At 28.5% G+C, this 72,089-nt stretch overlaps 1 protein-coding gene across 1 annotated transcript; it reads left to right on the top strand.

Annotated features, from left to right (window-relative positions):
• The first annotated feature begins 13,232 nt into the window (after positions 1-13,232).
• Positions 13,233-53,125, top strand: LOC136092183 (NADPH--cytochrome P450 reductase-like). The gene is made up of 5 exons (XM_065819920.1): positions 13,233-13,670; positions 20,587-20,847; positions 31,487-31,740; positions 45,067-45,253; positions 51,663-53,125. The coding sequence occupies exons 1-5, from the start codon at positions 13,451-13,453 to the stop codon at positions 52,742-52,744; spliced, it is 2,004 nt and encodes a 667-aa protein (XP_065675992.1). The 5' UTR covers positions 13,233-13,450; the 3' UTR covers positions 52,745-53,125.
• The last annotated feature ends 18,964 nt before the right edge of the window (positions 53,126-72,089 follow it).

The following is a 72,089-nucleotide window of genomic DNA, read 5'->3' on the forward strand; positions in this document are numbered from 1 at the left end:
AAAATTTTTACCAGGATAATTTTATACATTGTTTTACGGGAGGATAAATGAAAAGGCATGATAAGTTGCCACCAGAAAAAAACATCTATATTCAGAAGCTTTATGTCCATCACAACAACAGGAGAAAAGAATATTACTTTCTTAAACTTAGGTTTAAGGAGAGTATGAACTCCATTTGTTTGCATGATATTCATTGTCAAATATCTTCAATAAGATCGAAAATGATTTTTTGGAAAAGAGGTTGAATTGGTGGGAAGGGTACACACACACACAAACACACACACACACACACACACACACGCACACACACACAAACGCACGCACGCACATATACATACATATATATATATATATATATATATATATATATATATATATATATATATATATATATATATATATATATATACTATATATATATATATATATATATATATATATATATATATATATATATATATATATATGTATATATATATATATATATATATATATATATATATATATATATATATATATATATATATATCGTTTAAAAGAGAAAGTTTAACATTTATATATTATACTGTTTTATAATTATAATGTTATTTTTCAATTGATTCCTTAGTGACGGGCCTTGGTTCAAAATTGAGAATTTTGACACTTGAGATTTTACTTTGCTCAAGTGATAGTTACGGTTGGTATTTGAACGAAGATTGTATTTTTGTGAAAAAGACGATGTAAAAAATACTTTTGGCTGCAAGTTATTTCTTTATTTATACATAAATATTATTATTTGAAGCGAATTAAGTTTAGATATATCTAGAACATTCATGTGTTTCATTACAGGGGAAGGGTTTTCTAATCTCTTTAAATAGTTGATTGCTTTACATGCGTGGTTTTGTAAGCTCTGTAATCTTATTAATTTGGTTTTGTGAGTGTTTGCCCAAATTATATTATTGTTTTACTTTTACTATAATTAACATTCGAGTTTTGTTGAAAAATAAAAAAATCTATATATATTAAAGAATACATCAGATATACCTTAAATAATATTCAATAAGACTTATATGTTTTCTTTATGATAGGTTTTCATTAAATATTACTCCTAAAAGCCTTGTATGATTTACTCGATTTATTTCATTTTTGTTGATTGACAATTTTGACAACTTTAACGAAAGATTGGTTTGATTGTCTTATTTTATGGAAGAGAGTAAAATTTGTTTTTTCACAATTTAATGATAATTCATTAGCTATAAACCATTAAAGCTTTCTAGTTCAGTGTTTATTGTTTTGAACAATATTTTTACATCAGATTTGTTATCGAATAAAGTTGTATTGTCTGGATACATAATTGACGATACTTTATGAGAAGCTTTATTCATACCATTGATATATATTAAAAATAATAAAGGTCCCAAGATTGATCCCTGTGGAATTCCACATACAATATCAAGAGTTCCTGATTCCTCCAGAACAACAGACTGTTTTCTATAAAAAAGAAAGCTTTTAACCACTTATATTAAACTTTTAATGCAGTAATACTTTAACTTTGAAATTAAAATTCTGTGATCTACAGTATTGAATGCCTTAGAGCAATCAATAAATACTCCTATTACTTGTTCGCCTTTATCAAATGACAGAGATATTTTATGGGCAAGTTAAATAATAACATGTTCAGTAGAGCAGTATTTCTAAAATCCAAATTGATTTTTGTATAAAAGCGTATATAATGTCATGTAATCGTAAATTCTATTAAAAATTACCCATTCAAATGTTTTTGAAAAGACAGGAAGTAGTGATATAGGACGGTAGTTGCAAACAGAAGAACAACCATCATTTTAAAAAACTGGGTGAATTTTGACTAATTTTAATTTATCATTTTTAGATGTACGTGCTTTATTTTGATACTGCTTGCACACAGTAACGGTGAGCTATAGATCAATTGACTGAGTCCAATGTTTCGGTATATTGTTACTAGTATGTCGCTATGAAAGCTTAGTTTTTTTAGACTTCTAATTGGTACTAAGCTGAGGAAAATTTGGGCTTGATGCACTGCCATTGTTGGTCGGTGTTAATTTCTATACTTAAATCCAATCCTAGGTATTTATATGATGTTACATATTTGAGAGATTTGGAGTTGATGGAAACAGTTTGTGGTGCGCGTGTGTCAAGTTTATTACTAGGTATGCTCATGATTTTGCATTTTTTTATGTTTAATAACATTTTGTTTTTGATGCAATAGATATTAACTTTGTTGCAAATTCCCTATAGTATGGTTGAGTGGACTAGGTCTCCAACCATTGTTGGAGATTCAAACTTGCATACATTATGCAAGGAAGTCATCAGCAAATTTGTATAGTTCTGTATTGCAGTCAAATATATTGTTTAGATCAAGTATGAAAAGTATAAAGAAAACGGATCGGAGTTCTTGCACTGCCTTGGATGACTCCAACTTCCAAAGGTCACCATTCTGTGGCTATGTCGTTAGTATAAATTCGCTGATACCTGATCTCTAGGTACGATGCAATCCAGGAAATAAGTCACTTATAGGGAGGTATATTGATTATTTGGTAAGAAGAAGTTCGTGATCAACTACATCAAAAGCTTTAGCAAAGATAAAGAATATTGCAATTAAATTTTTCTTTTTGTCTTTAGCAAGATGCCAGTCTTCTATGATGCATGCGATTGCATCCATGGTATTTTTTCCTGGTAGAAAGCCAGTTTGTTGTTTTCTAAAATGGTATGAGTATGGTGGATAATAAGTTTGGCGACAACTATTTCTAAAGTCTTGCAGAAACGGTATGTGAGAGAGAATGATTACGAATTAATAAAAATTTTATGATTACGAATTAATAAAAATTGATATAATAAAATCTTTTTTTTTTCTTTATTATTAAAATAATATTGGTTCTTTTCTATTGTCAATGATTTAAAAACTTTAATTAATTTAAATGTTTCTTTATATTCTATATTTAAAAAAAGTCTAAAAGATAAATACAAAATGCCAGGTTCAAACTGTTGTCTACCAGGATGTGCAGTTTTTATCAAAATCTGATAAGCACAAAGATGAAACTATTTTGGGACCAGCAAACGAAATTGTGCAATAATACGGTTTAATAATACGGTTTTGCCTCTCACTTGCCTCAAAGCCAGCTTCAGCTTATGATGAGTTGCTCTCATCAAGTGTACTAACCAATTTGTAGAACTCTAAGAGACTATAAGAATTTTATTTGACCAAAAGCTGGATTAAATCTTCTTGTAATTGAAGAGCTGATTAAAATTAATATTAACCTAGTTGGCTACCAACAATATGTAACGTTATCTTTTGATGAAATGAAAATACAATAAAAACTTGTTTTTAATAATCATACAAGCCCGCATAGAGATTTGTGGTGCCCAGGGTCAACTTTTGCTTGGTGCCCCAGACTTTGGATTGCTGGGTATACTGAATTAAGCATGAATTTCATTGTTTATCGTCCGTATGTCTCTATCACAAAACAATTTAATGAAAACAATAATTATTTTTGTATTAACTATTGCTGCACATAAACACTCTGTATTTTAACTTGGTTATATATGATAAAACAAAAATACAAATAAAATTTAAAATCAATGGATTTATATATTTCATCAATAAAATGTTAATCATGAAGACTAGTCAGATCACACTAATTTCACTTTGCGGGGTTGTTGATCGCAATTTGGATTTGATGAGAGCAAGCTTACTGAAAGAGCGCTCTCCTTCAGCCACTGAAACCGGGATTGTATTAAAAATGCGAAGAAAAATACAGATTGAAGGAAATATTGAATGAAGACCTTTCTGGTTGATTCTGTTGAGCAACTTGATAGAAGAAAGAGATTCTATTTGTTCAAAAGTATTTTCTTTATCACGGATGATGGAGATGGAGAATACCATATCAACGAAGACATATCTGTTGTCTTTTGAGCTGTATTCATTTTGTATTTTATCTGCTGGAGCAGCGTCTCAAGAGTAATATTAAATACGCTTCCCTTAAAACCCTTTGATTTGTCTTCGTAACAGTGGACTGTGTTCATTGACTCGCCGTGAAGTGCTACTATTTTCCTTGTCCTCTTCTAAGCAAAATCGTTTTGAAACCCAAAGAAGCTAACCCAGATGCAACCAGTTTCGCTTCTTGGAGGATTTGGGGCCAAGAAGAACGTAGTCGGTCAAGAGTTTTTAAAAACTTTGTCTTGTCATCCAAAGAAATGCTTTCAGATTGAAGAAGGAGGCAGACATCGTTGACATATAAGGAGAGCCTTGAACCAGAAAGAAGTCAAGAAAATGAATTCAAATGATTGAATCCACTTTTTGAGTCCCTTAACTAAATTCAGTTGATGATCTTCTGAATCAATTTCTTCAAGAAGTTTCAAGGACTTCAGTGTTTCTTTTGGTCATTTCAACAATAGTCGGACAGCATATAAGCCCGCACTCCATCATGTTTGGAACGTATGGTGAAGGGACTGCCCAGTTGCCTCATTCAAAATTTTCCAGCGCATGGGGCTACTACTAAAAAGGTTATACAAATATTGGATGTTGCCAAAATAATTTTTGACTACAATAGAGGATTCTGCAGAATGAACGCCAACTAGATTGAGACAATTTTTGAAAGTTTGCCATTTGATAAAATTACAATAAATACATACTACATATATAAATTTAGGTCGGAGTAAGAAGAAGACCTGTCTTATCACCAAGCCACGTTTACATAACGTCTGTGTTTATATAAAAGCAAATACAGACTTAATCCGTTTTAAAATACATACAAATTTTGTAAAATGCTAAAAATGTCTTTAAAAGAACGTAAAACAATGCAGCCGTGCGTAGTGGTTGGGTGCAGCCGTGGCGCAGTAGTTAGAGCGCTTGCTTGGAAAGCAGGAGATCCATGTTTTTAAACGAGCTCTGGACACACTTTTGCGTCACGGAAAGGTAGGAGTCGTGAACTTCCTTGTTAAATGCATTTCCGCGGTGCTCTGTGACAAGACTGTTAGGTCTTCTTGGGGCACCTAAATAACAAACACCTAAATAAAAAAAAAAAGCTATAGTATATTTCTACTGATTTAAAATAAAAGTAACATAAACATACATATGTATTAATGCATACACATTTTCTATATTAATGTTTAATAAGATTTGTCCTATTTTGAATCAAAATTTGAATAATAAATATTTAAAGCGTTGTAATAACATAAGAGTCTTATAGATTTTGTTTCAAATTTTTCCAAGGAGTAGTGCTCTTTATAATTTTTACAAACTTTAGTAAAATCTTTTATTGAAGAATCTTCAGCTAGCCATGTTCTAATCTACTTCATTCGAGGTATTGCTTCTGACTTGAAGTTTGCTTATGCCACTTTGCTATTAAAGGTCTCACATCATTACAACTAATGCCAACTCAATGAAAAAAGACTTGATGTGTGAATCAATGATAAAAGACTTGATGTGTGAAAAAAAAGTCGTAGATGAACAACAGTCTTCTCTGCCAAATTAAATATAAAACAAACTCTATAGAAAATGCCAATTGCTTTACAGAAAATATATTTACAGAGAATATATAGAAAGAGAGCCATTGAAATACAAACTAGTATATGTATTCGAACATTTAAATATTCACTTACTAACAACAATAAGAACACAAATCGCCTGTATGTGTACTTCAATAACAACAACAAAAAACTGTCAAAAATGACATCTTAACGATATTAGATAATGCCACAAAACAAAGTATTATTAATAAAACCAAAATTGCGAACATACCTAACAAGCAATTTAGTTTAGTATTTATACAAAAAAATCAAAATGATCCACTTCCAAGTTTTAACTTTTGTACCAATGCTGTTCCCTCAGATCTTATAATTACACCACCTACCGTTGAAAATATTTTATTTATTTTAGACACCAGAATATCAATTGGAATAGATGGAGGTCATCCACGTGTATTAAAAAAAGTGCTTCGGTTTGGTCCTTACCACTTGCACTTCTGTTTCAACTATCACTTAATTATGGAACTATTCCTAATGAATGGATTTGTGTCAACATTAAACCACTTTTTGAAAAAGAAAAAAAAACCGATTCAGCCAATTACAGAACATTCTCTCTAACATCAGTGACATGCAATATAATGGAACGCATCATAAAAAGTGCTATAATCAACCATCTATATGCAAATAACTTATAACATCCAAGTCAATATGGTTTTGTTAAAAAACAGAGCTTGTGTGAAAAACCTCATAGGAAGACTCGATTTTGCAACTGAATCAGTTGCAAACAAACATCCTGTCAATATAATCTTCCTTGACTTTGAAAAAGCTTTTGACAAAGCCCCTCACAAAAGAACTTTAGATAAAGTATTTAAAAATAGAATTCAAGGCAAAATTCACAAATGGTTAAACTCCTTTCTATCTAACCGAGTACAAAGTTTTATTCTTGGTTAATCGAATTCGAAATGGGCTAATGTTGCAAGTGGAGTTCCACAAAGCTCAGTTCTTAGTCCTGTATTATTCGTTATTTATATTAATAATCTTCCTAATAATCTCTCCATTCTACCTAAAATGTATGCTGATGACACTTATTTACTTGCAAAAATAAATTTAAAAGATATCAAGAACAGTATAAGTATACTCCAATCTGATCTAGACAATGCCATTAAGTAGACTAATACATGGCTAATGCGTCTTAATATAGATAAATGTAAAGTTATGCTTGTTGGTAAAAATAATCAAGTGATGACGAGTGATATGATTATGAAAACGATAACTGATGTATTTTTATATATAACTATTTTGAATTATATGTAACATATTACTAAACAAACAAACATATTATGTTTTTTTTCTCAATTTATGGTAATTTTTTTTTATGTAATCTTTTTGTACAAATTTATATATTCGTTTATATATATATATATATATATATATATATATATATATATATATATATATATATATATATATATATATATATATATATATATATATATATATATATATATATATATATATATATATAAACTAGTAGTGTGTGTTTACGCACTAAATATGTGTTGTCAATATATGTAGTGTCACAACATTTCGTTTAACAATTTTAACATTTTAACGAACCATTAAAAAATCCACAAAATCTTAAATGTTTGTCAAAACTTTTAAAAGAAAGTTTTTATTATTTTTCTTTATATCCAATTAATTATTTAAAGTAGATTTTCTTAAATAAAGATTTCTTAAATTCATGAACTCGAGTTTAAAGAATATGAAAGAACATATTTTACTTGAAATCTTTTTTTAAATTTTCACTACTATTGAATTTCAATATAATTTTATAAAAAACATTGATCACGTTTGTTTAAAACAACAGCATTATTACTAAAATAAACCTTTGATAAATTTATATATAAGAGTGACCACAACTAAATTGCCGAAATATCTTTTTTTACTAAACCAACTGACGTTTTTTGGACAAGTCCCATTCAATAATCATTATCTTGTCCCATTCAATAAGCTTTGCACTTTATCCACAAATGGTGGACCAGACTAAAAACAGCATTTTCTAAACGTGAACGAGTTTAAAATATTAAAACTAAAGGGTATTAAAAAATGGAGTTTTATTTTCCATAACTTCCGAAATCGCTGCAAAATTGGAATAACAAAGTTATTTTTTAGAATTACTTTTTTCTCTTTAAAACACATAAGCATTCAATGCTACTATGTTTAGACCATAATAAATTCTCATTATGACTCGTTCTATTGAATGGTTGCATCTAACACTTCTTACCACAGGAGTATGGATATCTAACTTTTGATGCTTCTATGCGAATTTGATTTTGTCCCATTCAAAAATTTTCCCATTCATTAAGGCTCTCCCCTAAAACAAATAATAAGTGTAGGAGCAGATATACATTTTGTTTTTAATAACAATGTAGAATTTTATACCAAAACTGTTGAAAGGGTCTATGAGTATTTTGGATATAACTTAACTGCAAATAATATTCAAAGCCTTGTGAATATAGCCAAAAACTTGGCTGTAAACAACAAAAAATATTAGAAGTATTTTTTTGCTTTCAACAACAAACCCTTTCCTTTCCTTAAGCCAGCGTTGACAACCAGACTCTCGTGTTCTTTAGTTGCGACATTTTCAGAGTACATCATTGTATAATCTCCTATTCGAAGTGAACTTTTGGCTTCCACAAGCAAAACTTAAAACTTGCAAAATAGGTCTTATATCTATAGAAATGTGGTTCTTTAAAGTTGGGTTTGCAAACAGCATTATGTAATGCAATTGCTATAAAATGTGTGTGCTTTGGATTTTTTGAAAACCTCTCACTGGACCTTAGATGACAAAGTTTTATGCCTCAGCTGAGAATGCAAGTTTTTATCATGTCAAACCCAAGTAATAAAGGAAATTTTGACGACTATTAAAGATTGCAAATCAAATCCTGCTGCACTGTTTTGTTTAGTAAAGAATTATTGTTTACTGAAGATAAATGAGGATCCCCTCATCAAAAAAGCATAGGACAATCAACTATCTAGAAAGTCTAAACCTAATATACAGAAAAAAATGTAGTTAAGTGGTCTATTATAATGCAGCTCGTAAAAAAAGGAATGAAAAGTTGACTAAACCATGTTGCATTACGAGTAGAAAATTCAAAAAGACAGACATGCAAAAGGCAAAAAATAGATAAAAAATAAAAAAGAAAGCTGGTGTGAGAACTATGTCTACTATCTCTTTTAATTATATAAAGAATTTATTTAAAAACTTGTCTAACAAGCAACTTGCTGGCTTAAACGACGTAATGTCAGAAAGAATTGTAGGGAGAGAATTCTGCCATAAATGGTTTGATACAGCTAATAGCTGTATCAAACCATTCATAAGTCTGTATTGTGTGGTGGACAAGTAGAAAAAGTAAACAAAAGAAAAGAATTCAGAATTTTTACTATTTCTTACTGGAAAATTGAAGAAACCGATTCAGAAGTTGTTGACTATGGCATGAAAAAGTTCCATCTTGCAGCTGATGTTATATCAGGAGAGTATGTATTTTCATAAACTAACTATGTGGTTTTAAATGTGTTTATATGATAGACTGTAATAATATCAGTTTTCTATTTTAATTATTTATTTTATATAAATAACGTTAAATGTAATGTATTACATTGAGTATAATTTATATATGTATATATATATATATATATATATATATATATATATTTTTTTTTTATATATATACATATGTATATATATATATATGTATATATATATATATATATATATATATATATATATATATATATATATATATATATACATATATATATATTTATATATACATATGTATATATATATATATATGTATATATATATATATATATATATATATATATATATATATATATATATATATATATATATATATATATATATATATATATATATATATATATATATAAATATTGTACCGCAAGTGGTGTGATTTGCAAAATAGGTGCAGCAAAATATTGTGACTTGCAAAATAGGTACAGCAAGTGGTGTGATTAGCAAATTAGGTGTCGGAAGTGGTGTGACTTGCAAAAAGGTACCAAGTCATTCCAGGTTAACAATGCACATGTCAATTTTTTTATGCCTTTGTTAGTTTTCACATGTATTACACTGATTAAAATGTATGAGTAAATATGGAGTGGATTTCTTTGGAATTTAATATAGAAAGGAAATTTAGTGTATAGTTTTTCAAATTACAAAATGTAGAGCGGGGTTAGTTAAGCAATTATTACAAAATCTAACAGATCTCATAAACAGTGCGTCATATTAACATAATTTTTTCACTATTTGAAAGATAATTAAACCTGCTAAAAAGTTGTTTAGAAAAAAAGTACATTTTTTGATTTTTTTAAAAAGATATTGTCTAAAGTTAGCGGTGCTGCTTAACCTGCCCCAGCAAGGTAAGTTGAGCAATAGTGTAGAAAATTTACAGAACCAAAAATTGAAAGTGACACGTCATGCTGATTTGGCACGGAACGACCAAACTGCTTGTGGTGTTTCTTGCAATTTTATGATAGACGGCTTTGGTTTACGTTCTTGTTGTGTTTATTGTTAACAATGATTATTATCAGTTTCCATTTTTGAAATTTAAATTTCCTATTATTTACTGGAAGCCAAGAAAAAGTACAGTTTTTGTTTCAAAATAATATATAGTTTTTCTTTTTTTTTTTTTTTAATGAAAGGGGGAGGCGGTGCAATGGTCTATTTACTAAAAGTATAGATACTTTGATGCATCTTGTATTGTGGTAAAAAAATTGTATACTTACTTCTATCATTTTAAATAGTATCAATTTGAATTAATTAAAATCCCATTATAAATTTTTTTTTTCAAGTCGGAATGGCGGGGAAGGGGGCGGCAGCGAGGGCCTATGTCAATGTATATACCATGAATGTATATGTTGTAAAGAAGCGAATCATAACTTTTGTATTTTATATTAGATTTGCTTTTTTATAAAAGATAAAAATACTTATATCAATTGTTCATTTTTGATAAAAAGTTGTGTTAAAACATCACACCACTATCCCTCCTAAACTCAAGAATACACCTGTATAATATTGGGCCATGGTCTGAAAGAAAATTACAACAGTTGATAAAATAAGTTCGTTTCATTTTACAAAATGAATTTTTTGATAGAATAGAAAGTGGTTTGGTGCCTCCTCTAGCTTACTAAATACGCCCTGTTGCTCAAAACTATTATAAATTTGTAGCCCGCTTTTACACCATTCTTTTGATACCAAGTTGTAGGCGTTTTAATAAGAATCGACAAAGTTATAACAATTTATGCAAAGAGTATCTTTATTTTGATCACAGTTTCTTCAAAAAATCCATATACCAAAAATCTGTTACTTAAAACCCTATAACTTTTGTAAAATTGTTTGATTTTATAACTTTTTCTCCATCAAAATACTATACTAAAGCTCTTTCCAAATTATATATAACAATCTAATAATCATCCATTTAAAAGTTTCATGTAACATACCTAACAAAATATATAATAAATTTTGTAAACTGTTTATATATATGTATATATACAGTGCTCGAAGTGGGGCGGGATGCCATCCCGTCACTTTTTTATAAATCTCTATATATAACAATCATAAGGCGGGATTTTATTTTTTAATTTACCGAATACCATCCCGTTACTTTTTTTTCTCCACTTCGAGCACTGTATATATATATATATATATATATATATATATATATATATATATATATATATATATATATATATATATATATATTGTTGTTGTAATTATTATTGTTATAAGTATTATTATTATTATTATTAAATAATAATGATAACTAAATTCAGGAACTAATATTAATAACACTCCTACGAAAGTAGTAGTCTTATTATATACAAGTCTTAAAAAAGTACTTGAAGTCTTAAAGTTTTATTTTGTATGATCAAAGTTACTTTTAAAAATGCTGTCACCATTGTTCTTATTAGAGTTCTCTATATTGACAGTATTTTTAAAAGTAACTCTAGTTATACAAAATAAAACTTTAAGACTTCAAGTATTTTCTTAACTTGTTTTAGTTAAAAACCTCCGCAATATTTTTCAAGTTTTTTGTCGAGTAAGTACAATCAGCAGAGCAGAGCAGATTAGCTGAGCAGATCATTTATATGATACAAGCGATTATAAAATCAGCTGATTACTTATAAATAATCTGACAAATAGTTTGGCAAATCACATGCACACAAAGCAACTTTAATTCTAGAAATAATCAAGCGTTTAGTCTTTAGTCTCGTTTAAGTCTTGTGCACAAATGATGATAGAAATAGTGATCTACCGTATTCTAATATGTGATTTGTCAAATAATTTGGCAAATCATATGCTGGAATTAGATGGTAAAATAATTATAACATCAGTAGTTTTATATCTATTTATATATACAATACATCTATTTTACCATCAACTTTCAATCAAACATGACTCATTGTACCCATAACAGTTCTTTCTACCATTAAGTTTTAATATAAAGTACAGGGTTTTTTTATTACATATTTAGCTTATTCTTATACCATAGTTCTAACTTTTTTAATGTTGAACTATTTAGCATATTAATTAAAAGTTTTCAGCTGATTTTATAAGCCGCTGTAAATGCCACATGTACCATGTAAATGATCTGCTCAACGAACCTGCTCTGCTCTACCGATTGTACCTACCCATTTTGTTTGATGAATTTCACTTTACTCAAAGCAGACAACTTACTCCAATGAATGACAATCTACTTCGGAGTAAAATGTCCTATTGGATAGTTTTCTCCGTAAGTTTTTTGGTATGAAACTTAAACAAGGAGCTAATCAGCACTAAAGTTTACGCGCAAAGACATAATATCGAGTTCATAATTACCAATATTTATATGAAAGAAAGTCATTATCCCAGATAATTATTATTATTATAGTGTTGATTAGCTCCTCGTATTGAACGTTCAAGAACTGTTAATCGGAGTTCACAAAAGTTGACTCACATAACTTTTGCAGCAAACGTTACGCAAACCTAAACGAACGTTGTCGAACGTTTCTTGAACTTTAACCTTATTTGCGTATACGCAATATTCTAAAACATTTACAGAACGTTCACAGAACGTGCTCGAACGTTCTCAACGTTTGTCAAACGTGCTCGAACGTTTTGAGTAAGCAAGGTTATTATGAGCATTTTAAGTGCTTGTTGAAATATTTTGAATGTGTATTAAAAAAATTATTTGAATTTTATTAAACTTCTTAAAAAAGAACTTCTTTAAAAAAAAATTTAAAAATGGAGAAGTTTGAATATTGAGCATATATTAAAATCCGCCCCAGTGGGAATCGGACGTCCCAAGACATATAACAGACGTCCATTGGACGTTCTAAGACGTCTGGACATTCGATCGACATCCATCAGACGCCTTAGAACGTCCAACGTCCACTGGAGTACCCTACTCTGAGTTTCAGCACAAGCCATACCGATGAATTGGTTTTAGTTCATGGTGACCAAGCACAAAAATTATTGATGGATGTAGTATATATGCGACTGATTTAAGCCAAAAAATGTCCTCCATAATTCTTAAAATATCAGTTGTTGTTCATTTAGGTTATGTTGAAAAGGGAGACAGTATTAATATAATTCATTATTATATAAATCAATAAGTGTACTGTGATGCTAATGTTAAATTCGTTAAATGCATTGATTACGTAAACCGTTATGACATGATGCAATAATCAGTTTGAAAACATTACGTAACATAAACACGTAAACGGTTACCCGTGTTTTTGTTTCAGGCTGCCCCCTATCGTTTGACAAGTAAAAAAAAACTTATGACAGCTAATTAGTTAAAGCAAATATTTTCAACTATAAAAAATAGTTTTTTTAAAACATCATTGCTTCAAGTGGTTCAAGATTTCAATACGTTGAAGAAACTATATTTGTTGTCCTATCAATATGGAAGTTACAGACGTTTATGGTTTGGGGTTTATTGATTCCTTATTATTGATATCTTTTCTTAGTTTAATATTTTATTATGCATTTCGAAGAAAAGATAAAGTTAACGGAGCTTTCAAACTTAAAGATTTCCCTGAACTAAAGAAATTAAAAACAAATTCACCAAATGATGTTGTTAATGAAACTTCAAATGGATTTGTTTCCAAAATGATGAAGTCAGGTAAATTTTCGGTGTTATTGATAATAATAGCATATATATATATATATATATATATATATATATATATATATATATATATATATATATATATATATATATATATATATATATATATATATATATATATATATATATATATATATATATATATATATATATATATATATATATATACATATATATATATATATATATATACATATATATATATAAATATATATATATATATATATATATATATATATATATATATATATATATATATGTATATATATATATATATGGCGTAGGCTGAGTAGTAGGCTGAGTAACTGCTGATGTATAGGTACATGTTATATATATATTTTGCACCCGTAGTATTATTATAATACCCTAACATAAATACATTAAAACCTATTATTAGCCACAATTGGCCTTTGCCATTGGTTGATCACTAATATCAATTACTCCTGAAAACAGAATATTAACTTTGCAACTTACTTTACAGTAGATGGATTTATTTATTATTTCCATGATATACATGGTCTGTTCACAAAATTATTTAGGCATACGTGCCATCTGGTGTCTTTTCAATTTTTTCTTTGCAGAGAAACCTGAAAGCAGTACATTTGCATAATGAAAACATCAAGCTATCCATCACCATTGCCCATTCTGGGTATCTAAAAGAGAACAATATGGATATACTACTTAAGGCAATCAAATACAACAATTATCAATGGCACTTCTGGGGAGATCTTAAAGTTATAGGTATCTTAATGGATATTCAAGCAGGATTGTTGTTTCATTTGCTTATTGGACAGTCATCCACAATGAAACACTACAGTAAATGTTAATGGGCACTAAAGTCTACAAATGTTCCAAGAACAAACAGTGTCAAGAATGTCTCTTTTGTTGATCCGCAAAAAATCTTCCTACCACCTCTCCAACCTGAACTTGATTTAATAACGAATATTTTTTTAATTATGTGGCATTTAAGGTGGTCCAAGTAGTTGTAATGGTCTTATTTCGAAGCACTGCGGAAAAGCATCCTTTATTCTTTTTTATTAAATTATATTCACCATCACATGCTTTCACTTTTTATGCAATATGGGGCTGGTAAGTCATTGGAATTGTGACCTTTTTTCAGATGTGAACTAAATCATTAGACATTGCTTTTGCACTGGCTGGAACTGTTTGTTTCAAGGGTTTGTGACAGGAGTCAATTACAAAAAATTATTATTAAAAAAAAGGAAAGGATTATTAGCAAAAAAGTTTCTGTGTGTTTGTTTGATTATTAGTTTTATTAAATTTAATGGTTGTTAACAAAATTTTATTAGAAATACTGTTGCTGTTTAAAGTCTTGTCTATAAAATCAATCAACCAAATTGTTTTAAAAGATTTACATTTACCATAATATATATTTACAAATAAACTTTATACAATATACGGGAGATGGGGGCACCTTGATCCTTTTTATGGTTTATGGTCGATTACTTGAAAACCCTTGCAGACAACAATACTAATTCCAATACTTTTAAAAGAATATTTATTCATTATTCAAATCAACAGGCTAATTTTGGTCCAAATAATATTTAGTAAGCTAGAACTTTATAACATCACCTACAATGGAATGCGGTACCCCATATATGGGGCACCTTGATCTGCACTATGGGGCACTTTGATCTTATATACAGTTTTTTACAAAATCAATAAAAAGTTGGGAATAAAGCATAATTAAAAACATAGTTCTTCAAATTTCTGCCAAGTGATTTACATTTAAAGTTAAGTGAACAAATTTTTTCATCAGAAATTTTAAAAAATGTTTGCAAAAACTGAAAAATCAAAATCGAAAATCAAATGTCAACCGACACAAGTTGTGCCACCATGCTGCATTGGATCGGGAAGCTTGCAGACGATATCATCTCAATACAGTTGCTCACTGATAGAGATGAATTTATACGATTTTTAAATTCATAAAATTGATTTTTTGACAAAACAACAACGAAAATAAATAGCTGGAAGTACAGGGTGAGGCAAAAGTCCTGCTACCATTTTGATTGCACGCCACCTTGGTTATGTTGCGTTTAGATCAGTTTCGTTTTAAGCATTGTGTTGTGTAGACACTCCAGTTTTGTAATGGATAAATATACGCCACAAGAACAAGCAGAAATAGTGACAATATTTATCGAAAGTGATTGTTCCATTATTGCTAGTCAGCAGAAATGGCGTAAAAAATATCCTAATTGTCCAGTGCCCCACAAAACCACAATTTATTGATTACATGCCAATTTTCGACAGTACAGTACGACAGCAGACAGACCTTGTTCTGGAAGACAACAGACTTCTTGTAAAACTGAAAATGTGGCTCTGGTGCGGGATAGTGTTGAAGAGTCTCCAGAAACATCAATTCGGAGACATGGTTCCCAGTTACACATTTCTGCACGCAGTTTAAGGCAAACTTTGAAAACTGATTTGAAAATGTTCCCGTACAAAATTCAATTAGTCCATAAATTGCTACCGGGAGATCTTGATCAACGAGTTCAGTACAGTAATGCAATCCTAAGGCTGTCTGGTGAAATTGAAGATTTTTTGTCTAAATTGATAATGAGTGATGAAGCCCATTTTCTTCTCAATGGCCATGTCAATGAACAGAACAGTCCGTTTTTGGGAACAACGAACCCTCAATTAATTCATGATATATTATTGCATCCACAAAAAACATTTGTATGGTGTGGTATTCATGCTGAAAACATCATTGGTCCCTATTTTTTTGAAAATGAGCTAGGTGTTCTGTTACTGCTGAACGGTACCAAGACATGATTCAAAATTGCCTGAAATGGAAGTGCAAGGACTAGAGGACATGTGGTTTTAGCAAGATGGGGCCACAGCACACACAGCCCGTTCAACAATATATTATTGAATGATATTTTTCCACAAAGACTAAATTCGCGAAATGGCGATTTAGCATGGCCAGCTAGATTTCCGGATTTAACAGCACCAGACTTTTTCTTATGGGGTTATTTAAAATCAAAAGTTTATGTAAATAAGCCCCAAATGATTCAACATCTTAAAGACAATATTCGTCATGAAATTGAAGAAATTCACCCTGAAATGTTACAGTATGTCATGAAAAATGCCTCAAAAAGAGCCAAGAGTTGCATAGCGAATAACGGTTACCATTTAACCGATATAATTTTCCAATCATAACGAAAAAAAAAGTAAAGACTAAATAAACTTTTTATGAAAACCAAACTTACTTATCTTTTCTTCGAACAAAGTTATCGGCAATCAAAATGGTAGCGGGACTTTTGCCCCACCCTGTATATGATAGTAACTTATGATGTCACACAGATATAATTATAAAAAGATGATGTAGCACTAAAAGATCAAGCTGCCCCACAGATCAAAGAACCCTTAACTCCCCTATAATTTTAACATATAATATACTAAAAAAATTTATTATATATGATAAACTTTACAAAACTTTGATGACATAAAAAAAAAAAAAGTTAATAAATAAAAAAATTTAATTTTAAAAACAATTAATTAAAGTAAATATAAATAAAGTAATATAAAAGTAAAAGCCTTGCTAATATAAAAACTAATATAATATTAGTAAATATAGTTTTCGAAAAGATAAAAGATAAAAAACTTAAGTTTTTAAACTCGTATTTGAACTACTAAATAAAAACTTGAATGTTCTCAAAACTTCAGGAATAGCATGCAATTACACGCCATTCCTAATGAAGCCTGTCTGTCAATAGCTACCTTCATTGTTTTTATTTTTAACTTATCGGCTACTAAATCATTAGCAAGTTGCTTTTGTCTTAATGTTGTCTTTCTCTTTTTCCATAACTAAGCTTTTTGCAAAAAGTTGACTTATGAATACATTACTATAATATTATAAATCTAAGTGTAAAGTTTAAAAAAAATAGTAAACATTTTATTGTCTGGACATTATTTGGTTTTATAATAATCTTTACTAGCTTGTGTGCAATATTTACTAGTTTAAGTGCAATCTTTCCAAAGTATCTTTAGTTTGATTTTTTAATTTTTTTGGTAATATTTGAAATATTCAAAATATACATTTAATCTATTGAAAAATCAAACATAAATAAATAATTAAAAAAAATTGTTTTATGTATATTTTTATTTATTACATTTAATGGCTACAATTAATTTTAAATTAATTTATCTAATTTAACAGCATTATTTGTTTTAAAATAAATATATCTGATTTAACAGTCATCATTTGTTTTATAATTAATTTATCTGATTCAACAGTTATTACTTGTTTTAAAATTAATTTATCTGATTCAACAGTTATTATTTGTTTTAAAAATAGTTTATCTGATTTGTTTTAAAATTAGTTTATCTGGTTTAACAGTTACTTGTTTTAAAATCAAACATGATTATTTGATAAAGTACATTTAATAATATGTCTTCTAACATAACAAAATAGCCTTTTTTTTTTACTACCTTTTGATTTTCATTAAAAAGTTGTTTAAAAATAAAGTTTAACTCTTTTAGTGCTATGGTAAAATTGCAAATAACCAGAGAAGTCAAGGGTCTTGAATAACTGACAACTTTCTAAAAGTTAAAGCTAATTAATCTAATTGATTTATACTGAATAAATAAATTTATCTAACTAAATGATTAAAATTTTCAAACTGAATATATAAGCTTATCAAACATATGAATTACAAACTGATTCATATTTTTTACCTTACATAAATGTTAGAATTGTTTAAAATACTGCTTTTGAAAAGCAATTACCCCCAGCTTGATGGTTATTGGAAGCAAAAGCTGAGCCAGTGACAGCAGCTTGCGGTGTTAAATTATTTAATAACTTTTATAGAGTATTCAAGATAACAGTTATATATTAATAGAATATTCAGGACAGCTAATAAAAAATTATTTACAGAGGATTCAGGAAAACAAATAATTTCTATTTAAAATATAACATGTTTTTAAATTAAAATAAGACATGCTCTTAAATTAAAATAAAACATTTTTAGGGGTGTCAGCTAAAAAGCCTACCTTTTTGTTTTCATCTAGTAATACTGTTTAATTTCCTTGTAATTGTAAGGAAATTTGGATAGCAAAATAATTTAAGGAAACATAAGAATTTATGGACACTTACTGTTTAGTGAAATTGAGATATATTCTGTGTCAATTCTTCCTGCATCATTTCTAAGCATTTCCTAATATTAATGCGTTTCAAATAAAATGTTTTACTAAATATTAATGTGTTTCAAATAAAATGTTTTACTAAATATTAATGTGTTTCAAATAAAATGTTTAGTTCTCTTTAAAGGGTTCCCAAACTGCTGAGACAAGTTTTGTTCATATTAAAGAAAATGTTAAAAAAACAAACATTTTTGCTAAATTTTTTTGATTAAAAATCAATTAATAAATGTAAATCAATAAAAACTTGTGTTTGAAAATTATGTTTTAGTAGTCTTTAATATTCTTTATATTCAGTGTATTCAAATAGGTTTCTTAATGCAGTGTTGACACTATATTAAGAAATCAAGTCTTTCTAATGTGAGTAAAGTAAAGAAAATTAAAAAAAGAAGTGGAAGCTAGTCATTTTTAGTGATAAAAGTTACTTTGAAGTAATAAATAGAAAAAGCAAGTTCTTGTTAAAAGATTTAAATCAAAAAAATATGGTACTCGCTTTGTTTAACCTAGGTTGCAAAGTGGCAACAGGAATGTTGGTGTTTAGGGCTGGTTTAATTTTAACAAAGTAGAAGTGTGTAACAGGTCAAATTAATTATATATACAGATGCTAGAGAGCTGCATGGCTCCATCAGTGGACATGCGTCAGTGATTGATCGAAATGAATGGTGACAATTTCAAGAAGATTTAGTGCCTGCTCACATAACACAGTAAAAGAATGAAATAAAATAAAATAGATTTTTTGCCCTGGCCAGCTTGCTCAACAAAGTTGAATCCAATCGAACCTATTTGCGCTCGGATGGACAAAGCACTAGTCAAGGTGCAAATGTGATCCATAAATAGCCTAAAGCAAGATTTAGATACCATTTGGAGAAGAGTTCCAAGCAAAATCTGCAATAAACTTGTAAAGTCGATGCAAAAAAGACGTGCTGCTTGCAAAAAAGCTCTAGGGAGATTTTTTAACTACTAGCTTAGATATAATTTTTGTTGCTTTAATTTTTTATATATTGCAGTTTTTTTATTGATATTTTTTGTTATTATTTTTGATAACATTTTTATATACAATTTTATGTTTTAGCATGCTATCCAAGATGCAAGATTTTTTTAAAAAAGATTTTTCTTGCAAATAAAAATTTGTTCAATACCGTCTTTTATTTCATGGTAGTTTAAATATACTTTAAGCAACAAAGTTTTACTGCGCTTATTTTTAAAGTACTGTACTCACTAACATATATATATGCACACATACATAAATATGTATATATATATATATGCACACATACATAAATATCCAAAAAAGGGTAATAAGTAGAAATATAATATAAAATATATCAATGCTGTAAGATCCAATTAGAATTAAGTTGTGGACTAATGCAGGAAAAACTCAATCATCAGAACCACAATAGATTCACCAATTAGGTTTTGATATCATTGCCTGTAGTCTAAAATAAAAAGACTAAATTAACTGCCATAATTCAAAGTACACATATACATAGTTTTGAGTTATAATAATATGAGATTTTTCTGCCTGAGAATAGCTTTAGCATTTAAAGCAGAATTAGTTCAAAAGTTAAATTAGAACTGAAACTGCAAGAACTGCAGAATAAAAGTAACTTACAAAATACAAAAAATATATTTCAAAACATTAGTTATTCCAAAAGCAAAAGTATATTTTAGGAACAACCCTTTGCTGATTTCTTGATGATTTTAGCATTTTTACTGAAACATTAAAAATAAGTTATTATTTAATTTTTAGAAAAAACAATAGCTATTTTTTATGGGTCACAAACTGGAACAGCAGAAGAGTTTGCTAACCGAATATCTAAAGACAGTCATCGCTATGGCCTAAAAGCAGCTGTATTTGACCCTGAAGAATTTGACATGTCAGACTTAATCAACCTAAAAGAAATACCTAAGTCTTTAGCAGTATTTTTACTTGCAACTTATGGCGAAGGTGATCCAACTGACAATGCATTACCACTAAAAGAATGGCTTCAAGAAGATCACGATTTAAATGGTAAGTCGTAGATTTAGTTGTTATTTATTTTATGGTTTTATAGTAGGCTTCATCAAAAAGGGCATAGATGTAAACTTGTTTTTTGTTTCTGGAGTGGTGAGGGTTTTCTTGAGTTCTAACTTATATATTTTTCTTAGTGTATATATAACTTTTTCCATTATTTCTTGATGATACTGCTCTATAATTTTAAAAATTTCTAAAAATAACTGTTTGCAACCCTTTACTTACTGCACACTATATTATTAAAAAAACCTTACTGGTTCTGAAGCGCAAATTTTTTGAAAAAATATACTACAAAATATCAGTAATACAGCTGTGTCAGAATAAGATTTTTGTTAAATTTTTAATTTTTCAAAATAAATTTAAAAATGTTTTTTATTTATTTCTAAAACTCGATATTAAAAACAAATTTTTTGAATTTTTTTATAAAATAATATCGCAATTTGACTACGAATATAGTGCAGCCAAAGTAACTCCATTTAATATTAGTTAGTTTTAAGACTTTAATTAACTACATTAAAATTTTCTTGAGTTGAGTTGAAGCAATAAGGAAATTTAAAGATCTAAATTGATTGTAATGTCAAAAAAAAACACGCACAAAAAAACCACCAAGTCTTCCTAGGAAATGCATGTGGTTTTTTGTCTTGTATGTCCATGCATGAGTATTTTATTTTAGACAACTTGGTCACAGGCATTTGCAAGTTTTTATATTAAGCATTACATTTTTTAAAGAGGAAAGCAAAAATATAAATTGCTATCTGTTTGTCAAATATTTTTTTATAATTTTACTGTAACAAGTATATATTGTCCCTATATGAAAACGTCTACGTAATGCATGTGTATACTTTAATCAACCCTCGGAATTAAGAAAAATGAGGTCGGCAATAATTTGCCGACCTCAATCTTTTAGATGTCGGCAGCAGGTCCGCAAAAAAAATTTGATACAAAGGTCTTACCGTAAAACACAGAAACAAGGTCGGCATTTTTTTGCTGACCTCAAACACTTTTAGGTCAGCAGTTAGGTCGGCATTGCCTAATGCTGACCCTAATTCCAAAGGTTGTTTAATGTATTACTTTCTTTATTATATAAATATATATTTATTTTTTTTCTATTTAAATTTATTTAAATTTCCTATTTTGTTAGTTTTGCTTTTCTTGTTTTTAAAGCTGCAATGCTAAATATAATAAAACTCGCAAACAGTTGTGACCAAGTTGTCTAAAATAAAATACTCATGCTTGAACATACAAGATAAAAAACTGCACAAGTTTCCTAGGAAGGCTTGAAACACTAAAAAAAAATAACAGACAAAAAAAATAAAAAGCAAAAATTTCATGCTGAATTTTTAGATTAAAATATATTTGGGTGAATGTATATCAACTTGTTTGACAAAATGAAATAAATATTTGTAGTATTGAGATATTGGCAATATCTAAAAGCCATGCTTATTACTGGCTGATTAGTCCAGAAAAGTTTGCAATAAGTTTTCAGCAATTTAAATGTTAAAATAATATAATTGCGTTTACTTCTTAAAATGTTTAAATTACACTAATTTGTACTTTTTAAATTATAATTGACACTGTTGTGTTAATGCATGTGTGTTCTATTTTTTAACTGCAAAAATGTGTTTCCTACAGATCCAATAGTGTGTAAAAAATTGCATCAGCTATTACAAGGAGTAACATGACTGATAGGAATGCTAATTCTGATATTTTTAAATGTTTAGAACCTTCTTCTCTTTTTTCTATTTTTAATTGTGTTTAACACAGCGATTTACCAACTGCACTTCCAAAATCAAGAATCATTTTGAAACATCTTTGAGTGTTGAAATATAAAAGCTCAATGAAATATAAAAGCTTAAAACAGTGTAGTTACATAATGTTACAAGTTTTTAAAAATTTTTTGCCCACAGTATATTTTTTAATTGTTTATTAATTAATTTTCTTTGCTGATTTTCTACTAATTAAAATTTTTATCATCGATTGCTTTAGAGTTATAAATTTTTTAGCGCCAACCGCCATATGAGTGCCAGTTAGCACTAAAATAAAATTGTGCTTTATTGTAGATTTCAGGCTTGTTTTGGATTCATTGTCTTATCCTTGGTCTCTTAATTTTTGCAAATCAAGACTTACTTTTGCCAAGGCATTGCAATTTAAATGAATCATATCTGGACCTTTCTTTTTCTCCTTCTCTTTAATGCAGAGAAATCACTCCATAACCTCCCAAGTCATTTAACAATGCATGATTTGTTCAGTATGAGATACATCTTTCCTAGTTACATCATATGAAAAGAGCTAAGAATAGTATGACTTTAATCTTTTTATATATATATATATATATATATATATATATATATATATATATATATATATATATATATATATATATATATATATATATATATATATATATATATATATATATATATATGTATATATATATATATGTATATATATATATGTATATATATATATATATGTATATATATATATACATATATATATATATATACATATATATATATATATATATATATATATATATATATATATATATATATATATATATATATATATATATATATATATATATATATATATATATATATATACATATACATGAATCTGGTGTCCCATTGGTAATTATCACAAAATATTCAGCATCTTTCACTTCTTTCATAACTTGGACTAATGAAGCACATTCACCAATGAGTTTAATTATTTAACTTAATCTTGGACTAATAAAGCACATTCACCAATGAGTTTGCTTTGTGATTTCCAAAAGAAACAATTGGTCTACATTTTAAATCCTTTATTTTAGTAAAAAGCATTAATTATCTTGAGATAATTCAATATTTCCTTGTGATAAGTTCAAAGCAACTTAAAAAGTTCCTTTTCTTAAAACTTAAAATGTTAACTTTTTAAAAATGAGGAACAAAAAAGGACCAAGGATGGAACCTTGTGGTACCACAGAAGTTATTGAAAATGGAGATCATTGTTATCCCTCAAGAACAACTTTAAAACTGCGTTTAGAAAGAAATGAGTCAATAATTTTAACAAACTTTCCTACTTATATCATATGAAAAAAGCTAATAGAGAAGAATAGTATGCCCGACTTTAATCTTTTGATATATATACGTATATGGGTCAGATCATTATATTTCAACCAATTTCAAGAAAACTTTGTGGGGTACCATCTCTGATTTTCCTGATTTTTACATATCATTATCTAAATGATGTAAATAGGTTAAATGTGCAATTTCAGAGTTCCAAGTGCAACGGTTTAGAAATTATAGCCTTACAAACACTCTCAGGTAGCCCCCCTCGGTTCCTCGAATGGTAAAAATAGACAACTTTAAGGCCTTAGAACTTTTTTCGAACTTTCAGCAAGTGGCTCATTTTTTCTAGAACTATTTTCTAGATATTTCTGTCTTAAAATTTGTGATTTTCATTAGCTTGTATCATGTTAGAAAAAAACTACAGCCTCCTAAACTTTGAAAAAATTCTGAAAAATGCTAAATAAAGGCAAAATGAAGTTAACCGTAGTATTTTTCTATTTATCAACAAGTCCTTACATGTTAGTTTTCTAATTAGCTACAATGGTCTACAACAAATTGGCAAAATATAAGCAGCTTGTTACATTTTAGAAAACAGTTTTATCTAATCTAGTATTTGTGTGTATATATATATATATATATATATATATATATATTATATATATATATATATATATATATATATTATAGGTTATATATACGTATATATATAGATATATATATATATATATATATATATATATATATATATATATATATATATAATATATATATACATATATATAACCTATAATATATATATATATATTTATATATATATATATATATATATATATATTTATATGTATATATATATATATATATATATATATATATGTATATATATATATATATGTATATATATATATATATATATATATATATATATATAAATATAACCTATTATATATATATATATATATATATATATATATATATATATATATATATATATATATATAATATATATATATATATATATATATATATATATATATATTATATATATGTATATATATATATATATATATATATATATATATATATATATATATATATATATATATATATATTCTTGATTTTTTTAATTGAAAGTTTTCACCGGCATAATATTTGTATCTAAAGTTATTTCTTTGTTTTCTATTCATTTCATTTAGGTTAAAATTGAAATATTTGCAGTATTAGACAACCTATACTTTTAGGTTATTTAAAGTTTAAGTTACATTTAAAATTAGATTATTCTTAAAGACATTATTCTCAAATAACATTTTTGATGAAAAAAGAGCTAGTTTGTTGCCCAAAACTGGATAGCAACTCTTTTTGCACTACAATATTCCTAAACTTATAGAATTTTTTGCATAATTGATTACTGCAAATAAAATTACATTGTGTTTGGTAAGGATTTTGTATTTTTTACCTAGATTTACCTATAGTTCTTCATTGTCCTGTAGGACAACGAAGAACTATAATAGTGTTGTTGTTTAACTGAAAAACTGCTAAAATATTTATTTCATTTTTTTTAATTTTAATTTTTTATTTGTTTTGTATTCTTGCAAGTTGAACAAATCCACATTTTTTTGGGTGCATTTTTATACAAACACAGGAATAGTGTTACCATTCAATCTTGCTGTTTGGACTATCATGTGCAATCATTGGATAAAAACTTGGTCTCTGGCAAAGACAATATTTTTGCTCTTTCAATTTGTTTTTTGGGTGATTCTTTTCTGCTTAGTAAATCTGGAAATACCATTTTCATAAAAACACAAACTTTTTCTAATAATAATAATGTACAAAAAATCTAATTGCTTTAAACTCTAAATAATAATGTATCTGTCTTTGTGGGTCCATTAATTCATACATAAAAGTCACAATACAATCTACCTGTTACATAAATCTGGTGCTGCATTTGATTTATGTTGTTTTATAATGTTGCCATAAATATCAATTGGTCTACCTTTATCCCCTTTCCATCATTCAAGGCTATTCATAAATTTAAATGGTTATTTGATTTTTAATACTCCAGCCCCATGACATTTACAATTAACAAATAAATCAGTGCTTGCCCTTAAAAATGGATTTTTAATGTTGATGCATAATCCAGTACCAGTTAAGCAAAAGTTTTTGTACTCTGTTGCTGATAGAGTGTTGTAGCACTTTCTGGTGTGTTCTTAATTTTTTTTACTATTGATAAAATTTAACGATGGGTTTCCAAAATTGATACAAAAAGCTTGCTTTGATATTGAAGTTCTAATACAGCCCGCTCTATGTAAATACCAAGTTTTATTATCATTTTGTGTTGTTGTAATCATAGCAACTGTTTAAATTGCTTTTGACTTTATCTAAAGAATTACCTACTGATAGATGGTTTAAATAGGGTAAGGGCTCTGGCAAATTTGTATGGTTATCTTCATCAGTTGATTACCTTTTACTGCCATTAGTGATGTTTGATAACGAGGTTATTCATGTAAACACTGCTACTTAGGGGGAAATTCTTAAAAAGAGATTCTAAATCTTTTTTATTTTCTTGTGATAGTTGGTTTTTGCAAGCTGTTTCCTTTTTTAGTTCCAGTTGAACAATTCTTTTATTTCGAACAATAGAGCAGCCAGATGACTACGTGCTGATCATAGTCTGGTCATACAGGAGCAATTACCGGTCAATATCCAGCCTTTTTTATGTTGTGCAACCCTAAAGCTGTAACAATTTTGTTTTTATCCTTGTTGCTGACTTAGCAGAACCTGTAAATATTAATCTGTTAAAATAAAAATTATTCAATCAAAATCGAATTTTAGTAAGTTTATAAAATGTAAAGCTTATAAAATATGGAATAAAAAATGACTATTTTTATGAATATTTAACCATAGTTTTTAAATAACTGTAGTCAGTGTACTTACTTGTATTACAATAAAAAATATCATGAAAATGCCCTGGAATAAAGAAGTTGTATGCTTCTAAAGACTTATATGCTCTTATGTTCTCTAAAGGTAAAAGGACTGGGTGTATCAATATGATATAGTTGTATATCATTAAATAATTTATTAGGAATCATTGCCATGTTGTGTTTCTTTTCAGTCATCAATAGAAAATAGATCAGGCAAAATCAATCCATTTCCCTAAGTTAATTTGTCATTTTATTATACTTGGTCTTCATTATTAAAGGGATCCTCAAGTGCAGAGACAAGTTGTGTTCATATCATAGATAAACATTAAAAAATAAGTTAAAAGTTAATTAAGCTTCCAAAACAAATTATTGAATGAGATATTAACAAAAGCATTTGTTGTTTTGCCATTATACTTCCTGTTGAGAACCTAATTTTAGGCTCTCAAATCTGCATAATTTTTTCCGTTAAAAAAATATCTGGTTTCAATAATAAATGTTTTTGCTCACCGCAGAGTTTTTCAAACTCAGTTCAGTTTTACACAATCAGATTGGGTTTTCACCTTCATATTTGGTCTGCGTTGGTTCTAAAAAATGTTTGCTGTAGCAAGTTTTTGTTTTTTGTTTAACATGTTGTTAAGTATTTGAGTTAGAAATAACTAATATAATAAAAATAGAAATTAAGCGAAGCGAACTTTAAATAAGCAAGATGAATGTTTGTCTTAGTAAATAAGTAATCAATTTTTTTATATAGGACACTAAGTAGTACACTAAGTAGTAACACTAAGTAGTAACACTAAGTACAATATAATCCAACATAGTTAAATTTTGGAAGATTTTTCATTTTGAAATTTAAAAAATAAAAAATTTTGAAAAATTTTGAAAATTTTTTCTTTTTTTAATAAATTGGAAACCGTTTTAAATTTTTTTTTTCATATTTTTAACTTATGTCTATAATAATTTATATTTCTAATTCAAAAGAGCATTTTTTAAATAATTTCTTTTTTAATCTATTTTTTATTTTTTTATTTTACTTGAATTTTGATACTTTATTTTTCTATACAATGTTCTTATATCCGAAGATATTGTTGGCTTATCATAGGAACAGCCACAAATAGTCATTTAGACTAATCCAAAGTAGTGTCCATTATTGACCAACATTTTTGTATACCGAAATACTACTCAAGCGAGTTAGCGGTGGCAGGATTTGAACTCATATCGTACAACAGTCTGGGTTTTAAACTTTTTGTTTGACGCTCTAACCAACTGAGCTATCCAGCCACAAATATTAATATATATCTTTCAGATATATATATAAAATTGAAATTAAAAACTTGAATCTTATATTTTCGTTTAACTGCCAAAGGGAAACCCCTTTATTTTAAACCTGATATAAATAATTTTTTTAAAGAAAATTTTTTTTATTGTCGTCAAATATAAACACATTAATCAGGCCAGATTTAAAAATTAAAAATGGTCAAAGAGCCGGAACTTTCCTTCGTGATAATCAAAATGGTGTTAAAAATTAAAAAGTTTTTTGTTAATATCTCATTCAATAATTTGTTTTGGTAAGTTTAATTAACTTTTAACTTATTTTCTAATGATTATCTATGATATGAACACAACTTGTTTTGGCACTTTGGGATCCCTTTAAGAGTTTGAAAGTATTTTGATTTACTTTTGATTTCTTATTTTAAAGTTATTTATATAATTAATATTATATTTATCAAAATATATAGAATTAAATATTATAAAAGTTATATGAAAACTCTATTTTACATCAGCAAAAAAAATGTTGTGCTTTTACCGTTATATATCAATGTTTGTTTTTATACTGCTGGAACCACTTTGTATTGGGTAAGAAAAACAAAACTGACACGTTGTTTTTCTTACTTATCTATAGTTATTGATCTTTTTTTCCAGGAAAACTATATTGGTATTAGTTAATACCAATATAGTTTTCAATATTTTAGTTAATACATATACTAGTTAATACTATATAGTTAATACCAATATAGGTTCAATTTTTTTTCCTTTTTTAAATAACAGTGACATTCATTGATAGCCATGTTTGTTTAAAATAATAAATTTAAATAAAATTATAACTTTTTCATGTCATGACGAATAACAGTGTCCACTCTTGTAAATGTTTTTACATTATAACATATAAACATTTTTTTGCCAGTTTTCTTGATTGAATACTTTATCCGTTTTTTAAGTTTATCTAGATTTTCAGTTTGCCATATTTTGTTTAACACCAATCTTTTAAGTTCCGACCAAAAATCTTCAATTGGTTGCAATTCTGGTACATTAGCAATGTTATGCACTTTTAATACAAATTCAAAATTTTTTGGTTTTACATAGTCTTGTTCTTACGTGAATGATTTTGCCAAAAAATTTTACTGTCGTTTTTATGATATTTTTCAATTAATTTCCCTAATCTGTAAAGGCATTTTAACTAGTGATCAACCAATATTCTGTTTTGGTATTGATTTTGGCTGAAATTTCAATTTGAACCGATACCAAGATTTCGGTTTGGTACTATTTATAAATTCGGTAAAATGCAAAATTTCGGTTGAAAAACATACTGAAATCCAAAAAATTTAAAAGATTTTAAATTTTTATCTAATTTTGAAAAACAGTTATTTTTGAGAGTTCTCACAATATGTTTTGAGAATTTTTAGAAAAATTTTCAGAATTTTCACAAAATATCTCGAAAAAATCTTGTTTTCAGAGAAAATCTGCCAGTTATTAACCTTTGCTATTAACTTATATTGATAACTTATGTATTAAATCTTAATTTGTAATACACGCGTAATCAATTCTAACATAATACAAGTATAAAAAAACAACAAATGTAAAATTGCATTTTTTTAAATAAATATTTTTTAATGAAATTAATTTTGACTAGCCGAAATGTCAGTTTCAGTAAAATATTTGCCGAAATGTTGGTTTCCGAAATTACAGGTTATTTCAGTTTCGGCTTTTTTTCTGTTTCGGGTCGATCGCTAATTTTAAAACATTTTCGGACTGCTTGGCCCGACGTAATGTTCCTTTTGAGAGATTCCTTTTGTTAAGAATGCAATCCAAACAAGTATTTTTAGGTCAAATTTGTCTTTACTTTTTAACCTTACATTTGATGCTCTATTTATGTGAGAAGACTAAAATCCATATGGTCCTACATTGTTCTCCTTTTTTTTTTAGTATATTATACATTTTGCATTGCCTAATGGAGAAAAATTCTCCCAATATAGTTTTTGATCAAAATATGGAACATGTAATTATGCAACTAGTTATCAGCTTTAAAAATGTTATCAGCTTCAAAAATATTATCAGTTACAAAGAGTTTTACAATACTATGCAGGGTCCCACAAGTCTTAATTTTGAATCCTTTGTTATTTTAAATCATATTTTAATTAATATGCTAATTAATATCTGTATAAAGAATCAAAAACTGTAATGTTTAATGTCATGTTTACTCACATGTTTACTGATGACTTATATGCTAACAATAACATTAGCTTCTCTTTAAAGTAAGAAACATTGAAATAGAACAAATATTAAACTAGCTTATTGCCAACTGACTCTAAACACTATTGATTAGTTTTCCTTATTTTATTTTAAACAAAAGTTTCAATATACTCCAGCATCTTTACCAATATTATTCATAAACAATATCAAAAATAAGCATTTTTTTAGAAACAAGTTCTTAGTGTTTTAATTGGTAAAAATTCGTCTTAGAGAGATCATATTAAATATATAAGCAATATAATTGCAAGAGATATTAATATCATACATAAATAATATCAAATCATCTCAATTATTTTTTTTACCAGTTATAGGTAACTGTAACTTTTAATTTAATAACCTGCATCAAATATTGCCTAAAATCAAAAATCATCTTTTTTATCTCAAAGAAAAATTGATGTATTGAATCAGCGTATTAAAGCAACAAGTTTTTGTTAACTAATGATATTTTATAATAAAATAAATAAAATATGATAATAACAAGTGTATAAAAATACTTATATAAATATTTATGTTATAAATATAAATATAAAATAAATAGTAGTAGATAAATAATAAAATAGATAAATAAAAAATACAATTTAGTAAATGGTCATGGTAATGTAAATATATATATATTTTTTCAGGTCTCTTGTCTTGTAATTATTTTCTCTTTTAAAGTATATTTTTAGTTAATTATTTTGTAATTTATCCTTATATTGGAAATCAATTATAATTACTTAACAAAAATATCAAATATAATATATAATAATCTCTTAAAGTAATTTATTTCACACATTAGTATTTTTTATTATTAATATTTGTTTAAATCAAAGTTACAATAGCTATGCACTACATTTAAAATATTATAAAACACTTTACTGTTTTTTGGTAAAAAAAACAACACATAAGTGATTAGTATATTGTAATTGTTTTTTTAATTAATATATTATAATAATTATGTGGTAAAAATAATTTTTATAGAATATTGCTTTTTTAATGTCATAACCATCATATTTGTTCAATAAAATTTTTCTTTTATTTAAAGAATTTTACCATATTTCGACTTAAAAATAAAACCTTTGAACATTGTCAATTTTATTTTAAGGTTTAAACTTTACTGCGTTTTCACTTGGAAATAAAACTTATGAACATTATTTTAAGGTTTAAACTTTACTGTGTTTTCACTTGGAAATAAAACCTATGAACATTATCAATTTTTTGGAAGATATGTTGACAAACGTCTAGAAGAGTTAGGTGGAAATCGTGTTGTTGACAGAGGGGAAGGAGATGATGACTCAAACATTGAAGAAGATTTTTTAATATGGAGAGATAAATTTTGGGAGAATGTGTGCAATTTTTATGGTTGCAAAAATATTGGACTTTCACAAACTGCATCAAGAGATTTTAAACTTGAGGTAAGAAAATAAAATTTGCTATTTTAATGCTAAGTCTTGAATTGTAGTCAATAATTGTAAGCTTTGCTAAGAAACTTGTCTTTTAATGAAAAGAGCTCAACCTGAAGAAAAAACACTTTAATAAATAAAAATTTTGTTTTTAGTAGTAGTATTTTTTTTTGCTGTAACTGGAAAACCAGTGAAACTATGACAGTTTGTTTCTCCTTTCCAATCTCTCCAAATCGGTCATTGTTAAATCTATTTCAGCTTTGAATTTATCATTGTTTTCTGCTTGAACTGTTTTTTTATGATTGTTCCATTATTTGCTGATCTGTTTGTTAAAAAATTTTGTTTTGGGTTGCATTTTCTTGTGTTCTTCTGCTATTTAAAAAAACTGGTTTTTTCAAAAGTTTTACTTTTTCATATTCATTCAAAATCTTAAATAATTGTATTAGATCTCCTCTTTTTCTTCTTGTTTCATAAGTTATAATGTTTATTTTTGTTTATGTTGTTTATTAATATTTATGTTGTTTAATAATGTTTATTATTGTTCTATTTTTGATCTTTCTTCATATGAAATCTTTTTAAAGACTGGTAGTAATCTTGTTACTCTGTGTTGTCTTCTTTTCACATCTTTAATATCACCTTTTAGGTATAGTGACCATACTGGTTCTGTAAATTCGATTACTTGTTTGATGAATGTGAGATAAAGTGTTCTAAGCATTTTATAGACTGTATAGCTGAAATATTTTTTTAATACCTATTTACCTATTACAGCATTAGCTTTTGATTTGCACATATCTATATTGATTTTCTATTTTAAATTGTTTAAGAAATGTACACCAAAATCTCTTTCTAGCTTAGTTCCTGTTCATTTATATATACCATGAATATCAAATCTCCTAAAACTCATCCTTGGGGCATGCTGCTATGAGCTAACATCCATGTAGAAAAAATATTTTTAGTTTTTACTCATTGTTTTCTACCACTTACAAAATGCTATAATCCATTTTATCAGCTTTCCAGTTACTGTTTCCAGTTATTATTTGACAGGTTATCTTTTATGAGGAACTGAATCAAAGGCTTTTGCAAAATCCAAATAAATAACATCAAGTGGGTCACAATTTGATGGGACAAATGCGATAAAGTCTAATTTTTCAAGCAAATTTGTTGTGTTAGATGCCAAAACAAGTTGTGTTTGTATCATAGATAAACATCGGAAAAAAATTAAATATTAATTAAACTTTCCAAAACAAATTATTGAATGAGATATTAACAAAAAACTTCATAATTTTTAATGCCATTTTGTTTCTCGTGAAGGAAATTTCCGGCTCTTTGGCTATTTTTATTTTATAAATTTGGTCTGATTAATGCGCTTATATTTGACGTCAATACAAAAATATTTGATTAATGCGCTTATATTTGATCAATGCGCTTATATTTGATTAATGCGCTTATATTTGATTAATGCGCTTATATTTGATTAATGCGCTTATATTTGATTAATGCGCTTATATTTGATTAATGCACTTATATTTGGCGTCAATAAAAAAAGTTTCTTTCAAAAAACTTAAAACAATTTTAAAATGCAGGGGTTTCTTCTTTGGCAGTTAAACGAAAATATAAGAATCAAGTTTTTAATTTCCATTTCATATATATCTAAAAGATATATATTAATCATTTTAAAATACTTTCTTGAATTAGAAATGTAAATTATTATAAACAATGTATAAAAAAGTTAAAAATATGAATAACATTTTTAAAATGATTTCCTGAATTTATTAATAAATTAAAGATAAAATAAATAAAAAATTTAAATCTATCAAAATTTAACTATGTTGGATTATATTGTACTTAGTGTTACTACTTAGTGTACTACTTAGTGCCCTATATAAAAAAAATTGATTACTTATTTACTAAGACAAACATTCATCTCGCTTATATAAAGTTCGCTTCACTTAATTTCTATTTTTATTATGCTTGTTTATTCTAACTCAAACACTTAACAATACATTGAACAAAAAACAAAAAGTTGCTACAGCAAACGTTTTTTATAACCAATGCAGACCAAATATGAAGGGAAAACCCAATTTGATTGTGTAAAACTATGCATTGTGCGCATTAATTCATTTTTAAGTAGAGTTTCTAATGTTGTGATTGATTAAATGTTTTCATTTTCTAAAAGCCGAAATAAAATAACGTTAATCTTCACACTAATTACTATATATATCAATATAGTTACAATATTGTAATTGATATTGTTATAATACTTTTATTGATATTTTTAATTCAAGATTTGATCTTCAATTCTAAATAACTGAGAAGCAATTTCCGAAAACACACAAGTTCTGCAAAAATTTTAAAAGTAATAACTTAAGAGTCAGCTAATACTGTCTTCCTAATATCACTATTTAACAACACACACACAATTAAAAATATTAACAATATTAACATTAACAACACACATAATTAAAAATTTTGAATGTTTCCTTTCTAATTGTTCTAATGTATAACTGCTGGCAAATTTCACAATGCCCTCTGCAAGGTGTGTTTTAATAAAAATATAATTTACATCTGTAATGGAACAGAACATCTGTAATAATACTACAGGATAACGGTTTTGACTTTAATGGCTTAATGGAGTACACATTCAAAGATTGCTGGTATAATGGAGTACACATTCAAAGATTGCTGGTATAATGGAGTACACATTCAAAGATTGCTGGTATAATGGAATACACATTCAAAGATTGCTGGTATAATGGAGTACACATTCAAAGATTGCTGGTATAATGGAGTACACATTCAAAGATTGCTGGTATAATGGAGTACACATTCAAAGATTGCTGGTATAGTGGAGTACACATTCAAAGATTGCTGGTATGAACATAAAAATTCAATTAAGTATGAAAGGAAATTCTACAGAACTTTCAGAATCATATTTTTATGTAGAAATCGATTTATAGTGTGCAGCCATTTACACCAGGAGAAAAATATTATAATCTCTGTTTAACTGTTTATATTTAAAACTATGCAATAAATAAAATAAGCTAATATCAAAATGTCGCCATGGAAACTAATTTATCATCTGCAACTTTATTGTTATCAAAGATAAGACTGTATTGTATTTTCGTATATAATCTTTTTTTATTACGATTGTAATGTCTAATAACAGTATATGACTTTATATGTCATGTTTCAAACAAATTCAATTGTAATTATTAAATCACTCTTTTAAAATTCAGTGAAAACAGAACTTAATTGTACAGAGTCATATTTTAATATTCATGTCATGTTTCAAACAAATTCAATTGTAATTATTAAATCACTCTTAAAATTCAGTGAAAACAGAACTTAATTGTACAGAGTCATATTTTAATAAAACTAATGTAACTCTGAATAAAACCTTGTATAAAATGTAACTCTGAATAAAATCTTTTATAATGCAATAATTGTATAGAACTTTTTTTTTAAAGATTTTTCATTTCGTAAAAAACATTGCAAAGTTTTTGTTTATATTTTTGAATTACCTGATTAAGAATTTAAAACAAAAAAGAAGGGTCTAAAAATCCTTGCAAATATGATAACACAATGCAAAAACAAATTAGAAATGTCACTTTTAGAAGTTTTCTATAGTAATTTGTAACTCAATCAATATATAAAAGATCTTACAATCAAGGTCGTTTACAAATAGTTAAAAACTAATCTTAAGTAAATACCATGAAATAGTATTAATAATACAAATAATAATGATAATAATGATGATAAATTAACCATTATAAAAATAATAAGAAAATTATATAATAATAAAACAATATTAATTTTAAAACAACAATTGAATATTATGCACTGACAAAACGTAACAATGATTTAATAAATATAATCAATCTTAATATCAATAATCATAATAAAGTTAATAAAAGTAATATAAATATTTCATTAAAAAATAACAATAAATAAACAAACAATGAATTTTTAATAACACTCACAAATAAAAACTTGTTGAGTTTTCATAATAAATGAAAATATTCAAATAAAAATGAAAATCATATCATAATTTTTTTTTTTTTTTTTTTTTTTTTTTTAGATTATTCACCTCCCCAAGGCCCGAGGGGGGCCACTACAGTCGAGGAGGATACTCATTTTTTTTTTTTTTTAAATATTTTATTTATATATATAATTATCCATCAAACAAATATCGTCCCTCAAAATTAATAAAATTTAAATATTTTTCTTATTCTTTTCTTAAAAATGGAGCAATTATTATATTTTATTTAATTTTTTTTAGTTTCTTTCCATTTTCGAATATTTTTTTCTTTTAACTTTGGTTTTTTGGCTTTCTTTTTTTTTTTTTCTTGTTTTTTTTTCTTTTGTTAATTTGTTTGGGTTTGGTTTTTATATTTTTTGTTTATGATTTTTGCTTTTTTATTTCTTTCTTTTTCTATTCTTCACTCCTTTTATTTTTATTTTTCTTATTTTTTTTTTTATCTTTCTTTATTTTATTTATAAAATTCGTTATAAAATAGTGTCCGCCATTCCGGAAGTCTCTGCACTGAATATCAAACTAACTGTAACTATAGTAACCATCTGAATTCAAATATTATATTAGCTTTTGTCTAGCATCTCTTGTTATTTTGACATTAAGATTTATCTTTAGGATTTTACTGAGATTGCTTTAATTTTTTTTTTTTTTTTTTTTTCGATGAAACAGTTTTTTTCATAGCACAGTTTTTTTACTAGCGTCTGGTCTTTTCTGTTTTAGATATTGTTTAACATAATTATGTCATTTTCTCAAAATTAAAATCTGCAGACACGTTTTGTTATATTTGTGGTTACTATATTGGGCCAAAATACGTAAAACATCAATTATGATGTGGGAATAAGCTATGAACCAAATATGCTGCTGTCATAGTATGCTGGATATACTTTGGGATCCAAATCAGGACAAGAAATGGGCTTCTCAGGTGTCATTGAAACTTGCAGATCAGCTTTGGAGGGCTGGCTATGGTGAGATAAAAAAAAAATATGTCATTTGCAATTCCTTGCATGTGGAGAGAACCAACAAATCACATTCCAGACTGTTACTTCTGTATGGTAAAAAAATTACGAATAAATCAAAGCTAACATATTCTGATATTAAGTTATCATTTGCACCAGTTCCACAATTAACAGCTGCTAGTTTCCGTTCCTCCAACTTCCTCATCAAATCTTACTCATAAAGATATATATACAGATAAATCTGAAGAATGATGTCCATCACTTTTCAAACAGCCACATTTTCCTAAAGCGAAATGAATGATTTGGTGTGTGACCAGATTTCAACTCCTGACTTTGATTTATCAAAGTCTGGAGTTGAAATATTACCATTCAGTCAGAAACAATAGTGCTTATTGGATTTAATGTGTAAGGTTTCAAAGAAAGGAAAAGTCTTTTACTTTTTCTCACTTTTACGAAGTATCGGATTGCTTGTGTTTCTGCTGGGATGCTGATGGTTTTTTTTAGAGAAATTAGGTTCTTGCATGAACCTAGAGCATGTCAGTTGTTTATAGAGCAAAGCTTCAAAGGTGTTCTTTTACATAATGGGAGCCAATATCCTTCTATACCTGTGGCTCACTCAACGCATTTGAAGGAAGATTATAATGATGTCAAATTTTTGTTCGAGAAAATAAACTACAACAAGTATCAATGGGATGTACAAAGAGACTAAAAGCTAATTGGTTTCTTTCTTGACCTACATAGTGAGTACACCAGTATATTCATGCTTTCTATGCCTTTAGGACAACAGGGCATCAAATCAACACAACCTTCAATTTTCAATTTTATTCTAATGTTCAAATAAAACAAAACTCCAACATCAACCCAAGCATAACCACTGGCGTATTTAAAGGATTTTTATGTAGAGCAAAACAAATCTGCTCTCAAAAACATCTCTTACAAGAAATTGATTACCTCAAGATTTCCTTAAATAACATATTATGCAACAACAAAGCAAAACTATATATATATATATATATATATATATATATATATATATATATATATATATATATATATATATATATATATATATATATATATATATATATATATATATATATATATATATATATATAACAGGTGAACAGTAAAATTTGAGGTTTTTTTTGAAACGCTCTAACTTTGCAGTGGATCAATATTTTTTTTTGATAAAATAAAAAACAGTTCGTAGATTTATAATCAAATAATTTATTTTTGAAGTTGCAATAGACTTGTTTCACCATTTCGTATTACAAAATCAAGCTTTCGATACAACCCTCCCCACATATTCTGTACAGCATTTACATCTACTTTCTTCAAACAATACTTGATTTAATTTATCAACTGAAGTAGCTTGCCAATTGTTCTTATAAACCATTCCCTTCAAAATTGACCTAAAGTTCTCAACTGGACAAAGTTCAGGCACTGCAGGAGGATTATCGGCTTTTTGTACAAAAGTGATAATTTTTAAGATCAAGTAGCTTGTCACTGATTTAGCATGATGGGCCGAAGCCAAGTCAAGCCAAAACGCAAAATTACTCTCAGGATGATATTTTTTAATAAAAGGCATCAGTCTTTTGATAATGCACTCTGTCAAATACACATTTTGTTTGACAGCAAGGCCCGAAGGAACAAAATAGGGTGTTGAGATGCCTCGAGGTGAAATTGCTAACCATACAAGCAATTTTTTTTCAAACTTTGCCTTGGACTTGTATTTCACACCACAAGAAACTGCTTTTGGATTGCTTGAACAATACCCAAAGTTTGAGTTCTTATCAGAGTGAGAATATGTGAAGTATGATTCATCATCAATTATTTAATCACACCTATAAAATTTTCTACATAATCTGCCACAACATGTTTGTAACTTGGACACTTGATCAACAGACCATTACAGCCCGTATTTGAGTACGGGCTGTAATGGTCTGTTTTTTTGGTAAACAATTTTGTGTGTTGCTGAATTCTATACACAACATGAGATCATCTGCACTTGATCTTTCAAGCAATTTGTCGGGTGGAAATGCCAGAACGACCATCAATCATGCTTTTCAACTTGGTAATATTGGTTTTAGTCATTATTTTAGCTTTTCGACCAGAACCAACAAAACACAAAGTTTTAATTTGCCTTTTTCCCACATTGAAATGTATCAGTAAATGCTTGCTCTTGGGTGATTTTCTTTCATAAAATGATCCACAACGACTTTTCTACCTTCCTTGAAATGCGAATCACAATAACTGTACACACGATCAATCAAACTTTCACGCTTCATTTTGATGTAGATTACAGAATAGTAAGAATATTTTCATATAACTTTGCCAGCAGCAGCTACAGAGAGTGGGCTAAAATAGAAACAATAAATGAATCAGTGCACAAAAAAAAATTCAAAAATAAACACCGTTAAAAAAATCTCAAATTTTACTGTTCACCTGTTATCCTTGACCCTATAATTTTTTGTAATTTACTTTAACAATCTCCCAAAACCCTCACATCTAAGGTGGCATTGTTTTTATCTCTAACATAGATGACGATTGTGTAACATTTTTTGAAATATAATAAAAATTCAATGCTCTCATTAAGACTATATTTATTTACAAAGCAAAATTGGTCAAGGAAAACTAATCTCGGGAAGGTAGGTATGTCAAATATGTTAGTTTTGTCTGTTATACTTTTATATAACAATTTTTCTATTTCAACAAAGAAAATCTTCTTAAGGATTAACATATCCTTTTAATAAACAAAGTAAACTCCCATATCTTCTTCACAAAAAGTATTTAAATTAGTGAAATTCTATGAGCGATATTAGAATAATAATAATGGGTGTAGGTTAGTCTCCCTTTTAATTTTTAAATAACTCAATGTATATAATTATATGAACTGAATTAACATAAAAATTATTAAAAGCATTAATAAAAGTATTATAACAGTTACAACATTGTAACAATGTTTAAATATATATAGTAATTATTATGAAGATTAACTATATTTCAGCTAAGATTTACTCAATTACAAATGATAACATTTAATCAGTCACAGTTCTACCTAAAAATGGATTACTGCGCACATAATTTAATATTTTCATAATGTAATATGCCTGTTCTAAGCAAAAAGTAATTGTTTTTTTCAGGATTAAAATAGCTGTTTCATCACTAAATCAGACTCGGAATTAAGGATGGCTATCAGCAATGCTGACCTAACTGTCGACCTAAAAGTGGTTAAGTTTTATAATAACCCCTTTGTGTCAAATTTTTTTGCCAATCTGATGCTGACCCCTAACAGCTTGAGGTCGGCAATTAATAAACGACCTCATTTTTCCTAATTCTGAGGGTTACTAAATAGAGACACATTAAAGGTAAGATAATCAAAATAATATTTTTTTTTTTAAACATCTTCGCTTCCAATAAGGCTGCAAGCAGCTACTAATTAAAGTTGGAAGTTACTGAAAGAGAAAAGATGAAGATTGCAGAGCAAGATAACGATTGACAGACGCTTAAAGGATTGCAAATTATATAAATCAGAAAAGCAAGATGAAGGAAGCGAATTCCAAAGAGCTGATGTTCGAGGAAAAAAACTAGACGAATAAGCGTTTTGGAGCACTTTGGAACAGTCACAGAAAAAGGATGAGACTTAATTGAATGACGAGTAACATGAGAATGAATTTTAGTAGATGGCACAAGAGACGCTAGCTCTTTAGAGCAGTGCCTATTATAGTATTTGTAGAAAAGAGAAAGAGAAGCAACATTACGATGATGTGATAATGGTTGGAGGTTGGCTGCAAAAGCAGGTCCAACTATGTTTGCAATGCATTTTTGCACCTTGTCTAAAAGAGAAAAGGCATCATTAGAAGATCCCCAGATATGGCAACAGTATTCCATACAAGACGGGATTTGAGATTTATAGAGATAGAGAATAGAATCCAGAGTAAGAAAGTGACGAGCTCGATAAAGAGATGCAACCTTAGCAGAGGCTAATTTTGCAACTGATTTGATATATGGTTTCCAAGAAAGATTGGAAGTAACAGTTAATCCTAGAAGATGAAGAGTAGATGACTCATCGAGTACATCACCCTTCATAAATAAAGGAAGATCTAAATTATTGCAATAACGATTGGCTGAAAAAAATGAGTTTTATCTGAATTAAAGTTCACCAGCCACTTTGAGCCCAATGCTGTATCAGAAGTGATCCTTTTCAAGCTCAAATGCCCCCTCCAAGCAATCAGAGAGTGTTGGTTTTTTATTACAACAAGAATAAATAGTAGTATCATCAGCAAACAATGCCGCCTTAAATGTGAGAATATCTGGAAGATCGTTAATGTAAATTAAAAAGAGTATAGGGCCATGAATTGAACCTTGAGAAACCCTTGAAGTTATAGAATAAAAAGAAGAGTGCTGTTCATCAAGGACAACTTTTACACAATGATTGGAAAAGATTCAATAATCTTAAAGGCGTTACCAGATAGACCGTAAGAAAAAAGCTTATGGAGAAGTCCAGCATACCAAACTTTATTAAAAGCTTTAGAAATGTCAAGAGCGATGGCCTTAACCTCTCCTCCTTCATTTAATTCACGATAAAGCCTATTGGTTATTACTAATAACAAATCAGCGGATGAACAAGAAGATCGAAATCCATATTGATGATCAGAAAGTAAGTTATTAGATTCAAGATGAGAGATTAAATGTTAAAGATTCAAAAACCTTGCTTTTGATAGGAAGAAGATTAATGGGGCGGTAGTTAGACGAATCAGAGCGCTCTCCAGATTTTTTGAAAATAGAGATAATAGATGCCACTTTCCAGCAGGCTGGAAAACAAGACTCTAATAGGCATTTGTTGAATAGTTTTGAAAGTATTGATGACAGCTCAGGAGAACACTTTTGCAAAACTATAACAGGTATGTTGTCCGGGCCACAAGCTGTAGAAGAGTCTAGGCAGGAAATCACTTTAGATACAGAAGCTGGAGAGATACAAATGTCAAGCAATTCATCAACCTGTTTGTTGGCAATATCAGGTAGAACGCACCCAGTGGAATCAAGAGATAATATTAATGAAAAGTTCTTAGCAAACAATTCAGCTTTGTCTTTAGGTGAGGTGACAAAGTCTAAACCATACAAGAGAGGTGGAATTAAAGATTTGCCCTTATTATTAATACTATTAAAGATTCTCCAGAAGTCACGAGAGCCTAATTTTTGAGATGAGATACAAGATTTCATGACCTGAGAATAGCAGGCTTTTGCGTTAAGCGAAACTTTTTTACAATGGTTTCAAGCAGTAATAAACAGACATTTGTTTTCTGGAGATTTGTTTTGCTGATAAGTATGGAAGTAACGGTTTCGATTAACAATCACAGCAGCACAGTGTGAGGAAAACCATGGAGGAGAGTGAGGCTTGACCTGGAATCGTCAAGAGGGAACAAAAGGTTCCATGCCAGCTTGAATCCACTAAGTTATGTAGTTATGTAAGATGCGCATTTTTCGACAGGAAGACAAAAGATTTCTACCCAAGGACCATCATGAAGAAAATCACGAAGAACCATCATGAAGGACCATCACGAAGGACCATCATGAAGGACCATCACGAAGAACCATCATGAAGGACCATCAGGAAAGACCATGAAGAAAATCACGAAGACCATCATGAAGAAAATCATCATAAGGAATCCCAGTCAGCTTTACTGCAGTTGTAAGAGGTACAATAATAGGGGGATTCAGCTGATGAAAAATAATGAGATATTAGTATTAGAGAGATCAAGCTGTGATCAGAAACACTTAAGGGTAAATGCGTTGGAAAAATGACTATTTGAGTTAGGGATTGTAAAAGGCAAAAGTTGTGGGCTTTAATGCCAGAATCACTGACATTAGAGCCAAGCCATTCAGTGTGGTGAGCATTAAAGTCACCGACAACAACTATATTAGCTGATGGATAAAGAGAGAGGGCTTGGTCAATATGATTAGAAATAACATCAAAAAGAGTGCAGTCTTGAGATGAAGGAGAGCGATATAAACAAATAGAAAGACAATAGAGTGAATTAGTGCTATACGAAAGCACACGAAAGAATAGTCTGTGGATTTAAACTTAGTTTCACGACAAATGGGTGAATTCTTATGAATGTAAATGCCCAGGCCAAGCATTAAAAAAAGATCATTAAGATCGCAAGATGAGACAGCTGAACTCAAATTAGTCTCACAAAGAGCAAGTAGGTCTGGTGAACTTTGCAACAGATAAAACTCAACAGAAGAAAAGTTACTTCGAAGACCACGAATATTAGTGAATGATAGGTTTAGAGAACTTGGTGATGATGATGGTTTTTTGTGTTTTACAGTTTTTGTTACTTTATTATTAAATTTGATTGAAGAACTTGACTCAAAGCATAGATAATACTCAGAACACTGTTTAATAGCCCAAGCAATCGCCTCATTACTATTAATAAACCCTAAGCAGTAACAAAGGGCTCCAAATGTGGCCTCCAAATGTGGCCTCCGCAATGCACACCAAAAGTACAAACAGGACACCATCCATGCCCAATATGACACTGTTTATAATTTGATATTATCAGCTGTTGATGGAATCAACCTCTCTGAGTTACCTCAGAGTTTGGGAAACCTGACTACCAGCCGGCCTCAGAACCATAAAACTGAGTTATAGAGCTGTACCCTCATTAGGAGATAATAGAACGAGTTGCCTAGTCATAAAAACAGAGACACAAGCAAAACCCATGCATTGAGTCAAGAAGATCCAGCATTTAACATCCTAAACTAATAAGCCAGCCTAATAGATGAAGAAGGGTTGCCAGGCTGGCCAACAGTTAGAATCTGTTTACCCCTTAAGTCTTTGCCTAGGAGGCCTTCTACAAGACAGTAGCTGAATGCATTTAAAATCTGCCCAAGATGGGTATTTTTATCGAGACACCATCTCTAGCCTTTACTCAACCAAGAGCCCCAAGGCAGGGGGTTACCAGTAGTAGGATAGCCTGACCTGACTACTTAATATAGATGAGGAACAACACTAGACTAAGAATAAAAATTGTTGGTACCCCAGAAGTTACTGAAAATAAAGGAGTGTGTTAATCATGAAATATACATTGATACTATGATTAGATGGGAATAACTCAGAAATTCAAAAACTTTGCTAGAAACACAGTATGAATTAATCTTATGGGGGAGACCAGCATGCCAGACCATTGTTCTTGATATATCAAAGATTTTTATCCAAGAACAAAAGCACTAGTTTTATCGCATGCACCATAAAACTTTTCTGTTGTAATAAACAATCTATTGCTTCCATCTTATGCACCATAAAACCATTGTGTTATAATGTTAATAACCAATCTATTGCTTTCATCTCATACATTATAAAATCTTTCTGTTGTTTACAAGAAATCAGTAAAACAAGAGGATCGAAGTTGTCTTGTTGTTACACTAAAGAAAATCTGTCTTGAGAGTTGTTATACTAAAAAAGGAAATCTGTCTTGAGAGTTGTTACACTAACGATGAGATATTAGAAGTTTGTTTGTTGAAGGTTCAAAAACTTCATTATTAATAGTAAGTAAACTGATTAGAAAACTTTATTAATAATAGTAAGAAAAAAGTTTTTAAAGAACACTCTTGTGAGACTGTGTAAAAAGTTTTAGGGAACACTCTTGTTACACTGTTTAAAATAGCTCTATGTATATTACAGTAACCATGGTGTAAGGTTGTTATTTTTAAGCATTCCAGCACAATATATTTATTCAATAATAGTTATAAAAATAATAAGTTATTAATTTATTACTTAACTATGTTTATGCATTCATTGCTGTTAAATGTTAAAAACTGACTGAAAAGTATTGATAGATACTATTATATCAATATAATTGTGTTATATATCAGATTAACATAATAATATATCAGTAAATGATAATAATAACATAATGTTGGTGTAGTCATTACAACGTATTTCAAAAAATTGTGGTTTTCAGGAGATACAAAAATCTGAACTGGTGCTACGACTCTAAACTTGGAATTATGAAAATTTAAAGTTCAATTCAACTCGGCACTACTATTTTTACCCTTCTTTATTTAAACTAAGTTTAAACTAATTTTATTTAAATTATATTTAACTAAACATTGAGATACAATATCTTGAGTTTTGTGTCATGCAACAAAAAAAAAAATGCATTTCTATTGGTATTTGATTTACAGAGTTTTAACAGAAGATGCATATGGTAAATTACAATTCAAAAGCATTGAAACCCCAAAAATTTTTTGAGATACTTGGTATGATAATTACTAACGATAATAGTAATAGTACTTATAACAATAGAGCTAAGCACTAAAGATCAGTATATCAATATGATTTAGAAGTTTCCAATGCCTTTTGTGGGTCAAATATTTAAAGGTGAAATAACAAAACTTGGTGCATTAGATAAACAGCAACCTCCTTTTGATATTAAAAATCCGTATATGGCAAAAGTAGTTGTTAATAGAGAATTGCATAAAGGTGGAAATCGATCATGTATGCACATTGAATTTGATATAAATCAATCAGGTAATTATTTAAAAATTAATTTTGTACTTATATAAATAATTATTTCTCTTTTAAAAATATGTCATAAACATTGATAAAAAAATATTCAAGTTATTTTGTTCTCTATTTCTAAAAATTTCTTATTTATCCATTCTATACGTTTACAAATCTTTTATTCATTTATGAAATAATGTTGTCAAATTGTTGAAAATACAATAACATCGTTCTATACACAATAAATGCTGTTTTTTAATGTTTGTTTTCTAATAATGCTCTTTCTCTGCTAGACAAGATCCGAAATTGCATGGTAAACGCAGTTTGTCCAGCTTGATTTACCCAGCTTGAGCATCTCTCCCATCATTGCAAGATTACATCTTTCTCTCTTTTCTACGAATACTCACGGTTGCTGCTCAAAAAAACTATCATGTCTAGTTCCATCAACCAAAATTCATTCTCACTTGACTTGTCATTCAGCAAACTCGCATCTTTTTACTGAATATGTCTCAGCATGCTCTAAAAACTTTTATATGTCTTTTTTTTCCCCCATACTTCAATCCTTTAGAGCTCTCTCCCACCTTCATGTTTTCCTGACTCGTACAATCTAATCTGACTCGTACAATCTAATCTGACTCGTACAATTTTTCAAGTCTTCTGTCAATCATTTCCCTGCTCTTTAACTCTCTTCTTTGTTTTCTAGTAACTTGACTTGTTTGACTATCAAATAACCAATCTTTCTTCCATTCTTGACTTGCCTCTGGTAGAGCTCTTTGTCCTATATGCTTTTCCATTCTCCATTAATGTTGTTGACATCAAATAACTGAGAAAGTGTTGCAGTGAATTTATCAGATGGTTTCTTTTTGTTTTTGTCATATAGATCAATCAGTCTATTGAGTTGGATCGATAAAAAAAAATTTTTTTAAGCTTATAAGTCATAAAAAATGCCTTGTTTATAAACAAATGTAAACAGCTGACTGGAATCTGCTTCAAACAGTCTGGAGTGTTATAAAAAAAATGCCTTGTTTATAAACAAATGTAAACAGCTGATTGGATTCTGCTTAAAAGTAGTCTAGAACATCATATAAAAGTTCATTGTGAAATTGAAATTGATAGTCAAACTGCGCGGTGTATATATATGTATATATATATATATATATATATATATATATATATATATATATATATATATATATATATATATATATATATATATATATATATATATATATATATATGTATATATATATTAATATATATATATATACTATATATATATATATATATATATATATATATATATATATATATATATATATATATATATATATATATATATATATATATATATATATTTATATATATACATATATATTAATATATATATATATATTAATATATATATGGTAATATATATATATATATATTAATATATATATATATATATATATATACATACATATATATATGTATATATATAAATATATATAGTATATAGTATATATATATATATATACTATATATACAGTATATAGTATACACGGTGTGTCCCAAAAATAACCGAACTTATTGGATATAAAATAAAACACACATTATATAATCATTGAAAGTAATTATTTATTCAAAATAGGTTCCATCAGACTCAATACAACGTTTGGCACGATCAACCAGCGCATGCATAGATTTTTTTATGTCATTTATAAGAATGTTCTTCAGCATCTCGGTTATAGCTGCTTGAATGGCTGGGATATCATCATATTTAAATATTTAAAGGTGAAATAACAAAACTTGGTGCATTAGATAAACAGCAACCTCCTTTTGATATTAAAAATCCGTATATAGTAAAAGTAGTTGTTAATAGAGAAAGTAGTTGTTAAAATAAAACACACATTATATCATCATTGAAAGTTATTATTTATTCAAAATAGGTTCCATCAGACTCAATACAATGTTTGGCACGATCAACCAGCGCATGCATAGATTTTTTTATGTCATTTAAAGGAATGTTCTTCAGCATCTCGGTTATAGCTGCTTGAATGGCTGGGATATCATCATAAAATGCTCCTTTCATCTTGGTTTTCAGTTTTGGAAGTAGAAAATAGTCACATGGTGATAGATCAGGCGAATATGGAGGGTGTTTGATGAGAGAAATCCTTTTTTTCATCAAAAATTCATTCACTTTTTTGGTCTTGTGAGGCGCTGCATTGTTGTGCAATAAAAACAGTTGTTTTCCTGCTGGATATTCAGGTCTAACACGACAAATTCTTTTCCACAAACGATCTAAAACGCCTAAATATTATTCTCCATTAACAGTTCGAACAAATTCCTTGTGGACAATACCCTTCGAATCATAAAAAGTAAACAACATTGTCTTGATTCAAGACTTCTGGAAACGCATTTTTTTTGGTTTTGGCTCGCCTTTGGACTTCCATTCAGCAGATTGACGGTTAGTTTCAGGGTCATATTTAAAGCACCATGACTCATCACCAGTTATGATCGAATCAAGAGAGTCTGGATCGTTTTCAACAGTTTCAACAATGTCTTTGCAATGCTCCACACGAGCGATTTTTTGGTCTTCATTTAACTCATGTGAAACAAAACGCGCACATACTTTTATTTTACCCAAATCTTGAGTTAAAATTCTCCAAATAGTGTTTTTACTTGTATTTAATTCCTCAGCCAACATTCTTGTAGTAAAATTTGCATCGATACCAATGATTTCACGGACTTTTTCCACCAATTCAGCACAATTACTAGCGTCTGGACAACCTGGCCTCAGATTGTCATTTAAATCCTCACAACCATTTTTAAATCGTGTAAACCACGTGTAAACTTGAGTACGACTCATACAATCATCACCATAAACTTTTTTCATCAATTCGTATGTCTCAGCAAATTTTTTTTCAAGTTTAACACAAAGTTTTATATTTGCTCTTTGTTCCATTTTTGTTTTGTAACATTAGGATGCGTTTTTCTTTTATTGAAATGGCTGTAACTTTCACATCTGTCATCCAATTTACATGAATGTAGGTGCGTTTAAAAGAGGATGAATTTTTTTTTTTCATGCAGCAAATTATCAATGGATAAGTTCGGTTATTTTTGGGACACACCGTATATATATATATATATATATATATATATATATATATATATATATATATATATATATATATATATATATATATATATATATATATATATATATATATATATATATATATATATATATATATACTATATATACTATATATATATGTATATATTGTATAATATGTCCTTCACTCTACTCAATACTTTATTGGTTTATTTACTAGGTATCATAACAAGCATGCTAGAACCTTTCATAATGGCTTTAAAAATGTCATTTTATTTATTTTTTTCTAAAATAGTTATCCTTAAAAACTATATAACTTTTTAGAATTAAAATAGCTTCAAGTTATTTTTATTTTAAATAAACATATTTAAAATAAAAATAACTTGAAGCACTTTTTTAATTTTGAGTTAAAAAACCGTATTTATTAGGCAATAAATTCTAAAATGAATTTTTTATATAAAACATTATTTTTGAACTTTCTGTTTAATTAAGCTTCTTTTGAGTACTTTTGAAAGACCTTTTTTTCTAAAATATTAGGGACCTGGTAAATGGTACCGTGATCGGGGTTGACTATGAATAGCGGTGTGAAAATGGACACCAGTACTAGTTTTACTAAATGGTGAAGCAGCACATAAAATATAGCCGAAAATTGAGATTTTTTTACTCACTTGCCTTAAATATAATGGTTGGATCATAATTTTTGGCTGCCCTCAGAATTATTTTTTTGTTTGTCATGGCCATGGGAACCGTGTTAAACAAAATCAAGAATATTCAAAGCAGTTGACCAGTTTAAGCTTTTCTGGCAATGCTGTTGGAGAGTTTTTACCTATGGTTGTTTAAGCAAAGAATCTTTACCAGGGTTGTACTCAAGGTGGACCACCTGGAACTGTTTACAACATTACCCCTAATGGGTGGTTTGATGGTATAACATATACTAAATGGTTTATGGAAAGATACTTGCCAGTTGCTATTTCAAAAGCCGGAACAACATTGTTGGTTGGGGATAACCTTGGTTTACATTTTTCTCCTGAAAGTATTGAAGCCACAATTGGACATATCATCAAGTTTATAACAATGCCCCTAAATGCAACTCATCTCTGCCAACCACAAGATGTTGCTGAATTTAGAGGATTAAAGCAGTCGTAAAGGAGTATTCTTTTGAAGTGAAGAGGAAAAAGTCGTATCAAAGAAGCGATCTCAAAAGAACACCTACCTACGTTTTTAAATAGATTGAAAAATACATTGTGGTCAGAAGCTTTGGTTAGCGAATTTCGACCAACAGCGATCTACCCTATGGACAAAACAGAGGTTACAAAGTGTCTTCCAGGAAAATGTAAAGTCCCTAGTGGTAAAGACATCGTAACAGTTCTTTACCACTAGGGCTCGGTAAAAATTTAATCTAAGGTTAGGCACAAATCCATTGTTGCAAGCAGTGTTGTGATTTATGATAAAGATGATGATTATGAGCTCGATATTGAAAATATTGACTTTTTATGCAGCATGTGTGAGTCATTTGAGGAATTGGAGGATAGTGACAGTTCAGTTTAATGTGAGATAGATTTGTAAGTATTGTGATACATGTAAATATATTGAAAAAATTAGATTTTAAACAGAGTGTGCTAATTTTTTCACATATATTGAAAAAATTAGATTTTAAACAGAGTGTGCTAATTTTTTCACATGAACTGAACTATAAAAAATAAAATATTTCTATATAAAATAAACTTTCGTTATCTGTTTGATCTTTAACAGTATTTTCCTCCATTGTATTATTGTAATATAGCCATAATCTAGGATATGAAAACAATATGCAGTGTTTAAAGTCACCCCAAATCGACTGCTCATTCTCACCCCGTTTCGGAAATACTTATATACTCGTATAAAATTAGAAAACTAAGGTATTTACTTCATAGTTTTGATCAGGCTTACAACTTTTACATAAAGCTGAAAAGTATAATGTTCTCTTACAAAAAAAATGGTAGCGATTAGGCAAACAGTTTTCTTCTATGATGCAGAAGTTTTCAAAAAGCGTTCATAGTCATTCTGTTCACGGTTTTGCGGCACCCCTAAAATAATTTTTTATATAAAAGTTTTTTAAAATCAGTTTTATTCCGTTATATAAAACATATTTATAGTTCTCAGTACAAAATTTTAAAAAATGTTGTTTTAAAGGTGACCATAATGTGTGTATGTATAGAAATGGTTGGTGTGGAATAGACTTACCAAGATCCGTATTTTGCGGGTCCAGACAGCTAATATTTGCTGATTTAGAGTTATTTTATTGTTATTTGGAATGACTAATAATAAATTTCTAGATTTGAACTAATGAATGTCTAGATTAGGATTGATAGTATTTTTCCGGATTTTCAACAAGGTGTTTTTTATTCCTATATTTCAAATACTGGCTTTGTTTTTAAATTCGGCTAAAATACTACTACATAAAATAAAATCCTGGAGAGATATAATACGTTTTTTTAGCAAGGAACATACAAATGTATGTTCCTTGTTGAAAAAATGTTCTTTAAGAACGAAACAAATCTATAGCTAAACGACGATGCAAAATATAAGGTTCTAATAGTAAGGGGTCTTCCATAAAGTTTGTGTATTGGAGGAGAGGGTTACCCAAAAACGTACAAATGCGTATAAGAGGAGGGTGCTAAAGACAGAGTATGCGGTTTGTATCTCGTTCTCTATCTCTCCTCAAAGTGTATTCTAAATCAGAGGTTTTACTGGATATGTACCCAGTAAAACCACTGATTTAGAGCCATAAAGTTATGGATGCCCCCTAATAGAAATAGTTTAAAAATGTGATACTTATACCTACTAACGAGATATTCATAAAACGCTTACTTTACCTAAACCGTGGTTTTTATTGTGAATACCAAACGATAGTTTGAACAGTTGTTAAAAGCTTATGCAGTCAAATTCTAAAAGAGTAATGCACTTCGATTACAAGCTTACAAACTCCATTTTAAAGTGTTTTTTTTTCGAACGCATGGGGCGATTTTGACTTACTGCTGAAAAAGTTATACTACAAAGACTGTACCACGAATTTAAACGGATTTCGGGTTTATTTTCTATTAGACCTCCTTGATATAAATTAAAATCAGGCTTATTAATATATAACGCGCGTAGCGTCACGTTGGTTTACAAAGCCGCCTACGACTATAGTAGGTAAATAAGTAGATAACATGTAATAATAAATAATAATTTCTTGACGGAAAAATCTTCTAAGTTACCAATAATACAATTAACACTATTTATCCCGCAATATTTTTCGCACAATGGTGCAATTAATGTTTACAAATATTGATATTTTTTTTTACTTTATGTTTATTTTAGGAATCAGGTATGAAGCTGGCGATCATGTTGCTGTTTATCCTACAAATGATACAGAACTTGTTGAAAAACTTGGTGACTTACTCGGTGTTAATTTAGAAGATGTCTTTTCATTAAACAATATAGATTTAGAGGCTTCTAAAAAACATCCATTTCCTTGTCCAACATCTATTAGAAATGCACTTCTTTATTATGTTGACATTACAAGCATAGTTAAACTTCATGTTCTTCAGGAATTTATTCAATACACTACAGCAGAAACTGATTTAGCTATTCTGAAAAAGTTATGCGATTCTAGTCCAGATGGAAAACATTTTTACAATGAATGGATTGTAAACAGTTATCGTAATATTATAAGTGTTTTAGAGGATTTGCCATCGTGCAAACCTCCTTTTGATTTAGTTTTGGAAATGTTACCACGTTTGCAGTGTCGTTACTATTCAATTTCATCATCTCCTAAGATATCAAAAGATCGTATTCATATAACTGCCGTAGTTGTAGACTGGATTGCACCAACTGGCCGTCGACAGAAGGGTGTGGCAACTAATTGGTTGAAATCAATTAGCTCGGAACTAAATCTTAAAGTTCCGTTATTTGTTCGTCAAACTACTTTCCGACTTCCGTCCAAGTGCCGCACCCCTATAATGATGGTTGGCCCTGGAACAGGATTAGCTCCATTTCGTGGTTTTATCCAAGAGAGACAAATGATGTTAGAAAGTGGGATGTCCCTTGGTTTGGCTTTCCTATATTTTGGTTGCAGAAAAGAATCCGAAGACTATATTTATGCCGAGGAATTGTCTAGTTATGTTCAAAGCGGCGCTATAACAAAATTATCAGTTGCATTTTCCAGAGATCAAACTGAAAAGGTTTACGTAACACATAAAATAAAAGAAAATCTTGGATCAGTTTGGCAACTTATTAAAGACGGTGGGCATATTTACGTATGCGGTGATGCAAAAATAGCGAAAGAAATGCAAAATCTTTTAATTGAAGCAATTATACAAGGGGGTAAATCAAACGAACAAGCTAAATCTTTAATGCATAATCTTAGTAATACAGGACGTTATTCTGTTGATGTTTGGTAAGAAATAAATAAGATTTCAGAATTATTGGCGATGAAGGTTTTTCAAAGATTTTTTTATTTTGTTAATTTGATAACTTTTATCTTGAACGTTTAATTGATTTCTAAATTAAAACGCTAATTACAAAAATTTTCGCTTTGATTATATAGATCTTTTTGAATTTTATATATACATTTATAAATATGCGTACACAAGCGCACGCACATATATCTAATACCATGAAAAGTTTTTCAAAATATAAATTTTTCGTTTTTTGTACTTTTAGTATGTTGCGGGTTTTGAAAAAACAAAGCATATCAATTTTAGATTATATGAACCAATGCAGGCTTTTAAAATAATATAAAATATTTTGGAAGTTTTTATATTAAAACACATATTCTGAAATCTTTTGCTGTATTTTTTGTAGATTCTGTAGGGGTTATTCAAAATAATGTTAAACTAAACCTGAGGGAAGCAAAAGAACCTATGACTTTTTTAAGTCAAAATGACTTTCTGTACGAAAAATTACTTAAAATAAAAGTAAGATCAGAACAAAACAGGTCTTCACTAATTTCTTTTAGAACCTTTTGTTATAATTTAGATTCTGTTGGTTTATTCAAAAAAATGTTAATTAAAGACAAAATCTTGGAAAAAACAAATTTTCAGTGAATTCTTTCAGAATCTTTTTCTATATTTTTGAATATTTACGTGGATTTATTTAAAAAATGTTAAACTAAATGAAAAACTTCCCTTAGGGGAAGTAGAAGAGCCCAAGTTTTTTACGATAAATTGCCTTTTTCTGAACGAAAAATTACTTAAAATCGTAAAATAACACAAAATCTTCACACAAAAAAACAGGTTTTCACTAGTTTTTTTTTTTTTTTGAAATATTTTGATATAGTTTAGTGAATTCTGTGTAACATCTTTCTCATCGATCGTAATATAGTTTAGTGATTTCTGTGTAACATCTTTCTCAACGATCGTAATATAGTTAAGTGATTTCTGTGTAACATCTTTCTCATCGATCGTAATGCAAACAAAAGCTGTTATTAAACTAATATAAACATAATTGCAAGAAAAAATGATTGTCAAAACTGAAAATTCATGTAACATTTATGTGGTCGTATTTTAAAAACAAAAGGCAGTATAAACCGACACTCCAAAAATGCAAAAAGCAAACAAATAAATCATTAAAGTCTCCATTAAGTAAACATTTGAAAATAACAACAAACGCATCATCACATAGTAAAGCACCACCTATCACTCAAACAGAAGTCAATATCTACGATTACAAAAATACTAACAAAGTCGAAGAACAAACCCCAAGCGATTTGTGCTATAATAAATCAAATAACATTAATGCAACTATATTCCTAATCTTTTTGAACTTGTTCAAGTTAATGAAATTATTCCTAATCTTTCTGAATTTGTTCAAGTTAATGAAATTATTTCTAATCTTTCTGAATTTGTTCAAGTTAATGAAATTATTTCTAATCTTTCGGAACTTGTTCAAGATAATGTAATTATTCCTAATCTTTATGAATTTGTTCAAGTTAATGAAATTATTCTTAGTCTTTCGGAATTTGTTCAAGTTAATGAAAATATTCCTTTAAAAGTATAAATTTTACTTAACTCGTTACTAATACAAAACCCAACACGAAATAGCAAAGCAAAAGAACATCTTGCCAAACTACAAAACCATTTTATTATGTGGAGAAATGGTGATATTCCTGAGTTAATACAAGATGGTAAAAATATCCAAAAAAACGTTCTTTTATCAAAACCTCGTTCCAAAGAAGATTCCGCAAAAACATTTTCAAAGTTAATGTTTGAAGGTAAAGTTCGCAATGCATTAAAATTTATATCCGATGATTGCAAAAGCGGTCTGTTACTTATCAATAATACTGTACTGAAAGATCTTATCTCTAAACATCCTAAAACAGCACACACAACCTTATTGTATTGCTACATTGTCCAATACAAGATATTTTAGTCACTTATTTTGACAGCGTAAATGAATTGATGGTAGAAAATATTTTTTAAATAAGTTTTGCGTTACGTAATTTATGAACGATCCCAAAGTAGCGCTTACGGAAGTCGCACTTGCGAAACGAGCTCTTTCGCTAAGTACATAAATTACGTAACGCAAAACTTATTTAAAAAATATAAGTTGAAGATCATTTTGTTCTTTTGCGTGGCAGAATTCGCTGGACTTGAAAACTGTTTATTTACTTGGTGAGTTAAAGACTTTGCGACAAACGGATATAATTGTAAAAAATAAAATTTTTTTATAGCGCATTTTTCGTTAATGACTGTTTCGCAACGCAACTTGCGAAACAGTCATTAACGAAAAAAATATTCAGTAGTAAACTTTTACAAAAAAAAAAGAAAAAGAAACTTAAACAAAACCTAAGGGAAGCAAAGGAATTTAAGTTTTTACGTCAAAATGCTTTTTTCTGTACGAAAAATAATTTAAAGTCAAAATAAAGCCTAGGTCATCAAAAAAACAGGTTTTCACTGATTTTCTAATGGAGTCTTGAGTAATAGTTATGCAAATTCTGTGGACTTTGTTAAAAAAAAAAGCTAAAATAAAACATAGATATTTTTATAGATTTCGTAAGTTTATTCAAAAAAATTATTAAAAAAAAAGTTACGATAACCAAATAAACTTATGTTTTATCGCTTTTTTAATTTTGAAATTTTTTGAAGAAAATAAATATTTCTATAAAACCTTTAAAAAAACAAGTTTTTACTGATTTCGATAAGATTCTTTTTTTAAAATTTTGGAAATTCTGTGGGTTTATTCAAGACAATGTTATAATAACGCAACGGAACATTTTTTTTTTTTTTTTTTTTTAGTTTACAATTATTAATCGTAATATAACGTATCATATAACGTGTCAATATAACGTATCAATATAACGTATCATATAACGTAATATAATCGTAATATAATCGTATACATAAACTTGGTATCTGAAAGAAGACCCAAAGGTTCTTGTCGTCAGAACCATATAAAATATATCAAACGTGTATATATAATATAATAAAAATACAATTGATTTAATAATTATTAACAATGTAGAATAAACAAAAACAGAAAATAATTTTACATTTCAAAAATATTTATATATATTGTCAGTAGAAAGAATAAAGTTTTTAATTTAGTTTTAAAAACAGGAAACGAAATTGACTAATCAAAATTTGGAACAACAGTTTTGTTCCATAAATACGGTGCTCGATAGTTTATACAAAATTGATTAAACTTTGTTTGACAAAAGGGTTCAATTATTGAATTATTATTTCGTAAAGTATAGCTTTAAAGTATAGCTATGTTTATAGCTTTATGGGTAAAAAGATCTTAAAAATAAATAATGGCTGTTCACTTTTACAACGAAACATAAAACATAAAATATTATAGACATTGAGTTCGTAAACGTTAAGTGCTTTAACGTTTTTAAACAAAATATTGAATGAGAAAAACGATTTTCAAAACATATTAAACGCATTGCGTGTTTCTGACGACGGTAGAGATTTCGTAACTTACTTTTAGAGGTACTTCCCAAACAATATTGGCATAATTTATATAGCTATGTATAAATGAGTGGTAGAGTTGAATTAAATTTTGTTTATTTAGATAGTATCTGACCTTATATAGAATTCCAATACTTTTGGCCAATTTAGTCGAAATAAAGTCGAAATGATACTTCCATGGAATATTTTCATCAATGTAAATGCCTAAAAATCTTGTGACCGACTCCTTTTTTATTTCAATTTTATCAATAAAAAGTTTAAGTAAATTATTTGGTAAAAAACGCTTTTTTGCGAGGGAGTGGAAAAGGATCCATTTTGTTTTGTCAATGTTTAAAGTTAACTTGTGGCACTTAAACCACTTGGAGATATGATTGAGTTCTTTATTCATATTTAAAAAAAGCTCATAAATGTCACTGTTTGACAGAAATAAATTAGTATCGTCCGCAAAAATGATACTCATAAGGTTTGAAGCTTTATTTAAATCATTTATATACATAACATAAGTTTTTTTTCACGAGAAATTGCTTTTTTTGTAATTTCTTTTATAATTTTGGAAATTCTGTGGGTTAATTCAAGACAATGTTATAAAGAAGCAACGGAACATATACTTAAAATTAAAATATAAAACAAAAACATCAAAAAAATAGGTTTTCACTGATTTCTTTTAGAATCTTATAATATATTTTTGTAGCTTATGTGGCTTTATATAAGAAAACGTTAAAATAAACCTGGGAAGAGGAAATGAAAATAAGTTTTTTTTACAATAAAATGCCTTTTTTTATACAAAAGCTTACTTAGAATTATAAATTAAGATAAATCTTCCAAAAAACAAAAATTCAATGATTTCCTTCCGATTAATTTGTTATATTTTTTCAGATTCTAATGCTTGTGTCAAAAAAATGTTAAAATAATGGACGCAAAGGAATATAAGTTTCTATCGTCACAATGCCTTTCTTTGTTCGAAAACATATTTAAAAATATAAAATAAGACAAAGTCTTAAAAAAACAGGCTTTCACTGTTTTCTTTAGTACTTTTTGTAACATTTTAGAAGGTTTGTGGGTTTATTTAAGAAACGTTGAATTAAACCTGAGAAAAGCAAGAAGCCTAAGTTTTTTACGTCAAAATGCTTTCTTCTGTACAAAGAATTACTTAAAATTCTAATAAAAGACCAATTATCTAAAAAAAACAATTTTTCACTAATTTTTTTTTTAGAATCATTTGTTATATTTTTGTAATATTTGTAGGTTTATTCAAGAAAATGTTAGATTATTCCTAAAAAGAAGTAAAAGATCAAAGATCTTAACTTCCTAATGCTTGGTTCATCATAATTTTTTTTTCTGTACGAAAAACTACTTTATATAAAAATGTAAAAAAAATCTTTAAAAAAACGGGTTTTCATTGATTTCTTTTGGAGTCATTTGTTATATTAATGTAGATTCTGGTGGTATATTCAAAAAAAATTTAAAATAAACCTGAGGGAAGCAAAGGAAACTATGTTTTTTAAGTCAAAATTCCACTTCCTGCACAAAATTACTTAAGTCATAAAATAAGATAAACTCTTCAAACAAACACGTTTTCACTTATTTCTTTTGAAACCGTTTGATATATTTCTGTAAATTCTCTAGATTTTTTCAAGAAAAAATTTATATATATAGATATGGAACTAAGTTAAACTAATCTTTTTTTGCTCAAGAGAGCATTTTAATTGATAAAATTATTTACAAAAATGGATATTTTTGGAAATCTTTTAAAATCTTTTGTTATCTTTTGCAGATTCTTTAGCTTGTCCATAAAAAAGTTAAAAAAACCTTAGGGAAGCAAAAAAACTAAAGCTTTTTATGTTGAAATGCCTTCTGCACAATAATTACATTAAATTGAAAAGCGAAAATCCTCAAAAGTTTTCTTTACGTCAAAATGCCTTTTTCTGTGCAAAAAATTTTTAAAAACCAAAATAAGACAAAATCTTCAGAAAAACATGTTTTCACTCTATTTTTGAATTATGTTCTTTTATTATTCTAGGTTCTGTGGCTTTGTTCAAAAAAGTGAAAAAATAAAACTGAGTGAAGCAAAGCAACCTAAATTTATTACGTCAAAATGCCTTATTCTGAATATTAAATTATTTAAAATTGAAAAATAGGACAGAATCTTAAAAAAAAAAAAAAGTTTTCCTTTATTTCTTTAAAAATCTTTTGTTATACTTTTATAGACTCTGCGGGTTTATTCAACAAAAAGTCAAAGTTAAACTGAGGGAATCAAAGGAACCTTTTTTTAATTAGTTTTCTACGTCAAATTAAACGGTATTTACTTTTCATTTTATATTTCTTTGAAATAATTGGTTTATAACTTTTGTATTGTTAAACGGTTCTCGGTGACAGATCTTACAATCCTCTTCGGGTTTCCGTTTTCTTCATAATTTATGTACCAACGACACTTTTACCAGAGAATATTGTTAAATGAACAAAAAAAAAAAAAAAAAAAAAAAAAATTGGCTTTATTTAGAACGAAAACTTAGATAATTCAAGCTATACGACAAAATCTTTAAAAAAACAGGTTTTCGCTAATTTCTCTTGGCATCTTTTGTTATATTTTTGTAGATTATGTCGGTATATCAAAGAAATTGTTGAAATGAACACGAGGAACATAAGGTAACTTAAGTCTTTTATGTTATAAAGCCTGTTTCTGCACAAAAAGTTACTTAAAATTAAGATATAAGACAAAATCTTCAAACGAATAGTTTTTAATTAGTTTGTTTCAAAACCTTTTGTTAAACTTTTGTAAATTCTATGATTTTTTAATTTTAATATAAAGTTATGGCGCTTAGCTAAACCTTTGTTTATCGCTCTAGAGTGCTATTTAGTTCATACAAATTTTTATGAAAAAAAATATTTCTCTAAAATTCTCAAAAGAACATGTCTCACTGATTTGTTTTAGAATCTTTTTTTATATTTTTGTAGATTCTGTAGTTTTGCTCAAAAAAATGTAAAATAAGCCTTAGTGAAGCAAAGGAACCAGAGTTTTTTACGCTAAAATTCTTTTTTCTGTACAAAAATTTCTTAAAATCAAAATATAAGAAACATCTTTAAAAAAGCAGGTTTTCACTATTTTCTTTTGAAATCATTTGTAGATTCATTTTGATTATTGATTTGTAGATTCATTTTGATTATTGATTTGTAGATTCATTTTGATTATTGATTTGTGGATTCATTTTGAAATCATTTGTAGAATCATTGTTGAATCATTTTTGTAGATTCTGTGGATTTATTCAAAAAAATGTTATAACAAAAGTGACAAAGACAAAATTAAAACGCAAACCGGTTCTCACTATTTTCTTATGGAATCTTTCGTTAACTTTTTTGTAGATTCTGTGGGTTTATTAGAAAAAATGTTAAAATAAACTTGAGTAAAGAAACCTAGGTTTATACGTCAAAATACCTTTTTTCTGTACGAAAAAATACTTAAAACTTAAAAATCTTCATAAAAACAGGTTTTCACTGATTTATTTTGAAATCTTATGTTTCATTTTTGTAAAGCCTGTGAGTTTGTTCAATAAAATAATAAAATAAGCTATGGTATCTAATTAAACCTTTTTTTTTTTGCTTTTTCGCTCTGGAATGCATTTTAATCAATGTAATATTTTACGAAAACGAATAAATCTTTAACATTATTAAAAAAATAGGGATTCACTGGTTTCTTTAGAATTTTTCTTTTTATCATTTTAGATTCTGTTAATTTAATCAAGAAAATGTCATCAAGAAATAAATCGTAGAAACCGACGTTTTTTGCGTCCAAATGCTTTTTTCTGTACGAAAAATTACTTTATGTGGTAGGGATGCAAATAGACTACTTTCTGGAATTTGTGATTGTAATGTTTTTTAGTTAATTAAAACTGTTAAATACATTAAGAGAAATAGTTTACGTAAAAAATACTTTATATTTTTAAAACAGAAAACCCATAACGGCGGAATATGTGTTAATATTGACCCTTACAAATGATGTTTTGAAACATGGTAAAAAAAAAGTAAAATTGAACATCCTTTTGCACATATTATTATATTATACACATATTATTTTGCAAATTATTATATTATACCAGAGTAAGGGTCCTAAGGGTCATCCAGAGATGACCCTTAGGATTTGCATAAATCACTTTACCCAACGAGTTATTGAAGTTTTTGTGAAAATATTACTTTGTTTCAACAAATGGTGATAAAAATTGCACATATACTGAGTTATTATAAGATATTAAGTATTTTATTTAAAATCCAAGAGTCATACAAAGTTATAGATTATATTTAACACAAGTTCAAATTTCAAGTCAAATACTTAATTCTCGAGTTATCATGTTTTGAGTTATAGTAAGTATGCAAAAAATTGAAAACAGAGAAAAGTGCGAAACAAAAATAAGGGATTTAAAAACTAAGTCTCCCAGATAGACCCAATTATCTCCTCAGTAAGACCCATTTATCTCCTCAGTAACACCCAGTTATCTCCTCAGTAAGACCCAGTTATCTCCTCAGTAAGACCCAGTTTGATATGAATCTACTAATTATTTTTCACTCATTTTATCAAAAATCCTTTTATTCATTCGCCTAATGCGTAAATTATGTAACTTTATTGCCACAGGTTTTGAAATTTGCCCTTTTAAATCTTCAGTTTTTCTAAAACCTTCAGTTTTCCTTTCCGCTTATCGTGAAAATGAATAATAACTGAATGTACACCTATTACTATGGTTTCCCTGCCAACAAATACAGTTTTTAGTAACCTCTTTTTTAAAAAAAATTTTTTTTAGATGCCCTATGAAGTCCTCACAGTCTTATCACAGAGCACCGCGGATAAGCATTTTCTCGGGAGTACACGCCTCCTACCGAACCGAGGTCGCAAAACTTGCCTAAAAGTGGGGTTTGAACCATGGATCCTTTGTTTCCGAGGCAAGTGTGACCACATGAGTCCAGTTAGGTCCTCATTTGCATTCTGGGTTTTTCCATGCAAACATTTTTTAAACAAATCCTCATCCAATAAATTCTTAAAAACAGGTATAATGAGACTCTTTACCCAAAAAGGGATTGTATTAGAAGGTTTATAATATTTCACGCTCAACCGTATTATTTGTGTTTGTTAAACGAAATAATGTTGTATGTAAGACTTTTTTCATAGCGTAAACATTTGAAAGGTTTGATCTTATCGCCACATCTTAGTAATTTTACATGGAATCAATGCAGTTATTAGGCAGTTTTTCATCTTCGGCATTGTTAGAGCAAGACGTGTTTATCAAAAAAATGTACAATATGGAAGTTATGAATGATAAATATTGAAAAAGTAATAACCACCAAACTGGAAGAACAAAAAAGTTTTCTTCGTGAAACTATCAACTTTTTAAAAACAAGAAAAGATATTTAGCAATATCATAAGTGCTAATCTAAAAATAATAACAGATCGGCTTGACAATCTTAAAAACGAGTTCAATAAAAGTAAATCAAAGGTTATAATAATTGAAAAAGACATTAACGATATAAAGGAAAGTATCAACTTTCAGGAAGAAAATTTCTTAAAAAAATTATTGGAAACTAACAGTCTGATAGCCAGGAAAGTTAACAATTAAAAAAACAAAATATTGATCTTAAAAAACGTTCACGCCTCAATAACCTAAAGATTGATGGCTTAACTGAGCTGCCCATGCAATCTTGGAATGACTGTGCAAAGAAAGTTGAAGATCTATTTAGAAACAAACTGGGAATCTCTGAAGACGTGATAATTGAAAGAGCTCACCGCATTGGGAAAATAAATGAAGATAAATCTCCAAGAGCTATTATTATTAAACTACTAAACTTTCAAATTAAAAATAAAATCTTAAAGCTATCAAAAAATCTCAAAGTAGCCGGAATATTTATTAATGAAGACTACGCGAACGAAACGATGGAAATAAGACAAAAGCATTTGGAATATGTTAAAAGATTTCGAAAGGAAGGTAAATTTGCTATTATCAAATATGATTAAGTATTCGTCAGAGGTTTTCGTTAATAATTTTAACTTAGTACTTAATCGAGGTATGCTAGCATGTTTTAATTTACTACACTTTACACAATGACTAACGAAAACAAGAACAAAACAAAAGAAACTTCTAATAATATTTTACAAAATGATTTTTACGACTCTGATGCGCAAATTTTTCGCAGAAATTATTTGACTCGAAATACTTTGAAACAGAAACTTTTAAAATTGAACTTGAAACTTTACAAAATTATTTTACTGCAATGCACATAAATATATACAAAGTATCATAAAGTATAAATCTTAATATATATAAAGGGCAATGTGTGTGTGTTTGTTTGTTTGTTCTCTATAGAAATCCAAACCGCCGGTCCCTTCTTCCCCTGACCCCGGGGTCAGAAGGGACCATATTTTGGGCCCATTTTTGTGTACAGATATTAGGTAAGCCAGTTTAAATATTGGCCCGGGCAACGCCGGGTAACTCCAGCTAGGTATATATAAAGGGCAATGTGTGTTTGTGTGTGTGTTTGTTTGTTTGTTTGTTCTCTATAGAAATCCAAACCGCCGGACCGATCTCGATGAAATTTGGCATGGGGGTAGTCCTCGAGGGGGAGAAGTTTCTTAGCTGGGTTTTGACCCCGTAACCCAACCCCCGGGGTCAGGGGGGCCCAAAAATGGGATCCAGCGTGGCTCTGCAGCCTCAGCCGTGCAATTTGGCAAAACCTAAAAGCTTCCTACCTATGGAGGAGTGTCAGAACACTTCTTTTGACAACAAACATAAGGGTAAAGTTGTCTGGTGATCTGTCAGCAGGAGCCTTTTCCAATCAGCTCCTTGCCTTGGGCAATGGTGAGTCACCAGTTGATGTGCAGACAGGGCTCATTAAATTCCCTGCCAACTTTTGCACACTGATGGGTTCTGCAGAGGAACTCATTGTCAAGGTGTTTCCCAACATCCAGCAGAGTTTCAACAGACATGACTGGATCTGTAAGAGAGCTATTCTGGCTCCCAAAAATGAGTCTGTCACCAAGATCAATATGCAGATCCAGAAAATGCTCCCAGGCAATGAAAAGTCCTACAACTCCATTGACATGGTTATGGACCCCAGTGAACCTGTCAACTATCCAACAGAATTTCTGAACTCTTTAGAACCATCTGGATGTCCTCCTCACATTCTTCACCTGAAAGTTGGAGCACCAATCATTCTCCTTCGCAACCTCGACAGTCCCAAGCTCTGCAATGGAACTTGACTCATCATCAAAGCTATCCTTTCAAACTTGATTGAAGCAACTATACTGACTGGATGTGGCAAAGGTGAGAATGTCTTCATTCCAAGGATTCCAATGATTCCTAATGACCTCCCATTTAGTTTCAAGCGCCTCCAGTTTCCAGTCAGGCTGGCTTTTGCCATGACCATTAACAAAGCGCAGGGACAGTCACTCAAAGTGGCTGGCATCAATTTGGAACAGCCCTGCTTTTCTCACGGCCAGCTCTATATTGCATGCTCCAGAGTTGGATCTCCACGAAATCTTTTCATTTTGACTCCAGAAGAAAAAACCAAGAACATTGTCTATCAGAAGGCTCTTCAGTGAAAGAAATCCTCTTTAAAGAAGTCCTATTAAAAGAAAACAATAACAATCCAATGTGAAGAAATTACCCATGATTTAACTTTTGTAACATGTTCAATTTTTTTTCCAGTGTGAGAGAACAATTTAATTGAAAAATTTGAGTAAATGTTCTTTTGGAAATTCTTAATTTGTTGTTTTTAAGCGGAAAATAAACAAAATGTCTTTTTCTTCCTTAATGTCTTTCAGTTATTTCATAGCTTCAACCAACAGGGTCACATTTTGTGGGATTATTGTGCAACACTAAAAAATATTGCACAATCTTACTGTGCATAGCCCAAAATTAGTATAACAAAGTTCCAGATGCTCATTTACTTTTAAATATTGGCCCGGGCAACGCCGGGTAACTCCAGCTAGTCTTAATATATATAAAGGGCAATGTGTGTGTGTTTGTTTGTTTGTTCTCTATAGAAATCCAAACTGCCGGACCGATCTCGATGAAATTTGGCATGGGGGTAGTCCTCGAGGGGGAGAAGGTTCTTAGCTGGGTTTTGACCCCGTACCCCGACCCCCGGGGTCAGTGGGAACCATTTTTTGGGCCCATTTTTGGGCCCATTTTTGTGTACAGATATCAGGTACGCCAGTTTAAATATTGGCCCGGGCAACGCCGGGTAACTCCAGCTAGTGAAGTATAAATAAAAATTTTGATAAGCTAAAACACTTTCTAATAGAATGCAATTACTCATTTAGTATGATTTGCATAACCAAAACCTAGTGTTCTGATGAATCATTTCAATTTTTCAAAATCCAAATTATAAACTAATATCTTTTGAAAGAAATACAATCAAAAGGGGAGGAGGGATCGCAACGTATATCCAAATTAATCAAGTGTTGAAAGTAAGCCAAGACCTCTCCATCTCTGACACTGATAGCGTAGTCTTTACTATTGAGGTAACGGGTAATAAATCAAAAAATATTACAATTTCCACTTGCTATAGACCTCCAGATGGTGATATAATTATATTTTCAAATTTTTTAAATGAAATCTATCTCAAAATAAATGACAAGGCAAAAAATATTTTCTTTATTGGGGATTTAAATATTAACAGTGCAAACTACAAAAAAAATGCGGTTCTAAACTCTTTTTTGATAATCTGTTTCAATTGTGTATTCTTCCAATCATCAACAAACCTACTCGGGTAACCTCCGTCTCTGCTATAGACAATATATTAACAAATACATTTCTATAAACTACTTTAAAAACAGGAATTATCAAAACCGATTTATCAGATCATTTTCCTATTTATTTTTCATTATCTCAAGATTTAAGAACCTATAACAATCCTGAAACCAAAATTTATAAAAGAAAAATCAATCATTTCTCTATTAAAAATTTTAAAGACTCGCTATCGGTAGTAAATTGGGACGGAGTGTATCAACAATGTAACCCTAGACACACAAATTTCGCATACAATTTATTTATAAATAATTTTCTAGATCACTACAATAAACATTTCCCTGTTGAAGAGAAAGAAATAAAGCTAAAATATTTAAACTGCCCATGGATAACTAACGGGATTAGAAAATCATCAAAAACAAAGCAAAAACTTTATATCAAGTATTTAAAAAACAGAAACAAAACTAACTTAACTACATACAAGGAATACAAAAATTTTATTGAAAAAATTAGAAAGAATTCAAAAAAAAAAAATACTATTCAAAACGACTATGAATAAGCAAAAGTGATATTAAAAAAACCTTGAACATATTGAAAGAAATAATAGATAAAAACCATACTAAATCAAATAATTTACCCGATAAAACCATCGTTAACAAATCTGATTATGTCGGCAAAATTTCTATCGCTGAAAACTTCAATAGTTTTTTTGCAAACATAGGTCCTAACATGGCTTCAAAAATTCAATGCACTGATATCTCCTTTGAAACGTATATCACAAACCAACATTTCTGTTTAAATATTTTCTCTGGACTAAACCATGAAGAAATAGAAATTGCAATAAACTTGCTTAAGACAAATAAGGTCCCTGGGATAGACGACATTTGTAGCTATATAGTTTTAAATGTGTTTCCGGTGATAAAACAACCAATCTATGAAATATTTAAATCTTCAATTATTACAGGATCTGTATCAAATAAATTGAAAAAAAACCGGAAATTCATTTACACTAAATAACTACAGACCTATCTCAATTCTTCCTGTATTTTCAAAACTTTTGGAGAGAGTAATATACAATAAACTGTATCTTGTATTATCTGTAACTATATTTTGTTCTTTGTTAGATATATACATATCTAACAAAGAACAAAATTCTAAATGAAAAACAGTTTGGCTTCCAAAAAAAACATTCAACCGAACACGCAATTCTTGATCTAATAAATAATATAAATGACTCATTTAAAAACAAAAAATACATTCTTGGAGTCTTTTTTGTAGATCACGCTATCTTAATTAGGAAAATGTAAAATTATGGGATAAAAGGTGTTGCACTAAACTGGTTCAAAAACTTTTTACTGGACAGAAAACAATGCGTTATTGCTCATGAAAAAATTTTTCAAAATTACTTAAAATAAAATGTGGTGTCCCCAAAGGTTCCATTCTTGCACTTCTTTTGTTTTTAATATACATAAAGGATCTTCCTCAAGCCTCAAGTAAATTGGATGACGTAATGTTCGCAGACGACACCAATTTATTTTATGCATCCTCATCAATTACAGAACTTTATGAAACTACAAATATTTAACTTGAAAAAATAAACAGTTGGTTAAAATCTAACAAATTATCGCTCAACTCAGAAAAGAGAGAAGAAACTATTTTGAAAGAAATTCTTTGAAAAGCGAGAAAGAACAAGTCTCAGTTTATATTTGAGCATAAATAACAAATTTTGGAATATATTGATTTGATATACATTTAATGCCTTCAAGTTTTTTAAAAGTGGCTCAGCATGCGAGAGTCTATCCTTATTAAAAACTATTATTGCAGCATGTTTTTGTTTTCGATATAGTGTGCTTAGTTTGAATCTATGAGTATTCGCCTATGCTCTAACAATGCCGAAGATGAAAAACTGCCTAATAAGTGCATTAATAAGTGCATTAATAAGTGCATTAATAAGTGCATTAATAAGTGCATTAATAAGTGCATTAATAAGTGCATTAATAAGTGCATTAATTAGTGCATTAATAAGTGCATTATTAAGTGCATTAATAAGTGCATTGATTCCATGCAAAATTACTAAGATGTAGCAATAAGATCAAATGTTTACGCTATGATAAAAGTCATACATGCAACATTATTTCATTTCACGAACAGAAATAATACGGTTGAGCGTCAAATATTATAAACCCTCTAATACAATCTCTTTTTGGGTAAAGAGTCTCATTATACCGGTTTTTAGGAATTAAATGGATGAGGATTTGTTTTAAAAAAAAGGGGTCGTAAAAAACTTAGGTTCCTTTGCTTACCTTAAGTTTATTTTAGCATTTTTTCAAATAAACCCACAAACTCAACGAAAATATAACAAAAGACTGAAAAAGAAATCAGTGAAAACCTGTTTTTTGTTGCATTTGGCTTATTTTGTAATTTTGAATGAGTTTTTGTATTGAAAAAAGGGTTTGTCGTAAAAAACTTAGGTTTTTTTGTTTCCCTTCACTTTATGTGAACCTTTTTAAAATAAACCAACAAAATCTACAAAAATATAACAAATAATTAAAAAAAAATTCGGGAAACCTATTTTTTTGATGCTTTTGTCTTAATTTCTAATTTTAATTAAGTTTTTGTACAAAAAAAAAAAGTTTTGTCATAAAAAGCTAAGTTCCCTTGCTTTCCTCAACTTTATTCTGGTATTTTTTCAAATAAACACACAGAATCTACAAAAATATAACAAAAGATTTAAAAAGAAAAGAGTGAAATTCTGTTTTGTCGTTGCTTTTGTCTTCTTTTTAATTTTAATGTTTTTGTACAAAAAAAAAGGGTTTTGTCGTAAAAAACATAAGTTACATTGCTTTCCTAAATTTTATTTTAACATTTTTATAAATAAATTTACAGAATCTACAAAAATAAAACAAAAGAATCATAAAAAAAATAGAAAAAACTTGTTTTTTCGTTGCTTTTGTTTTATTTTCTAATTTTAAGAAAGTTTTTTGAAAGAAAAAGGGGTTTCGTCTTAAAAATAGTAAATTCCATTGCTTCACTCAACTTTATTTTAACATTTTTTCAAATAAACTTACAGAATCTACAAAAATGTAACAAAAGACTCAAAAATAAATCAGTGAAAACCTGTTTTTTTGTTGCTTCTGTTTTATTTTCTAAATTTAAGAATGTTTTTGTACAGTAAGATGAGTGAACGTAAAAAACGTAACTTCCTCTGCTTTACTCAACTTTAATTTAACTTTTTTGAAAATAAACCCCCAGAATATACAAAAATATAAGGAAAGATTCAAACAGAAAACCTGTTTACAAAAATGAGTGAAAACAGTGAAAACCTGTTTTTTTTGTTCATTTTTTCTTATTTTCCAACTTTAAGAAAGTTTTTGTAAAAAAAAAGGGGTTTTGTCAAAAAAACTTAAGTTTTTTTGTTTCCTTCAACTTTATTTGAACATTTTTCAAATACTCTAACAGAATCTACAAAAAATTAACAAATAAATCAAAAAGAAATTACTCAAATCCTGCTTTTGTGTTGCTTTTGTATTATTTTCTAAACGTAAGTATGTTTTGTAGAAAAAAGTTGCCTTTGTGGTAAAAAACTTAGATTTCTTTGCTTTCATCAACTTTATTCTAACATTTTTTCAAATAAACCCACAAAATCTACAAAAACAAAAAAAAAAGATTAAAAAAGAAATCAGTGAAAACCTGTTTTTTTGTTGGTTTTGGTTTTTTTTCTATTTTTAAGTAAGTTTTTTTTACAGAAAAAAGGGTTTTCGATATAGTGTGCTTAGTTTGAATCTATGAGTATTCGCCTATGCTCTAACAATGCCGAAGATGAAAAACTGCCAAATAAGTGCATTGATTCCATGCAAATATACTAAGATGAAAAAAGGGTTTTTTCGTAATAACATAGATTCCTCTCTTTCCCTCACCTTTATTTTAACATTCTTTTAAATAAACCCACATAATCTACAAAAATATAAGAAAAGGAATATAAAAGAAATCAGTAAAAACCAGTTTTTTTAACGATTTTTTCTTAATTTCATATTTAATAAGTTTTTGTACTGAAAAATAGGTTTTGTCGTAAAAAACTAAAGTTCCTTTGCTTTCCTTAAGTTCATTTTAGAATTTTTCGAAATAAACCGATAGAATCAACGAAATTATATTAAAATAATTATACGGAATACAGTGAAAACTTCTTTTTTTGTTGCATTTTCTAATTTTAAGTAAGTTTTCGAACTGAAAAAGGGGTTTTGTCGTAAAAAACTTTGGTTTCTTTGCTTCCCTTAACTTTATTTTAACATTTTTTTAAATAAATCCACAGATTCCACAAAAATATAACAAAAGATTTAAAAGGAAATCAGTCAAGACATGTTTTTTTGTTGCATTTGTCTTATTTTTTTTTTTAATTAAGTTTTAGTACTGAAGATTGGGTTTTGTCGTAAAAACATAACGTTTCTCTGCTTCTTTTAAGTAAGTTTTTACTTTTTTTAAATAAACCCACCGAATCTACGAAAAAATATTAAAAGATTCAAAAGGAAGTTAGTGAAAACCTATTTTTTTGTTGCATTTGTCTTATGTTTTAATTCAAAGTAAGTTGTTGTACTGAAAAAGGGGTTTTGACGTTAAAAACTTAGGTTCCTTTGCTTCCCTTGAGTTTATTTTAAATTTTTTTTAAATAAACCCAAAAATTAACAAAAATATAGCGGAAGATTTAATAGAAAATTAGCAAAAACCGATTTTTCTGTAGCATTTGTCTTATTTCTAAATTTTAATTAAGTTTTTTTATTGAAAAAGGGGTTTTGTTGTATAAAACTTAGATTTCTTTGCTTACCTTAAGTTTATTTTAAAATTGTTTCAAATAAACTCACAATATCAACTAAAATATAAGAAAAGATTCAAAAGGAAATCAGTAAAAACCTGTTTTTTTGTTGCATTTGTCTTATTTTTGAGTTTAAAGTATTTTTTTGTATTGAGAAAGTGGTTCGTTGTATAAAACTTAGGTTCCTTTTTTTCTTTAGATAAAATTTAACATTTTTTTAAATAAACCTACCGAATATACGAAAATATATCAAAAGACTCGAAAGAAAATCAGTTAAAACCTAGATTTTTGTTGCATTTGTCTTTTATTTTAATTTTAAGTAAGTTTTTGTACTGAAAAAGGACTTTTGTCTTAAAAACCTTAAGTTCCTTTGCTTCCCTTAACTTTATATTACCATTTTTTCAAATAAACCCACAGATTTTACGAAATTATAACAAAAGACTCAAAAGGAAATCAGTAAAAAGCTGCTTTTTTGTTGCATTTGTCTTATTTTTCAACTTAAAGTAAGTTTTTGTACTGAAAAAGGGATTTCGTCGTAAAAACCTCACCTTCCTTAGCTTCCGTTATATTTATTTTAACATATTCTTAATATTATATTCTTAAATATTTTAACATATTCCCACAGAATCTACAAAAATATAACAAAAGATTTAAAAGGAAGTCAGTGAAAACCTGCTTTTTTTTTGCATTTGTCTTATTTTTCGATTTTAAGTAAGTTTTTGTACTGAAAAAGGGGTTTTCTCGAAAAAGCTTTAAGTTCCTTTGCTTCCCTTAACTTTGTATTACTATTTTTTCAAATAAACTTATTGAATCTACAAAAATATAACAATAGATTCGGAAGGAAATCAGTAAAAACCTAATTTTTTTTTGCCTTTGTCTTGTTTTTTAGTTTTAAGTAAGTTTTTGTCCTGAAAAAAGGGTTTTGTTGTAAAAACCTTATGTTCCTTTGCTTCCCTTAAGCTTAATATTACCATTTTTTCAAATAAACCCACAGAATCTTTGAAAATATAGCAGAAGACTCAAAACGAAGTCAGTGAAAACCTGGTTTTTTGTTGCATTTGTCCTATTTTTTAACTTTCAGTAAGTTTTTGTACTGAAAAAGGGATTTTGTCGTAAAAAACTTAGGTTTCTTTACTTGCCTTAAGTTTATTTCAAACTTTTTTCAAATAAATTCACAAAATCAACGAAAATAAAGCAAAAGATTCAATAGAAAATCAGTAAAAACCGGTTTTTTTGTTGCATTTGTGTTTTTTTTGAATTTTCAGGTAAGTTTTTGTATTGAAAATAGGGTTTTGTCGTATAAAACATAGATTTCTTTGCTTATTTAAGGTACATTTTAATATTTTTTTAAATAAACTCAGCGAATCTACGAAAATATAACGAAAGATTTAAAAGGAAATTAGTGAAAACCTAATATTTTTCTGCATTTGTGTTATTAACGGGTCAGATCAGTTTATCCTGCTACTGGTAACATGTAACCCAGTACAATCTGCTTTTTGTCTTCCTGCCTTGTAGGATACGCTTTTTTTAGGCAAGGGCTAGGAGATGCCAACTGCGATTTAAAACACCCCCTGCCTTGGGGCTTTTGGTGAGTAAAGGCTAGAGATAGTTTCTCGATAAAAGTACTCATCATGGGCAGATGTTAAATGCACCCGGCTACTGTTATGTAGAAGGCCTCCTAGGCAAAAACTTAAGGGCTCTAAAATTCAGATTTATGGTTCTGAGGTTGGCTGCTGGTCAGGTTTCCCAAACTCTGAGGTAACTCTCAGGGAGGCTGATGCCATCAACAGCTGAAAAATATCAAAGTATTTACAGTGCCATGTTGCGCATGGATGGTGTCCCTGTTTGTACTTTTGGTGTGCATTGCGGAGGCCACATTTGGAGGCCACATTTGGAGCCCTTTGTTACTGCGTTGGGTTTATTAATAGTAATGAGGAAATTGCTTGGGCTATTAAACAGTGTTCTGAGTACTATCTATGCTTTGAGTCAAGTTCTTTAATCTAATTTAAAAATGAATAAAGTAACAAAAACTGTAAAACACAAAAAACCATCATCATCACCAAGTTCTCTAAACCTATCATTCACTAGTATTCTAGGTCTTCGAAGTAACTTTTCTTCTGTTGAGTCTTATCTCTTGCAAAGTTCACCAGACCTACTTGCTCTTTGTGAGACTGATTTGAGTTCGGCTGTCTCATCTTGCAATCTTAGTGTTGACGGTTATCTTCCCCTAATTCGTAAAGACTCCAATAGTCATATGCTTGGTCTAGGCATTTACATATAAGAATTTAAAGATTTATCG

The sequence above is a fragment of the Hydra vulgaris genome, chromosome 15, assembly GCF_038396675.1.
Source record: "Hydra vulgaris chromosome 15, alternate assembly HydraT2T_AEP".
NCBI classification, from domain to species: domain Eukaryota; kingdom Metazoa; phylum Cnidaria; class Hydrozoa; order Anthoathecata; family Hydridae; genus Hydra; species Hydra vulgaris.

Bases quoted from the DNA above. Each gene is read 5' to 3' on its own strand.
- LOC136092183 (XM_065819920.1), top strand. From the start codon at position 13,451: ATGGAAGTTACAGACGTTTATGGTTTGGGGTTTATTGATTCCTTATTA. The intron at 13,671-20,586 runs GTAAATTTTCGG...TTTAATTTTTAG, and splicing joins TTCCAAAATGATGAAGTCAG to AAAAAACAATAGCTATTTTT. The intron at 45,254-51,662 runs GTAATTATTTAA...TGTTTATTTTAG, and splicing joins ATTTGATATAAATCAATCAG to GAATCAGGTATGAAGCTGGC.